Consider the following 62,257-nt stretch of genomic DNA (forward strand, 5'->3'; position numbering starts at 1 on the left):
ACACTAAATCACCTGTGTAGATTGGACCGTGGTTTGTACGATCACTGGAGCCCACCATGGCTTATTTAAACCACGATGAGCTGCAGATCCAGCAGGTGCCAAATTGCTTATTCAAACCCCAGTCTTCTCTTGTCATACCATCTGAACCCAGGTGGCAGGGGTTGTCTGAGGGTTAAACAACCCTCAAACAACCCCTGCCATCAGATGACACAGCAAACCATAGCAACCCCCTGCTGTGGGCTGAATATTCAAAATGGCCACCCACACATACCGCAAGCTACCATGGCTTAAATAAGCCTCACTGGACTGCAGTGATTGTGCTTACCAGCTCAGTGTTGCCTACAGTGAAGCATCCACTGTGGCTTTCCAGCTGGCTTCCATTCCTTTGGTGCAGCCAAATCACACTGTGAGCCTAAAATATATGTCTAGGACACCCAAGAACCTCCCATAGTAGGTATGCAACTGCAGTCTTGGGGGCTGCTGATCTCTTGTGCACCCTTCAGAATCTCAGGGAGTCATGCTTCACAGTTGGGGAAAAAGCACCGTCACTGTTATGAGTTGCTGACTTCAAGCACAATGGTTTGTTCCTCTAGTGGACAACCTGGGAAATAAGAGCATTGTGCTGAGGTATTCCAGGGTCTCAAGAAAATATTTCTCTCTCTCTCTCTCTCGCACGTGCACGCACACACACACACACGCACACGCACACATACGGAGCACTAGCATCCCTTCATTCCCCCTAAATTCCCTTGCCTCTCTTCATTGCATTCCAGGAAGAACCCCTCCTCCAGGATTCTTTATTGCAAATTCTACTTTTCAACCATAGTCTGCACCAATTTCCAGGGCTCTGTGTTCCCTAGCCAGCTATTGAGTCTCCCATCATTCCCTACATCAGTCTTGGTCTGCATGGGATTGAAGGCCCCAACATGTGATGGTATGAGATTACCCCATAGCTCTGTAGACTAGAGGGTAGCATGCATCCATGGTAAGTTTCCAAGTATCCATGATCGACCTTGAAATGAGGTCCTTTGGTAAGCCCAGTTTGGTGGGAGCCCAATTGGGTGGCAGCTATATCCTCTTGCTTGGCTGGGAGGAAATGAGTTACTGGGAAACTGTGGGAACTCTCCAGATCCAGATTGAGAGGTCCCCTGATGCCCTCCTGTGGAGGCTCCCTCACTCCCACTAAAAGCACAGAAGAAATTAGGTAAACTACAGAAGGGAGATGCATGTGCAGCAGCGCACATGGAGGTTGGAAGGGACAGACTTCCCTTGAACAGACTTCAAGCAAAGCACAGTGCTGCTGAGTAAGTGACTGACACATGGTGCTGTGCCCAGAAGGTCATGGGGGAGAGGGTGGGCTCTGGCTGGGTGGGTACTACTGCCCCTGCCCTTAAAAAGAAAACACCTACGGGTGTCAGAATGGGAGAATGCCTGCACATTACATGCTCATTTCCACAGATTCAGAGGTGTATTGCTACATTGCACCCCCTCTCTGTGGATTCAGAGTTGCGTGTTCGAGTTGACACAATATTTTCCACCCTGTTGGAGCCAGCCAGCCACATTGCGTGGCCCTCTAACATCTGAGATGCCTTCAGTGGTATGAGTTGCTGGAAGAGTAAAAGCCTTGTGTGTGATTGCCACTGAACTCAGCAAGGAGTAGAGATAAGGGGTGGGGATGGGGGCAGAAACAGCTAAAACAGAGACTATAGAAAGAAAAAGGGAAGAACAAAGATGGGGGATTACAGGTGCCCACAGGGTGGGAAAAGGTAACAGACCTGTGCTGTTGGCTGGCTCTGTGCCTGCATGTTTTTAAGGAGGGCGATGAAAATCTTTTTATCTCAACAGGGATTCAGGCATTAGCACAGTGTCTGTTGCTAATGATCCACTGATTCTGTTCTGTTTTAGTCATTATTTTAGTTGGTTGTGTTTTTATGAAGAATTGAGTTCCCATGGAATAGAAAGGTCTGAGATTTTTATAAACAATAAATAACAGTGAATCAACAGGCTGCTTAAAGATAGCAGAAGGCTGCCATTTGTGTGGCCTCTATTGGAAAATAAAGCAGTTGTAAATCCAAACTCTCCTGGTTTTGCTGTGCCACCAATAAAATTGCCACATCTCAGGGGACATGAGCTAATCCTGGGCACAGTCACACATGTTAACTTATTTCTAATATGTACATTTTTAACCATGGACTGACCAGCAGAGGATTTTTAAAACATCGTTGTATGGATTAAAAAGAATAGTAACATGATATGTGAGTTATTTGCCTGCAAGATACAGGGAAGCTGCAGGGTTTCTGTTCATTATAAGAGCAATATGCATAGCATAGCATGGTAATTATTGGGGTGGTAATAGTTCAGCTACATAACGCACATGAGGGGGAAATAGGGAAGACAAGGACACAGAAAAAGCTCGACAACATTGTGTTCCTTTGTACTTATTATTGCACCAATCATCCCACTGATTCAAGCTCACAAAGATGATTGACATGGGCCAAGACTTCACATAGTAGACCATTTGACCTGGGGCTGACATCAAGGGTAGGCATGGCTGGGCACCTACCAAGGGCCACCACCCAGCAGGGGCCCACTGACAAGAGCCCCCTGCAGTTGCCCTCCTTTTCACTCTTGCAACCTACTTGTCTACTGTCTCCCACTCTGGCCCGGACAAGAGTAGGGGCGAGAAGGAACAGCAGCAGATGCCACTGCCTGTTTGCTCCCTGGGTCTCTGTCTGCCAAGCAAGTAAGCAGTAGCAAAGGCAAGAGAGTGGATAAGGAGCAAGGGCAGCTGGTGACAATGGCAGTGAGAAGATAGAATGGCTTTCATAGAATAGTCATGGAATAGTAGGGCCGGAAGGGGCCTTGCAAGGCCACTTTGAGGGTGTCTTGCCCAAGGACCCTCGAAAACCTGGAGTCAGCACTGAATTGGCTTCTCTTCCATTCCTTTGAAATGCTGTTGGGGTTCACGGTTAGCTCGATAGATCTCCTACTGGTGCAGCCGTCCTTGTTTCGTTGCTTGGCAGTGGGGGCTGAATGCTGCCAGGGCACAGTGGGGGAGGTTTACAGGCTAGGACCGGGTGCTTCCCTCTCCCTGGAAGAATTGATCTGGTTCTCATGTCCCAGCTACCCAGGGTTTATTTATTTATTTATTTAAACCCTGGGGAGTTATTTTTTAAAAAAACTTTTTTTTATTGTGAGTTTCAACAAAACAAAACAAACAAAAACAAAAAAAATGAAAATGAAAATGAAAATATAACAACATACTCTGAAGTCCTCTGTTTCAAATATTACAACATTTGGGGGCAGGCAGAAATAGATTACACATAAACTTCAGTAGAAGCAGACCAGATATCTAAATATAAGTCCATTTGCAAGTGACGCCTATATAGCACTCTTTCAAATGTTGCTAGTGTTGTTAAATCTTCAGTCCATTGCATTATAGGCGCTGAGCTTTTATCCTTCCAGTATTGTAGTATCTGTCTTTTATGAGCCAGGAGGACACAAAAAATCCATTTATGCTGGCCATGTGTTACATTCCAAAAAGCAGGCAAATAGTTTAAGAGAACACATACATCAGTAAATATTAAAGAGCTTTCCAGTACAAAGTTTATCCTATGAAACTTCCTCCCAAAAGGAGGCAACTATTGGAAATTTCCAAAACATATGAATAAGAGAAGCATTGACTGCATTACACCTGCAACAATTAGCCAAGTTAGACAAATTTTTGTTAAAGAGATGTTGTGGCTTCCAATAGACCTGAAACAAAAGTTTTTGCTGAATAAGACATAACCAGAGATCAGGAGAGATACAGGCGCCAAAACAGCAGTCTACTGATTAAACATAATAGGACATTCTGATTCCCTGTGGAGTTATGAATGAGTGGGAGCAAGCGAGCATGCTGGTTCCTGACCAGCTGTTTCCACTGAGCTAAACAACCCAGGGAAACTGGAGTTTGCTGGGGGAGGAACAACCCAGACTTTTAACTCTAGAACAAACCATGGGTTACAAATCTGGGTTGTTCCTCCCCCAACAACCTACAGTTCTGAGTTTGGACATCATGATAAACAATCCAGGGATGGAGCATTCTTGGACTGTTTAGCTTCACCCAACTGCAGTGGGAGCAATCAGGTGGTGAGAACTAGCATGCTTGGTCACTCCCTCTTCATGCTCAACAACCAATAGTTTAACAAATGGTGGGTTGTTGTGATGTGCAAACTGGGTCAATGGCTGGGTTCAGACGATCAGCGGGGAAAAGCCATGGTGGCTTCTTTTCCCACCCCGTGCGTGCTGCCTGCAAGCCTGACATTTCCGTAATTACCCTCACCATGGCACAGGTTGCTGTGCCTTCGGAACCCAGTGAGTTGAGCTTCAGGGGTGGCTTCCAAACCACCTCACCACCCATGGCCTGTTGAAGGGGTTCTGGGGTGGCTCATGCCACATGCCACAGCAAGGGTAATTAGGGAAATGATGTGTGTGCAAGTGGCATGAACAGGGTGGGGAAAAGGAACCACAGTAGCTACTTTTCCTCTGCTGATTGTCTGAACACAGCCACTGTCTCACTGAAACAGTCATTTCTGCCCCCAACAATTTTGATTGACTAATGGAGCAGGAAAAGCATTTATGTCTGTTTCAAGCAGTTCTCCCATAGTAACACAGCTGTATGCTCAATGCTTTTGGAGATTCTTTTTATTCACCATTGTGTTGGAGGTTTTGCTATCAGTATTTTATTTAATTTTAATTAATTAATTAATTAATTAGATTTATACTCCACCTTTCCACCAAACAAAATTATGATCAAGGCAGCTATCATTAAACAAGTTTCTTTTCTTTTTAAATCTCAGACAAAATCACCAGGTAGTTACAAATGTACTGCTCCAAGCTCGAATCAGAAGAGTAGAGCAGCTTCACCAACCTGGTGCCCTCCAGATGTGTTGGACTACAATAATTGTAACCCCAAGCCTTCACAACCAATGGCCATGCTGGCTCAGGGGTGACTGGAGTTGTAGTCCAACACATCTGGAGGGCACCAGGTTGGTGAAGGCTGTAACAGGCAATGCATGAGTAGATTGCTGGCGGAGCCGGGTGGTGAAGACTCAGCTACCAGTTAGAGGGGATAGTTGTGACTGGATCTCCTAACTCCTACTCCTTCTGTTCCTCTTTTGTCAAACAGGCCCAGACGCTTCGGCTATGATCCAAGCAGCAGTGCTTGGGGAGGGATGTTTAACACTTGGTCCCTGTGCCCTGCTCTAGCTGCTGTTTCCCCTGCAGTTAAGTGTGTGTATTTTCCCCCACCAAGGCAAACAGCAGGTTGGGGGAGTGGATTTCAATCATGTAAATGGCACGGGGGTAGGTAAAGCACACACACACCCAGAACCACTTCTGCAATCCAATTTCTCCACTCCCACCCATGGATACTTATACTGCAGATGATCCAGTCTTAAGTCTCCTGCATAATATGAGGTTTGACCCTAAGGCATTGGGAGCTGAAGTCCAAAACATCTGGGGATCTACTTTTTGCCCACCCCTGCCCTAGCTGGCCTCAGGAAAGCCCCTCTCTCAGTCTCAGCACCACCACCCCATATGGGGATAATCGTACCTAACTTACAAGGTTGGAATAAGATAACCTTCTCCAGCCTGGTGCCCTGCAGATCTTGTGGACTACAGTTCCCGTAAGCCCCAGCCAATATTGCTAATGGTCTGGAATCCCGCAAGTTATAGCCCAAAACATCTGAAGGACACCAGGTTTGGGAAGGCTGGTGTAAGGAATGCAACAAGATAATGAATTTCAATTGCTTTGACCATTGTGAAGCACTGTTCCAGGGGTGGGCAACCTGTGGCCTTCCAGATGTTTCAGCTTTCAACTCCCATCTGTGCTAGGCTAGCCAGCATAGCCAGGTGAGGGATAATGGGAGTTGTGGCCCACCAGATGTTTTGGCCTACAAGCTGCCGATCACTGTGCTGTGCAAACTGAAATCCCCCCTGCCTGTACCCCAAGGCAGGACACAGCCAGCGTCACTGGCTCAGCTGGGACTAATGGCCATTTGGCTCCTCATCTCCAAGGAGTGCCTTCACCAGCAGCCATCACACCAGGCTGCCACTGAGGGGAAGGTGATACAGCAGAACGTGGGTGAGAGATCATCTTCTCCTCAGTGGCCATTCCAGCTGGATCATACATTTTGATAGTGAACTCAGGCACTGAATTGCAATTGCTATTTAACCGAAATGGAGCCACTGAGAAACAAGGGGGATATTTCAGCATGCTCAGGGGAACTGTAAGGGTTGCAGAAGTTTGTTTGTTCTTTAACACTCTTTAGGGGAAAAAATCCTAAGAAGGCAATCCCCCCAAAACAGCCCAATGAGGACTGAACTTGCTCTGTGGCCACAATGCTGAGTGTCTGTTTGGGGAGGCAGAAAACTGGGTAGTGGGCAGGGGAGGAAATGGAATGGAGTATAAATAAGGCATAGCTGCCTAGAGCCCTGGGGCCCATCTACATGAGGCTTTTACTCTGGTTCTACTCTACCTCCAAGTCAATCATGTCAGATGACATATGCCGTTCCCCGTAGCTAGCTCAGCATTTCTTGCCCTAAATCTGGGGTTTTTTCAAGCTCATTTTGTGTTGGATTTTCCCGTCACAGCAGCTTCAGTGCCATTCAGGAGCCTGCGTGAACTCAGCTGGCTTCAGCGCGGGCTCGTGGGAGTGGCACTGACTGGCGGAAGGGAGAGCTGCGTGGGGCGGGGGCATGGGGAGAGCAGAGGGGTAACCATGTCTGCTTGGGAGCAACTGATTGCCTTCGATTCCACTTTGCTGAGTAGGAGCAGCCCTGCTGCTGTGAAACTGCGCAGCCACAAAGGAGCACAGCTAAGGAACAGTGGACGCCTCTTGATTCGTAGCTGCATAGCTTAGAAAGGGTGGATGTCAGGGCGGATAATCTTCATGAAAGTGTACTCAGAAGCACTTCGTTGAGCCCATGTGGGCTAGGCGGGGGGGGGGGAGCCTGTTGATTGGGCAGTTAATATAGATCGAAGACAAAGTGCTAATCGCTCTCCCTCCTCACTGGCTCCGCGCTCTCTGCTCTCAGCACCTCTTGCACTCTTGCTCATTCTGCTAAGTCTCCGGGCGGCGGGGACTCCCTGCCTGCCTGCCCGCCTCACAGAGGTGTGTGTATGTGGAGTTTGTCATGAACGCCTGCTCATAAGCAAGTCCTCCACTGCACTTCACTGAGCACACGAGGGAGGAAGGGAGGGGAAGCAGGCCGGCACTCATTGGCTGCCTCGCACCTCTGCCATTGATGACGTTCATTTCTATTTCCCCACCACACCCCACCTAATGCAGCTTCGGTTCCTGTTTGCTCCACAAAAGTGGAGGAATACAGCACTGCGTGTACTGTGGAAAGAGCTAATTCGTTTCTGTGAAAATGCAGATTTTGACCAAATCGCTTCACAAAGCACTTCCGTTTAGATTGGCCCCTGAGCAATGGCCGTGCAGACTGCAAGCTTTTGTTGCACATCCCACTTGTAACAACAACCACTGTAAAACTGTATGAGTTGGATACAGATTTCGTCATACTTAGAATAGACCTATTGAAACAAATGGGACCCAAGTTAGTGATGATGAACTTAATCCCATTGATTTCAATGGGTCTATCTATGATGAATGCTGTATCCAACCATAAGTAACGAAGAATTGGTGCCTGAATTTGCTTGATTTCCTTTTCCCTCCCTGTTTCTTTTTCCTTTTGCATCATGTCTGTTTGATTGTAACCTGTGAGAAGAGCTTGTGTTGTTCCTTCTTTGGACAGGACCTAGGAAATTGTGGGCATTTTATGAATGATGATGATTAGAATTACAGAGGAGGGGTAGTTAAATGTCTCCCCAAGCATCACATTAGGAACTGCAGAAATTCAAAGCCAAGATTCTGCTTAAGAGATATCCAAGTATCTTACTGAGAGAGGCACCATGAGGAGAAAAAAGATAACCTCAACCCCCTCAATAGCCTTATGCAGTACAATCCTCTGTGTCTACTCAGAAGTAAGTCCCAGTGTGTTCAATGGGATTGGTAAGTGGGCATTGGATTGCAGCCTTGAAGAAGCAAGTACATCTCACAAATTTGTAAAGTGTCTTATTTTGGGTTCCACCTTGGTTTCTGCCAAAATGAGTCTACTGAATAATATGCACTTTTCACACTTCTGATTAGATGGAAAACATGATAAATGGAAGCAATCAGTGACCATTCTTCATTAAGATTCTAAGCCCCACAATTAGAAAACTATCAGCAAATACAGATGTACTATATCTAAATTAACAGAAGAAGAAAAAGAAAAAACCCTGCATGGTATATGAATTAAGGTTGATTGTATTCATCAAATGCCAAGAAGAAAAGATACAAGCACTTAATGTGGTAGCAAACACCCCTTAACCTAAGCTCACATGTTATCCAAGCAGCAGCTTCTTATATGGATTTAAATATATTTTACAATTTTGATCTTGAGATTGACAACTTTGAGTAGATAGGTCTTGTTCTCATTCAACAATGAACTTTTACTTAAATGAAGCACAGAAGAACAGTCAGAAGTACTCAATTTGCAAATTATGCAAGCCACTGAAATACAGACCTCATGCTACAATGGAAAGAGAAGCCTTTCCGGACAGTTCATGCAACTCAGAATGAAACCAGGGATGGAATGCAAGATGGAATACAATTATTTATTTATTTATTGCATTTATACCCCGCCTTTTTTCCTCTTGCAAGGAACTCAAGGCGGCTTACATTATCCTCCTCCTCTCCATTTTATCCTCACAACAACAACCCTGTGAGGTGGGTTGGGCTGAGAGTCTGTGACTGGCCCAAAGTCACCCAGTGAGCTTCCATGGCCGAGCGGGGACTAGAACCCGGATCTCCCACCTCCTAGTCCAACACTCTTGCCACTACACCACACTGGCTCTCTAGTGCACCACACTACAATAACTAGCCTACCTAATTATTTTAAAAGCTGGGCCCAGCCTACCTAGTTACTACTATCATGGGATCTCAATAAGGCAGCTCCTTCCATTCTGCATGTATGTACAAAGCCTTGCAATCTATGGGATGCAGAAAACCCAAGAACAAATGAACAGGAAAAACTATTCAAATTTCAAATTATGCTAGCCCAGTGATGTAGAGGTAACTTTTGAAGTTCAGGCTCTCCTCATGACAGTCCCCATAGCCACACCCTCAAAGAGAGTCCAAAACTGGGGGCAGCTGTGTTGAACCATATCAACAAACCAGTTCCAGCAGTTTTTATCTCTACCAGGAGCAGGTCTTTTATAAAACTATTGAATTGCCCATTCAAGAGCAGAGTGTAAAATACACCCCTGGCAAAATACAGACCATGTCAGTGAAGAGCACATGCCTGGATTATTTGTTCCTTTAACATACATAAGAGCAGAAAGATTCAGTGCCTAATTTCATGTATCTTAAATGGACAAATAGTTAATGATAGATACTCACACCCTTTACAATACAGGCAGCGCACGTATACTTTGCACTCGAATGTGTTGCATGAGAACCCACTCTCAGAGTAATATGTAACAAGCAAGTTTATATTGGGGGAGGGGGAGCGGGAGGGTGATATCATAAGCCTTCAAGTGGGCATGTCTCCTATCCTCCCCCCATTAATAACCACATTTTGTAATTGTTTCTGATTTTGCCCTGGAAATTCTAAAAATAAAACAAACCCCAGACTTCTAGCCTGCAGTCTTGACATCTTGCCTATTCATTTCTACCTTGCTACTTATTTATGGATGAACAGGACCCCTCTTTAAGTCACTTGCTAATGACTAAAAGGGTGGTCAGGGTTCTCCAACCCTAGTGCAGCCTTCCCAGCATGGTGCCATCCAAATATTTTGGACTACAGCTCTCCTCATCCCTGACCATTGGCTATGCTGACTGGGACTGATGGGACTTGTAGTCTAACACATCTAAAGGGCACCAGGTTGGTAAAGCCTGTCCCTACATCCTCCAGCTGACTTGCACTATAACCTCCCATCAGCATCAGCCAGCATTCCCCAGTCAAGGGTGATGGGAGTTGTAGTCTAAAACATCTGGAGGGCACTATGTTGAGAAATGCTGCCCCAGTGTCCCCCCCCCAATGTTGCCTGATTCACTTCCTCTTCCTTCTGACTTACTTCACAAAAGGCATCTCCTCAGAGCCTTGCCCTCAAAAGGGTGACGCAACTGTAACTGTTGGAATCTCCTCAAGGAATATCAAGCAGAGGATCCTGAACTTGGTCCTCGGAATTTCTGAAAGGAGCTATCGCAGGGAAACACCTCAAATGCTGAAGGCCATAAAGAGTTAATAGCTGCAGTTATAAATGAGCTGCAAGCATTTAAAGTCATTGAATAGCTAGCAGCGGGTGTGAAACACTGTTGCATTCCTATTAACTCCAAGCAGCCTCTCTAAATCCAGAAAGTGGTGCCCAGATTTTCAAGTCAATATTAATTTTACACTTGGCACCACAGGAGAGTGAGAGCAGCTGAGTTCACAAGAGGTCAGTCTAATAAAGAGACAATAGAACGGGGAGGGAAGAATCTGAACACTCGAGATGGAGTTTGCTTACCCAAGCATCGTGTAATGGGGAATTTAACTTTGTAATGAAAGGGACAACAGTAGGGCTGGGCCCCTGCCGGAGATGTTAGATCCATGTGCAGAGCGTTAACAATGGAGGTATCAGCAAGTTTAGCACAGGGTGGTGCCAGCTTTCAATGTGGAATGAAGGGCAACAGGAAGAAGTTGGATTTTGTCCTGAATTCAAAGGCTGCAAAATCAACATGGACGAAAAGGATTTTTCCACATGTGATGTAATTAGGCTGTGGGATGTGCTAGAGCAGCCTTCCCCAAGCTGGTACCTTCTAGATGCTTTGGATTTCAATTCCCATTAGCCCTTGCCAGCATGGCCAATAATCCAGAATGCTGGGATATTTCTCCTTAGATATTTCAGGTGTGTCCTTCTCTCTGGAACGAAGTATTCCACATCCTTAAATTAATGATGTCTCAAGTCTCAGGGGTAGGATGAGGATTTGGTGCTTGGCTACCAACATTTCACAGTCACAGTTAGGCAGAAGAATCCATCTGGGGGGTCAAATCTGCCAAGTTGTTGTCACCTTGGCCCCCCAGACTCTGCCTTGCTTGTCCGCAAGCTGGCCTGACTAGACCGGGGCTGAGCTGGGCCAGCTCACAGCCCTCCACTGCTGGCACCGCTGCGTGCAAACCCCTTGTGCTCAGCTTGCTGATGCTGCCACCGGCAAGGATCAGGCGAGGGTTCACGCAAAGTGGCCGTGGGCAGCAGTGGCAGGAATCCCCACTTCCACCACCCACCGCCCATTGCTACCAGCACTGGAGCTGTATGCAAATGTCTCCTGACTAGATATATCTAAATATCTGAAATATCTAAGGAGCCGGGATGGTTAGCGGGGTCTTGAAGTTGGCTACCCAACCACCAGGGTCCAGGGCTCTGTCTCTTGTACCACCAGCACTCTGTCCAACCACAAGCCTTGCAGACTGAGCTCTATGCCACGCAGGCTACATGATACAACTAGGGTAGGGGTACGCAACTTGTGGCCCTTCCAGATGTTTTGGCCTACAACTCCCATCCGCCATAGCCAGCATAGACAATGGTGAGGGATGATGGAGGTTGTAGGCCAAAAGACCTGGACAGACACCTGTTGCCCACAGGCTAGGGAGACGGGCCTCTTAGGGACTATCTCTTCCCACAAGTGCCTGCCCGTGCATTAAGGCAGGGCCAGGCAACCTGGTGTGTTCCAGATGTGTTGGACTGCAACTCCCATCATCACCAGGCAGCATGACCAATGGTCAGGGATGATGGGAGTTGTAGGCCAAAGCATCTGGAGGGCACCAGGTTGCATTAGTATAGTCACTGAAGGCCCTTCTCTGCCTATCCCCCCTACACAAATCTTTTGATGCTTGGTTGGTGGCAACTAGGGAGAGGACCTTTTCAGGTGCCCTGTTAATGGAATGCTTTCTCCAAGAAGATTCTCCTGATCCTTGCTGTTATACCTTTTTAGTGCCTGATAAAGTGTGTGTGTGTGTGTGTGTGCGCATGTGCGTATATAAACTGATAGATGGATGAAATGTTTCCAGGCCTTTTAAAACATTACCTGAATATGGTTTTAGTCTGCTGTGTTTTATAAGCTTTAGCTGTTTTAATGTAATTTAACCTTGATTGTTTTTGCATTTGAACTCTTTTTACAGCTAGCTGCCCTGAGAGTAATCCTACTTGCAGGTGCAATATCATTTAAAAATAACAGAGATATGAATATAGGTAGGGAGTTATTTGTTGCTTAGTTCTGTGGATAGATCTGGTAGAAGTTTCACTCTGTGAAGATGCACGTTCAAGACAACAGCACGCCTGTCTCTCATTTTCCTTTCATGTGACTGGCTCTGAAATAGCTGCTTAAAGGTAATTTTATTTAATTGCAACTTTTTATGGCTCTTCTATATTTAACTGCGGTTGTTGCAGTAATAACGTTGGCAATTTATTTTAAGACAGTAACCTTGGCTTGCTTATTATGATAACATCAGCAGCAGCCATTGTCAAACAAAGGCTTCAATACACTGGTAAAGTTCTCCCATCCATTCTTTCAGCGGTGTTCTATTATTCACCTTCCAGCCCATTGCAGGGTGCAGGCTTTGGAAACAAGATTCCTGCTCATGTCTTTCCTTCCCCACCCCCCACCTCGGCCCAGCAACTCACTACAAGAAGGAGAAAGGAGGGAGGGAAAAAATCTCCTCAGTGCCTCTCTTGTCCCTTTCTCTAAAGCCATTCAGTCCAAAGAGCTCTCCAAGACTGCTGGTGTCCATCAAATAGGAGATTATGGTAGAACTTTGTCAGGCAAGGTCAATGCGCTAACTGTGACATTTCAGAATTCCAGCCACATCCACAGACTTTGCTAGCAAACAAGTTTGACACAATACCAAAAGAACACTTTTTCCTTCCCTTCGGTAGAAATGCAGCTGCCCAGACTACTAGCAGGCAGTTACAATGACATCCATCATTCAAGGCCTTTAGCCTTTAAAACATTGGTGTCATTTGACACATTATAGAGTACAGGTCCCGCTATAGGTATATTTTGTCCCTCGGTGCCTGGAAGACTTAGAGCAAAATCCTATCATCAGGATCCACCAGCTGAGGGGGCCATAGGAATTGGTGGAAGCCCCAATACACTAGCAGAATGCCAGATACCCCAGTGGAACATGTCACTGCCACATGTGGGAGAAAAAGCCTGTGAGGAACCATTCCCTTCTGGTTCCCCACAGTTTCCCCCACACACAGCAGAGGTATGCCACTGATATGTGTGAGTGTGTGTGTGTGTGTGTGTGTGTACACACACACACATATCAGTGGCATACCTCTGCTGTGGCAGTGACTATATATATATATATATATATTTGTGGTGGGAAAATCACTTTCCCCCCAGCTATTGCGAGGATTGCAAAGCTATGCCAATCACGGCACACCACCTCAGAGGGACACATGGACATCTGAGGGGGTGGCAGATAATGCCATCATCCCTACTCATCAAGAGGTCCTGGCACGTCAACCCTCACAGCCCTGGTTCCACTGCACCACACCGGCAGAATGCCCATAGGGCAGGAGCGCACTTACGCGGCATCCTCTACAATTTCCATCGACAGCACTTTATACCAGCTGCAGGCGCAAGAAACGTCCCTGCCACCGCTGCCAATGGGAGCAGGGATTCAAAAACGGCCACCCCAGCTTCGACGATGGCCCCTCCCATGTTGTCATGACAAAGCATGGGATATGGTGCAACTCAATGACCAGTCACAGCACATCACCACCACCAGTATATAAACTCCACACCGGTGATGGAGTATGTGGCATGAGGCTCTCCCTCTCCTGCTCCATATCGTGCACACAAGGAGAACTCACAAAGACGAACTCTGGTGAGGGTAACCATGGAGAAAGGGCACTGTGCACACCAAGAGAGCATTTTGCACAAAACAGCTTTTCTCTGGAACACTCCTAGGAACGTGAGCACATCGCTAACCCTTCTTTGCCACACCCTATCAAGAACTGCTGCTGCCTCAGGCACAAATACCCAACGCCACGCCACGCCAGCAGCTGGGGCTGCTAGGGCAGAGCATCCCACACAGCTAAGTAAGGCAGGGGGCAGCCCTGCTACAAAGTATACCTGCAAAGTGCGATTGCTGTGATGGTCTCCCTCGTCCAGCCTTCCCTGCCCACCCGCCCCCCTTCGCCACATGTGAAAACCGTATTTTGCTCCGGCTGCATTGTGCATGTGACAACAGGGAACAGTTTTTTCCTACGCATGAGGGAAGCATTCCAGGACAGCAAGAAGCCCCCTCCACATGCAGCTCAAGCTCTCCACTGGGAAAGGCCAGACACCCCGCTGCTCCAGCCATTGCCACTGCTGGCCACCTAGTGCAGAGGAGGGTCTTTCACAACGGCTTGACAGGAGATGTTTACCAGGAAAAGCTTTTCCTGCCACTAATTACATACATAGTGTAAAACATACACAGTGTAATATGTAGTGTAATACACAATGCATTAAACTAGAGGGTAATGCTCTAGAGGGTCACCACACCTGTGCCATTCACAATGGCTAGACAGGAGATGCCTACCAGGAGATGCTTTTCCTGCCACTAACTGCCATTCCAGGAAAAGCTCTAGCTTGAAAATGACTTTACCACCTCAAATATATGCTAAAGTTACAGGAACCAACACATTAAAAAAAAAAAAAAAAAAGCAGGTCTCCTCCCTCTTCCTGGTCCCTAAGAAGCTTTGGCCCAAAGTATCCTATCTGATAAGGTATTTTGAACGTGTTCATTCTCTCTCTCTCCTTTCAAAGTGGCTCCAATCTATCTTTTAAAATTTATTTTGTAAAAGTATATTTTCCCCTTATGGCTCAAATAAAGCCCTTGTGGCAGCTCATGTGGTTTTGGAAGTTGCCCCAACAAACCATTCACTTTTTAAAAAAAGATGAGGCTAGCTGCCCTCCAAGGAATGCAAGTCCTAGATAATAGTTGAAAACCAGCACCTTGAATTGTGCCTGAAATCTGACTTAACAGCCAATGGAGCTGGATGTATTTACACAGCCAAAAACATTGCTAAGTGCTGGACTGGTCCATACAGCTCAGCCTTCCTCAATCTGGTGCCCTCCAGATAGGCCAGACTACAACTCCCCTAAGCCCCAGGCAGTATGGCCATTTGCCTTGGAAATTGTAAAACGCACACACAGAGACTTCTAGCCTGCAGTCTTGACGCCTTGCCTCTTCATTTCCACCTTGCTAGTTATTTATAGATGAACTGAAGAGTTGCAGGACCCCTCTTTAAGTCACCCACTATTTACTAAAAGAATGGTCAGGCTTCTCCAACCCTAGTGCAGCCTTCCCAGAATGGTGCCATCCAGATGTTTTGGACTACAGCTCCAATCACTCCTGACCATTGGCCATGCTGGCTGGGACTGATGGGGCTTATAATCCAACACATCTGGGGGTGGCAGGTTAGGGAAGGCTGGTATAGCTTTTACAGAGAGAACATAAACTCTTCATTCTGTTGCTGGATGCAGTGCAAGTGGGCAGGCGGAAGGAGCGCCGCGGAGAAGGATTTTTATTCCCAGCACCGCTTAGAACCATCCTTCCACCTTGCCCCAGCTAGAAGCCTTCATTGGGGATTACATGCACTCCATTGGCTGCAAAATCTCCTCCACAAATCCTGCATGAACAAGGATGCCCATGCCAGGCAGCTTCAGGCAAAGCCACATCGACACCTGCATTGGTCGCAGCAGCAAATCCCATACTAGCCTCCCAGCTCAGGGCCATGCTAGCCTCTGGAAACGAGTTGCTTTTTTCTTTTCCGGCACACGTGGTCAGGGCTGGCAAGCTGAATCCAGGCTTAATCCCAAAGTCCGGGAGCAGATGGAGTGCCGACAGACCGTTCCGAAGGTGAGGCGAAGCTTGGCGGATGCAGGCAGCTGTTCCTATATCCCTGGAATGAAGATGTGAGATGGTACTCCTTGGCTAAAGCCAGCCTTCACCAACCTGGCAGCCTCCAGATGTGTTGGACTACAACTCCCAGCATTCTTGTCCATTGGCCATGCTGGCTGGGGCTAACAGGAGTCGAAGCCCAAAACATCTGGAGGGCACCCTCTTGGGGGAGGCTGGGTCAGACTATGGGCCGTGCATCTCTGTGATATGCCATGTCTGATCTGCAACGTCATGACTCGCTAAGCGGAGTTCCCCTTGCTGCGACTAAGGAGACATCGGGGAGACTCTTGCCTCCTGTCACTTGCTTTGCATGGGTGAGCCCAGCCTGGCTCCGAGCCACGGCTCCCTAAGCTGCCAACACACCTTAAAGGCGTGCGGAAGGTGCCCGACTAGCATCATCATTGTCTTGCTTGTTAGCTTGGGGTCAAGGAGGCCACCGTGTCATAGCCCAGCACTGCCCCAGATCTCCTCAAGCCAGAAGGCAGGGCAAGGCTGGTGTGGGGACCCCACCCTTCACCACTCCAGTGCCGTGGGCTGCTTGCTGTTTGGTTCAGGGCCAGACTTGCCATTAAGCAGGGTGAGGCAATTGCCTCAGGCAGCAGGCGCTGGGAGATGGCAACAAGGTGGCAGATGCTGGGAAGTAGCAGGCAAGAGGAGAGGGAGCAAGGCAGGCAAGGCAATGAGGGCCATGCTGCCCGCCCTGCACCCTCTCAGCTTGCCTGCTGCCTTCAGATGTGACAGAGGATGCTGGCCCCTTGCTAGTGTCAAAGAAAGGTTCCGCTGCCAGTCCAGTCTTTTTGTGCATGGGATGGGAGAGGGCACCACCTTGTCCTCTGCCTCAGGCAGCAAAATGTCTTGGGCTGGCCCTGAGTTGGTTTGTTTATGAATCACACCCTCTGCCTGCCGGGCACCCAGGACAATGTAGAATAAAAATATCATGTAAACATGTCATAAAAGCAAGAAACACAGGAAGCAAACCCATACAATAAAATTGGAGGGTGGTGTTAAAAAAAATTAACACTCAAGACCAAACAAAACATTATATTGCATTAAAAGCTCAACAGAACAGCCTTCATTGGCTGCCTAAAGCAAAACAAGGAAGGAGCCCATTTCACCTCCCTTGGGAGGGAGTTCCACAGTTGGGGTGCTGCTACCAAAAGGGTCTTGCCTCAAGTACCCACCAATGAACGGGTCTTTCTAAGTGGTAAGACATATACCTGTTTAATTCATGCTTTTTTCTTTCTTCTGAACTGAATGGGCCAGTTGTGATCTAGTTAACGGAGGGTGCAAGGCCCAAGAGAACCTATTATCGAATGCGTGCCATATGGCAGAACAGAGAAGGTAAAAAGTAGGGATGTACGAAAGTGACTTACCTTTCGCGGATTATGTTGATGGTGTGGGGGGAGGCGTTCTGTCCCTCCCCCCGGAATCCTGGCCGGGGTGGAGCCGCTCCGTTCCTCCCCCCCGGAATCCTCGAACGGCTGGCTGTGCTCCGCGGCAGCTCCGCGGAGCAGCCGGCCAGGCCCGGCCTGGCCAGGCCAGAGCCATCTGCAGCCGGATTTCCGGCCGTGGAGGGCTCTGGGTAAAAAAAAAATGATTTACGTAGGCTAAAACGGTGAATGAAAAAGGGATGCAAACAGCGCCTGCTACGCTATTTACATTCCCCTTGATTTTCGCCGTCATAGTCTACGTAAATATTTACGTAGATTAAGACGGCCAAAAAGAAGGAATGCAAATGGCGACGGCCGTAGCCACTGCCATTTGCGTACACGTGTTTTTTTTAAAAATCCCACCCCCAACCATGATAGGCTATGTAAAGATTTACGTAGCCTATCACGTCTTTTTTTTTTTTTTTTCACAAGCCTGGAAATGGCGGTGGCAGCAGCCGGTCGGAAGACCGGCCGCCGCCTTCGCTGGAGCCGCCGCCAGAGCCACCTCCGCCCAGAAGATCCGCCCCAGGTAAGTCTCGTCCCGGGGGGGATCCGCGGGGTGGCGGGGGGGTGGCAGGCCATTCCGCCACAGATTTCGGGGGGCCAAATGCACTGGCATTCAGCCTCACCGAGATCCATGGCGGAATTCTCTGACATCCCTAGTAAAAAGGGGATCCCTTCCTGAGACCAGTTTAGCAATGGGAACGTCAAAAGGGCCAGCTTTGCCCAACCAATTTTGCTGGGGGTGGGGTGGGGTGGGCAGGTAGGTGTGTTGCTGCTGCCTTGATGACAGTGTTTGGGGGCCGGTGGGGCTCCTTTAGGTAAGCCCCGTTATGCTTGCCCCTGAGTGGCAGGTATGGACAAGGCTTGTGCAGCTAGCAAAGCTTATCCTCATATCTCATCCCTCTAGCACAGGGGTGGGCAACTCTGGGGGCCAAACCCACCATCCGGAGCCCACTGTGGGCTGCACACTGCCACCACTGTGCCAAATTTGCTCACAAGGAAACAACCCACCGATCTCCTTTTAAAACAAGGTGTCCAGGGAGCACAAGCCATGTTTTAAAGCAAAGTTGCACTCCCAAAGTTGCACTCCATGGACTCATAGGGTTGGGAGGGGCCTACAAGACCATCGAGTCCAACCCCCTGCTCAATGCAGGAAATCTGATTCCCAGGCGGTCTCCCATCCACATACTAGCCAGGGCTGACCCTGCTTAGCTTCACTCTCCTTATTGTAAAGGGAAGTTGGTGGGTTCCCCCCACCCCACCACTGCCACACCACCAAATTTCAGCAGCAAATTCAGGGACAAGGCAGTGAGGGCCACAAAATTGGCCACATGTTGTGTGCCACCTGTTGCCTGCCTCTGCTCTAACAGGTGGAGGTGCAATTGGCCCACAGAGACACCCCACCCACAAGGCAGTCAGGGGAGCCCCAGGGAAAGTGGGAGGTCAGGCTGAGGAGTTGCCAGGCCTAGACTTTACAGTGTCAACCGTTTGTTCAGAATGAAGAAAAGTCAGAAAGGTTCTGGAGATATGTAGGGCAAGACGAATTCCCACTGGCCCCTCATAGCAAACTGCCAAGGGCCAGACAGGCTGCCTATGTATTGGGTGGCAGGCTGGAGTGCTTCCTTCAAGCCAGCCCCATTGGCAACGCCCAGGAAGGATGGATAATGGGCAATGGGTCTCCTTCTTAAGGCACAGCAGCCATCTTGTGTGCCCACCTGCCATGGCTTCACAGGTAGCAAGATGCTAGAGGTGGGACCCACACCCTGCTTGGGTGGACCCCACATGATCCCCTCGGTGATGTTTCTGCCACTAAGAAATGGGAAGATGGCAGCCTTGCTAGGCCTCTAGCTGCAAGGAAGTCCCATGGATGTCAGCGGTGTGTGCATCTGCGGAGGTGAGCTTGGGATCACAATGCCAGACTTGGATCCTTGAATGCTTCTTCCTCTGGAGTAGTGCCACGCAAACTGCTAGAGAGCCTGGGGTAGTCTTGTCGAGGGCATTGCTCCTTTCCCACCATTTGCATCCATCCTTTGGCATCTGGCAGTGTCCTGCAAGAAAGGGGAGATGGCTCTTTCCACTATCAGTTCTTTTACTAATGGTTTCCATGAGGGGGTGGGGGTGTACAAGTTCAGCAGCGAGTTGTGCAATTATTGAGAGAAACCTAAATAATACATTGGGGGTGGGGTGGGAGGGAACCAGTGAACCAAGATGGGATGCTGCATACATATTGAATTCATTTCACATGTTATCCCATATCCTACTACAGACTATAAGAGGATACAGGTGGAACCTGCAACAAAATGCTGCAGTGTGGTGTTCTCCCTGTTCGGGATTCTGTTCCATTCCCCCTGCCAGCATTTTTCTCTCTCCCTCTGCTGCCTGCCCCCACAGCAGTCAGCCAGCATTCCTTGGCCACTGAACACACTTAGTCCTCATTGGGCTGTGTCTCCCCTGCCCCCAGGGGGGTGCTTCTGCCTACTTCTGGGTTCCCCAAAGCCTGCTGGTTTCTCCCTCTCATGTGTAGGTGCTGTCATTTGGGCTACACAAGCAACAACGTGCACAGCCTGAACATCAGACATGGAAGGAGGGGGGGAGGAGAAGGGCTTCTGAAATGAGAATGGATCCATGGGCAGCTGCTCAGAGTGAAGTAACCGGTGGAGGCTGGTGGCTCCAATGTCAGTGGGGCAGTAGATCCACTCTGGGTTTCAGTCAGAACCAGTCAGAACTCTAAAGGAGCTCTGGGTTTCAGTCAGAACCAGTCAGAATTCTAAAGGAGCTATCCAAGGTGGTGAACGCAATCCCCAAAATGGCTTCAGCATGGTAGATAGCTCCTGTAGAGTTCTGACTGGTTCTGACTGAAACCCAGAGTGGATTTACAGCCCCACTGAAATTGGGGCCACCAGCCTCCATTGGAAGTCACAGAAAGAGTATTGGATAGTTTCTGAAGGCCAGTGACAGGGCCTGACAGCAGCCACCTGGGATTTTCACCCATTTCCCAGGAACGTGGGTCTCCTTCATACACCACCCTTTCCTATTTAGGCGATAACCTCCGTGTAGATCATCCTTACTTTGCATTCCAGAGTCATTTCCCCCTTGCTAGGGGCACTCAAAGCTGTTTTATGTGCTGTCTTCACACACACACACCCAGAAAACGCCCTGGCTACACTTTCAACAGTAGAGAGAGCGCATGTTCTTGACCTTCTCTGGACCACTCACACATGCCAGTCACCACTTGATGCTGTGGTCAAGAAGTGAGAAACATGCCTGTGTGAACCAGCTCCGAGTGGCACAATTATCTGTGCTTTTGACGTTCTAGGGGGAGCCTAGCTGTGGCTATCATAGGGAAAAGAAGGCTATTTCACATCTGCGTGTGTTAATTCATTAAATATATACAAATCCCATCTCCCCCCCCCCCGCATTTGAATTGCACTGAATTAAAAGAAAAACAACTGTACTGTTTAAAAACCCAGCCAGGAAGCTACCCTTGGACTAACCAGCCCCATAGCGAAATGCAGCAGCTTTCATCGGTGGAATTTTTTAATATCACACCGACTTGGTCATCTTTTATTTGTCGCTATTCTGTTGAAAGTATGCAGAGAGAAGAAAACTCACTAATAAATGTGGTGGAATGGCGCCACCATGTGGACAGCAGGAGTACTTCATCTAGGGCTTTATTCATCCACAATTTTTTTCCCCGTTAGAGGAGTTATAAAACTTCACAAATCAATGTTTTTGTCTGTCTTTTCCCCTTTGCTTTGTTTTACTACACCCAAAGATGCTTTCCTTGAAGTAAATGAAATATTTATTTTTGTATCACTATTCAAGATATATGAATGCCAATTATATATTACTTTTCCAGATAAATACATTTAGGGCGCAATCCTATTGGGATAGGCAGCAGCCTCCGAACTCGGAAGTGACTGCCTATCCAATGCAGGGCAGGAGAAGTGCGGAGGGGATCGTCCCCTCTGTGCTTCAGCCGCCCTGCATTTATGGCTAGACAGCTGGTTTTGGCTGTCTAGCCGTGGGACCTCGGAGCTCGGGGAGCAGCAGCCGGATGACACGTAGGATGTGTCATACCGGCACTTCTGACCCGCCCCGACACACCCCCAGGAATGCCCCATTTTTGCTGCTCCACACTCCTCTTCCAAGCACAGAGCGCAAGGCCAGTGCAGGAGGGGGTGGAGGTCAGTTCTCAGGGAACCAACCTATCTTATGGCCGTCTAGCTGCTGACTAGCGCCCATAGGATTGCGCCCTTGATTAGTTTTATAAATAGTTAAACAAATTAAAATAAATTGATCTTGATCTTATCAGAGCAGAAAAGGCAATAAAACTCAACAATGAAAAAAACTTTAAATGCTGACATTAAATCATAGGCGGGGGGAGTCGTTGTTGTTGTTTTTAGATAGGACTTTGCTATCATGGATGGAAAAGCTTACTCATCTCCAGCTTAAAGTGTCAAATGGCATGACAGATATCTCAGAGTCTATACTTGTTTGGACTTTATTTATATGCTGTGCATAACCTAAGAGACGAACTACAGAGAAAGCTTTCAGACTTAGATAAATCTGCATTTAAAAAAAAATACTCAAAAGAGCAGTATTCCTGCTTTTTTTCAGTTTTTTATTTTAATCGTTCTTGTATTATTTATTGTGTATTTTAATGGACTGTATCAGTAAAGCTGCTTTTGGAGCCGGTGTCTGGCAGCAAAGCAGGGTTAAAATGTACTAAATAAGTAAATAAAATCATTTTTTTCCTCCTTTCCTTGTTCCCCAATAGAACTGATGTACAGAATCAAAGCATGTGGAGGTGAACTAGATCTGGTAGTAATCTAGCTCACCTTCCAGCCCTAAAGTCAGGAATCATGACCTCCATGTCATCCTCTCTACCCATCCACACTTAAACCCACAGCCATTTTTACTTCAATATTTGAAGGAGGGGGAGATTTGTAAAGCACATCCAAAAATTTGTTTGTTTATTACATTTCTATCCCACATTTTTCCTCTTGCAAGGAACCCAAGGCAGCTTACAGGGTCCTCCTCTCCATTTTATCTTCACAATAACCTTGTGAGGTGGTTTAGGCTGAGAGCCAGTGTCTGGCCCAAATTCATCTGGTGAGGTTCATGGCCAAGGGAGGACTAGAACCTGGGTCTCCTGCATCCCAGTCCAGCACTCTAACCACTACACCACGCTGACTCTCAATTTTAATCTCCTTGAGGGAGCAATCCTCAGTTCCCAGGGAGGGTGGCTAAGGGGCCACTGGATGTTGTGCACCTCTCACCCTACAGGCAGAGAGGGGGGTCTGCAGGCAGAGGAGTCTGCAGGCAGTGGCATAAATTCTGAAGTGCATCATGTCAGTCTGCATAGGCATGCCCCCAAGGAGAGCCCAAACATGCAGGCAGCTGTATTGATCCATATCAACAAACCAGCTCTAGCAGTGTTCATCTCCACCAGGAGCAAGTCTTTTGTAAAGCCAAGGGGTCTTAATTTCCCATTCAAGACCAGACTCCCCAAATACTTTGCATTATAACAGGGAACAATATATTGTTGCTAGGAAAATTCTTTTCCCCTCAGCAACTGTGAGGTTTGCAGCTAAGCTCAGAGGGAACAGAAAAGCCGGGGCAGGTGGCAAAGGACATCACCACCCCCACCACCCCCCGGGCCAATGGAACAGTCCTGACCTTCAACCCTGAAAACTATGGCTCCCCTACATCACTCGTTGTTCAAAGGTGGGGAGAGAAGTCTGCCCCAGCTGCCTTGTTGTGATGGTGGGAAGCTCTGCTGTTGTGCTGATCCACCCCCTCAGTTCTGACTAGGGAAGGGGCTGAAAGGGAGCATATCAGGCGCTTGTTGAGGCAGATCAGGGGAGGCTTTTCCCCAGCATTCCCCAGACACAAGGGGGAAACTATGCCAGCCCTGGAGACAGAGCCGTTATTTTCTGCACCCCACAAAAAAAAAAAAAATAGAGAGAAAGGGGGGATGCTGCAAGCTCCTACCTTCCACCTGGACCAGTATGAGCCCGGCAGGGCTTAGGAAGTGGTGGCTCCTCCTTTCCCCACCCTGATAGGACTACTCTGTTCTTCTTTTTCTCTATATCAAACACAAAGCATGAACATTAAACAACTAATAATACTCCAGCACACATTTTCCCACATTATAATAGATAGCACCTCATTCTTGTTCAAATACACTCTTGTTCAAAGCAATTAAATATCTTGCTGCTGTTTCTAAATGAAAATTAATTTCTGCTTAGCAGTGACCAACCGAGAAAGCGATCTGGGGGTTGTGGTGGACAGCTCAATGAAAATGTCAACCCAGTGTGCGGCTGCTGTAAAACAGGCAAACTCCATGTTAGGCACAATTAGGAAAGGAATTGAGACTAAAACTGCCAATATCATACTGCCCTTATACTATGGTGTGACCACACTTGGAATACTGTGTACAGTTCTGGACACCACACCTAAGAAAGGATATTGTAAAGCTGGAAAAGGTACAGAGAAGGGCAACTAAAATGATCAAGGGCCTGGGGCATCTCCCCTACAAGAGAAGGTTACAACAGCTGGGATTGTTTAGCTTGGAAAAAAGGAGGGTAACGGGAGACATGATAGAGGTGTACAAAATTATGCATGGTGTGGAGAATGTGGAGAGGGAGACATTTTTCTCCCTCTCTCAAAATACTAGGACCCGGATCATCCCATGAAGCTGATTGGTGGGAGATTCAGGACAGATAAAAGGAAGTACTTCTTCACACAGTGCATGGAATTCGCTACCTCAAGACATAGCGAGGGTCACCAATTTGGATGGCTTTAAAAGGAGGTAGATAAATTCCTGGAGGAGAAGGCTATCAATGGCTACTAATCCTGATGGCTCTGTGCTATCTCCAGTATCAGAGGCAATGTGCCTGTGTACGCCAGTTGCTGGGGAACATGGGCAAGAGGGTGCTGTTGCACCCATGCCCTGCTTGTGGGTTCCTGGTCGACTGTTGGTTGGCCACTGTGTGAACGGAATGCTGGACTAGATGGACCCTTGGTCTGATCCAGCAGGGCTCTTCTTATGCTCTTATGCTTCCTGTTTCTTATCCTGCTCATTAAAATATCCCCCAAAATCTAAATTTTAGAATGTGGTGAAACTAAAATCCCTGTTATCTTATCTCTGAAAGTTTTGCAACAATTTCTTTCCAGAAACCTTGTATGCACAGACAACTCCTCCATATGCATATCACATCCCCACTTTCTTCATTACGTCACTAACAAGAAAAGTTAGTAACAGCATATATCTTATTTTAGTCTCCAGGGTGCTAAATACCAGCAAGTTAACAATTTATAGTAATTCTCAAATAAATTGCTACATGAGGACAATTTCATATATCCCAACCATAAATGCTGCTCTATGGAATTTCTCCGGCCATATGCTTACTTTTTACTGCAATAAAATTAACTTTTCCTACACTGCCAACCTCATCCATTATCTTAGAGAGTTTAGAAAATTTACTTTTGTTTTGGACTCTCAGCCAATTTTCCCCAAATAGTTTGATCCCTTAGAATATTACCATTTAAGCTTTTGATATTCCCTTTATTTATTTATTTATTTATTATTAAATTTATTAATCGCCCATCTGGCTGGTCACCCAGCCACTCTGGGCGATGTACAACATACAATAAAAACAGTTTAAAACAATAAAATTCTACAATAAAAACATTTTCTAAAATACCCTAACCCACCTCAAATGCCTGCCTGAACAACAATGTTTTTAATGCACGACGGAAGCTCATTAAAGAGGGGGCATGACGGAATTCCCTAGGGAGGGAGTCCCACAGAGTGGGGGCCACCACAGAAAAGGCCCTCTCCCTCGTCCCCACCAGTCTAGCTGTCCTGGTTGATGGGACAGAGAGAAGGCCATCTGAGGCTGATCTTGTTAAGCGGCCTGTCTGGTGCTGCTGGAGGTGCTCCTTAAGACAGGCTGGGCCGGAACCATATAGGGTTTTAAAGGTCAAAAACAACACCTTGAATTTGGCCCGGAAGACAACTGGTAACCAGTGCAACTCCTTCAGCACTGGAGTGATGTGATCTCGCCGGCGGCTGCCTTTAATCAGGTGAGCCGCCGCGTTCTGTACCAGCTGCAGTTTCCGAACCGTCTTCAAGGGTAACCCCACATAGAGCACATTACAGTAGTCTAAACGAAAGGAGACCAGGGCATGTACTACCGATGGGAGCAGATGGTCGGGAAGGAAGGGGCGCAGCCGCCGTATCAGATGGAGTTGATACAGTGCTGTCCGGCTCACAGTTGACACCTGAGCCTCCATGGACAGCTGGGAGTCCAAAATGACCCCCAGGCTGCGGACCTGGTCTTTCAAGGGTAGCTGTACCCCATTCAACACCAGGTCAACATCCCCCAGCCTCCTCTTGTCTCCCACCAAAAGTACCTTGGTCTTGTCAGGGTTCAGCTTCAGCCTATTCCTCCCCATCCAGCCACTCACCATCTCCAGACATTTGGACAGGGATTCTACGGCCAACCTTGGTGAAGATTTAAACGAGAGGTAGAGCTGCGTGTCATCTGCATATTGATGACACTGCACCCCAAACCTCCTGATGATAGCCCCCAGCGACTTAACATAAATGTTAAATAGCATCGGGGAGAGGATGGAACCCTGTGGCACCCCACAAGTAAGTGGCCACGGGTCCGAAACCTCCTCTCCCAGTGCTACCCTCTGGTACCTGCCGGAGAGAAAGGACCGGAACCACCGCAATACGGTGTCCCCAATGCCCAACCCCTCCAGGCGGTCCAGGAGGATACCGTGGTCAATGGTATCGAAAGCCTCTGAGAGGTCGAGGAGAACAAGGAAGGAGCATTCACCCCTATCCAGAGCCCTCCTCATATCATCTACCAAGGCGACCAAGGCCGTTTCTGTCCCATGCCCAGGCCTGAAGCCCAACTGAAATGGGTCTAGATAATCAGTTTCTTCCAAGTGTGCCTTCAACTGCACCGCCACCACCCACTCCATCACCTTGCCCAAAAATGACAGATTTGAGACTGGGCGAAAGTTGTTCAGAACTTGAGGATCCAAGGAGGGCTTCTTTAAGAGCGGTCTTATCACTGCCTCCTTGAGGGCTGATGGCATCACTCCCTCCTCAAGGGAGGCGTTCACCACCGCCTTGATCCCCTCACCCAGTCTCTCTCTGCAGCTCATAATGAGCCAAGATGGGCAAGGATCAAGTAAGCAGGTGGTCGGCCGTACCAATGAAAGCACCTTGTCCACTTCATCAGGAGGAAGAAGCTGGAACCGATCCCACAAAACCGGTTTGCCACAGGCCGCCTCTTGCTCACTAACTGTATCCACAGCGTGCAGAGTAACACACCTAATCTGATCAATTTTATCTGCAAAGTGCCTTGCCAAGGCCTCACAGGAGGCCTTAGAATTCTCCAGTGGTTCCGGAGCCACAGGACCGAGACAGGACCGACCATTAACGTAGCTGACAATACCGATATCAAAGAAATCTCTTACGATTGCTTCTCCTGATCAGCTAATCCCAAAAGATGCCAGATAGACTGGCAAATAGCATTCAGTTTATAGCAGTGGTAGGCAAACTGGTTATATTTTGGAGCAGTCTCCTATTCAGCACTAGCACTAAAGTAAATTACATTGTGCTACCGTAAGCTCCCTTTAGCACAACACCAATAGCGTTTGCTGGTCCGACTGGTTTCCTTGGAAAACCTGTCATGTCAGCAAACACTGTTGGTGTCGCGCTGGAGTTGGTTTCCACTAGCACAATGTAATTTATGTTAGCACTAGTGCTGAATAGGAGACTGTCCTTGGACAACAACTCCCATAAGATCCAGCCAGCATGGCCAATAGTCAGGGTTTATGAAAGCTGTAGTCCAAAACATCTCACCTGGATTATGGCATGTCTGAAGCAGAGAGCAAGGAAATGCAAGGTACAATGCTCCCAAGAGGAAATGGAGCCTGTGCATTTAAGATCCTGGAGCTGATGTATAAGCACATGCAAGTGTCCATCAGGGCCCAGAATTAAAAGAGTAGAATGACCAGATGCCAAGGAGGTCAGAATTGCTGCCCCTTTAATAGTCATGCAGGATTTCAGCAGCTGCATGATAAGCTGTGCCTGCTAAGCTTGCTTCTTCCACACAGCTATCAAAGCACAGGAGTCCTATCCTGTATTGCAGCCTTTCTCAACCTGGTGCCCTCTAGAAACTTTGGACTACAACTTCCAGTATTCTTGACCATTGGCTGGACCATTGATTCCTTCCTCTGATACATCCTTTCCAAAGTGTTTGATTTTGGGAGCTTTTGGAGCAGGGTCTTAGCAAGCCAATTATTACAGAGTTGTTTTGGAAGGTGGTGAAATCTAGGTTCCCTCATAATAGCCTTGATGCAATTGTAAGAGGAGACTTTTGTCATGTGGCGAGTGCTGATATGAGGGATCTGATTCATACTACAAGGTTGGTTTCATTTGAGGGATCAAACAAGTCTAGTCCTGTTCAGAGCTGGGGGGGAGGGAAGGAGAGAGAGGGATGAACCCCCTGAGGTCTACTCTCTCCCTGTGTCAACTGGGTGCGTGATTAGCGTTGCCTGCCTCCGTCTCCACATTCACCCTGTCTGCCAGCCTCTCCGGATAAATGCAGTCAGAGAGGCCTTTGCTAATCTAGCCTCTGCACCTGGCTTTTTGTGTTCTGGAGAAGCCCTCCTTGCGTTCCCCTTATCTGCCCAGGATCAGGGAGCAATAACGTAAAAAAAAAAAAAAAAAACATTATCTTCTGCGAAATGTGGTGTGCAGCCATAGATCATTCGGTGTGAGTGAAATCAGGAAGCCGTCATTGTTTCCAGTACAGGCTGCGCCGAGTGGAAATCCTACCACATCAGGCCACAGGTTGTTGTGCTTTTCTTCTTTTGGTCGTTGTTGAGGAATGAAGCAGAGACCACATTGAGCTTGGAAGGGCCCGTCTCAGTGTCTCAACGTTGTCTTCACAAAGACGAATGGCTTCCTCTCTGTGCTAGCCTGGAGTGGCTTTCCCACCATCACTGGCTCCTGCTTGGCTAAGCTATTGCTCTTATTTTTTCCAGCGCTGGAGGTGTTTCTGTGCTGCAAATGCTTAAGCAAGACTCATCTCCACCTTTCTCTGCTCTTTTTCAGACCTCTGGGACACATTGTTCTGCTTTTGGGTGCAGGACCATTAGAACAGGGGTGTTGAACTTCTTTCAACCTGAGGGCCAAATTCCATTGTGGAGAAGCACTCGGGGGCTGCATTCCAGTGGTGGGCAGGGCTGAAGGCAAAAGGGGCAGGGGCAGAATACCAAAAATACCAGCATATTTTAGCTTAAAGCTATTACTGCCAATCACTAAGCCACCAGAGAGGCATTTCTACCTTTTAGAATTGATGGGGGGATACTGCACAACAGCCAGGAAACCACCAATGATCCTGGTTGGAGGAAAGGGGATGTGGCCAGGTGAGGGGTGTGTGGCCATCTGGATAACCATGGAGGGACCTATAGGGACCCCAGGAGGGCCAGATTTTGCCCCCTGGCCTGAGGTTCTACACCCCAGCATTAGAAGAATCCATGAGCTCTACACATATTGATTGATGATGGGCCACGATTGTTTTGTCTGAGCCTGGGACCAACAGCTTCTAAAGTGGTCCCTCATCTCTTAGGTTGAAGCAGGTCTACTTGGGGCTAGGGATGTCAGAGAAATCCGCAGTGGAACCAAATGAGTTTGGATTTTCATGAATCCAACCATGGATTCCTCAGCACCCCAGCTTTTTCCCTGTTGGGCAGATTCCATGGACTTGCAGACCAGTTTTCTAACTTTCCTGAATGTTGCACAAATTTCTTCAGAGAAAAATATACAAAATAAAAAGGACCTGGACAAAAATGAACATTCCCCCACAGGCAAAAGCATGAAAATGTGCATGTGGGGGGGGGGGGAGGTTTGCACATTTTTGCATGTGCGAATTTGCGTGAATGAGCATTTGCACAGACCTGAATTTGTACAAATTCGGAAACAAAAACATCCATTTTCATGGATGGGCGGACTGCAGAACAAAAGGTGCCTGACAATCCACAAAACACAGGTGGAACAGATTTTACACAATCCATACATCCCTACTTGGGGCCTCAAGCTATAACAGGGTCGACTAGTACCAACAGACATAGAAGTGAAAAACTAGCAATGCTGTGTGACTGTTTGCCACATGGTAGGATAATATTCATGGTCCTTGTGTTTCATAAGCTATTGGTCCATGCTATTTGCTCATATTCCCATCAGGGTTTGATGAAGCAGACATTTGGGAAGACACAGGAGCAGATCTGCAGCTGGAAAAGCTGTAAGATCGAATTCACACGAGAAGCTGTTTGCTATTGATTCAGACAGATCAACAGACCGTTGTGTCCACCATTGTTTACTCCAGGGGTGGGCAGATGCCAGGCTTGTGGGATCTTCTTTGGTTGCTAAAGCCCCCAAATCCACCAACCAGAGCCTGGTGCAAAAGAAATACACTTCGAATTAATAGAATCTGAGCTCAGGAATTTGTTTTGAAAACCATGAATAAAGCTCATAGTCCTTCCAACCAAAGATCCATTCCTACTTTTCCCCCTCCCTCCACCCCAGCTTTCTTCATTTTAGCAGTCTGAGGGCCAAATAAAATGTCCCGCTAATCACGCATACTTGAGTGGAAGCACACATGACCCTGATTCAGACTGGGGCTGTGCCGATTCGAGAGGGGGGGATTTAAACTTCCCCCTCCTTTTTTTGTCCCAGAATATTCCCCCCAACAACTCTCCTGTGAGGGGTAGGTTAAAAAGGGAGGGGGAACATCCCCACTGGAATCAGAACATTTAGTTTCGCTCTGATTTATGGCAGGAGTCATTTTGTTGTTGCTGTTGTTAAACAATTAGACGAGTCAGAAATCCTTGCTGATCTACTGTAAAAGTCTTAGAGATCTACCAACAGATGCTTGATCAGTGCTGGCTCCTGGATTTTGAGGGCCCCCGGGCAAGACACCTTTCATGGGGCCCCTCCTTCAGAGTCTGCCTTCTAACCACCATTGTCAGCATCCTCTTCCTCATCATGGCTTCCACATGCTTGTTTGACAGGCACAGAGCCAGTGAGCAAGTAGGCCGTGGCATCTACTGCTCCTCCTCTGCACCACCATCTTCGCCTGGGCCAAGGTGAAAGGCAGGGGAACAAGCAGATTTCAACGGTGGAGAGGAGGAGCCATTCCAGGAGGGCTCTTGTCAGTGGGCCCTGCTGGGGTGTGGGCTCTCACAGGTGCCTGACTATGCCCACCCTTGATGCCAGCCCTGATCCTGATCTACCTTCTGCCCACCCCGATCCACTCTGACTGGCTACTCACCAGAACCTTAGGCTGAGGGCTTTTTCATCCCAGGAACCTCCTGCATGTTTAGAGTGTAATTTAGCGGAGAGATTTGCATGCCACCTTTTGGCGATACTCAGCCATTTCATTTGGTCTGCCTTTTTAAGCGAACCAACTTGATCTGCTCTTCCCGGACTAATACCCAGATCGGAAGAATGCAGTTATCCTTCAGTTTTCGCACTATTCTGCACTATTTGCTGTGCAGTATCAGCTCAAAGAAAAGCAAAATGTGTATAAAAATGCATAGTGTACATTAAAATGTGTACAAAAATGCCTGTTTTGTAGAGAAAATGTGTTTTAAAATAATGTGAATTTCCATGAGTTTTTTTTTTCCCTAAAGAATTTGCAGATTGATGGAGAAAGGAACAGGATGGAACAGGCTTATGAAAGAATGTTTGTGAAACTGTCTCAGACCAGAAATAGACCAGCTTTAAAGGTTCATAAAAACACCTGAATGATCTTTTAAAAAAAACACACAAAAACAAAAACAAAACCCTAAAATGGTCATTAAAATTAAAGGTGCACCTTCAATAAAAATCAGACAGCAATCCAGCATGTTTTTACCAACCATTCCTTTGCAGCATGATAGCAATGGCACACCGTCTCAGCTGTTTCAGGGCACTTTTGCTGCGAAAGCACGCATAGTATGTGAGTCCATTTGACCTCTGCAGTTCTCATATTTAAGTTGCCACTGTTTCCCTGCCCATCTGAGAGATGAAAAGAGAGGACTGCATGACTGAAACAGGCTGCTCAGTGTGCATGGCTGGCTGGCTGTTCCTGCTCAGGGCTGTCCTACCATAGTTCAGTGGCAGAGCACATGCCTTGCCCACAGGAGTTCCTAGGTTCGATTCCCAGCATCTCCCTTTAGTGGGTGGTTCGTCTGCCCAGCTAGGTGATATTCAACCTGTTCTGGAGGGGGTTGCACTCCCCCTAAAGGATCAGGTTCATAGTTTGGGGGTGCTCTTGGATCCAGAACTGTCACTTGAGGCACAGGTGAACTCAGTGGCACGGAGCACTTTTTATCAGCTTAGGCTGGTATACCAACTATGCCCTTATCTGGACAGAGATAGCCTAGCTACAGTTATCCATGCTCTGATAACTTTTCGTCTGGATTACTGCAATGCGTTATATGTGGAGTTGCCTTTGAAAACGGTCCGGAAACTTCAGCTGGTCCAAAATAGGGCAGCAAGATTGTTAACAGGGACTGGCCTGCGAGCTCATATTACGCCAGTACTTTTCCAGCTGCACTGGCTGCCAGTCCATTTCCGGGCCCGATTCAAAGTGCTGGTGTTAACATTCAAAGCCCTTAACGGCTTGGGGCCAGGTTACCTGAAGGATCGCCTCCTCCCATATGTGCCTGCCTGGACCTTAAGATCATCATCAGCGGCCCTTCTCCGTGAGCCCCTGCCAAAGGAAGTGAGGCGGGTGGCTACTAGGAGGAGGGCTTTTTCTGTTGTGGCACCCCGGCTCTGGAATGAGCTCCCTAGTGAGGTTCGCCTGGCGCCTACATTGTATTCCTTTCGGCACCAGGTGAAGACCTTTTAATTTTCCCAGGCATTTTAGCATTTTAGCTTTCTAAATTTTTATCTTTGCTGTTTTAAATCTGTATTTTAAACTCTTGCACTGCTGCTAGGTTTTATTGTGGTTGTATTGTTATATTGTGGTTTTAATGTTCTATATATTTTAAATTGTTTTATTGTGTGTTGTTTGGTTTTAATTTTTGTGAACCGCCCAGAGAGCTTCGGCTATTGGGCGGTATAGAAATAAATAAATAAATAAATAAATAAAATTGTCAGGTCGCAGGTGATGGGAAAGATCTCTGCTTGAGAGCCACTGCCAGTCAGAGTCAACTGGATTGAGCTAAAGGAACCAGTAGTGTATGTCAGCTTCCTAGATTCCTTGGGGGAGGAAGATACACCTGCCTTTCCCAAGGGCATCTCTTGTGCTTCTGGTTGCTCACTCCAACCACCAAGCAGGAGGATCTGCCTTGCAGACCTGTCCTTAGCAGACCTGCTGCACACTAATATAGGCATGTTTCCAGTCCTGTGTGTTACTGTCAACTGTGACTTAAGGCAAAAGCCCCTAAAAGTTTTGCACACGGACCCAGAATCACCGTGCCTCATCTCACGCCCAGCAGATGTTTCATTTCTTCAAATGCGAAAGAAACTTTAACGAACTGAGATCTCGGTGCCTAGGATCAGCACTTCCCCCGTTGGATGCAGGGCTAATGTGTGGAGAAGGCGAAGAAGAAGAAAGAGAAAGCTCTCTCCTTTCTATTCAGATCATGATGTGGCTTTTTAGGAAACGGAATTTATTTGTTGTAAACAGAGCAGCAAAAAAATGTAACTCTCTGCCTCTGGTTGAGTTGGTGGTTGGGTTGTCTGTCTGTCTGTCTGTCTGTCTTTCTTTCTTTCTTTCTTTCTTTCTTTCTTTCTTTCTTCTCCCTGTCAGTTTACTGCAAGATTCCAGCTGAGTTAAAAAGTGTACTTCTAAAAGTACAGCTCAAGACAGCCATCACAAGATTGGAGCAAGGCAGCGCTCAATCTGCTTTCCATATCACTAACTGGGAGCGAAAGACGGACAGGCACAGCAAATGGTAAGGCTCCTGAAATGAACGTGTGTGGCTTTCAGAACGAGGTTTCCCCCTCCCCAAGGCAGGAAGAGGGTGACTCATTGAATCTCTCTCTCTCTCTCTCTCTCTCTCTCTCACCCCCCTCCCTCCTTGCTTTAGATGGCTGAGTGTGCTGGGGGAGAGCAAGAGGCGCTCCCACGCTCTTGACAGGTAAGCGTGCTCCTCCTGCTGCCTTGGTGCCTTACGCATCTGCCTTTATAGTGCATGGGTAAAACCTGGGAAATGGCCTTTCCCCAGAGACTGCTGGGATTCTGAATGGGTTCTTGGTGCCAAGACAGGGACAAGGAGAATGTTCAGGAGCTGCCGGTGAGCGTGCCCAGCAGCTCTTCCTGCCTCAAATGCTTCAGCTCCTTCACTTCTAGGACGCGGTCTCCTAAATGTGGGGAGGAGCATGTTTCTTCTGGATACTTGGCAACCAGCCTGGGGAAAGTTCCTCCGCAGAAATCCTGCTGAGCTTGGGCGTTCTCCCTGACCCTCTCCTTAGCAGTTTACTACAAGCTCTTGCACCAGACTTCCAAAGGGATCCACACAAGAGACGTTCCATTGAACCCCTTGGATTTCATGTAACCTGCTTATGGGTTACTGTTTACCAACCTGGTGTAGTTGGACTACAGCACCCATCATCCCTAGATAGCGTGGCCAATGGGAGTTGTAGTCCAACACCTGTGGGAGGCACCAGGTAGGGGGACCCTGTTGTAGAGTCTATAAAGTCTATCAAAACTTGCTGAGGAGAAAAGGAAAAGGTGGAAGAACATGGCCAGATTTTGTATTAGGGTTCATCTGGTGGGGCTATTGAGAGCCACCCGGTGATTGAATTTTATTACCTTTAGGGAGGGTTATGCTCAGTCAGATGTGACTGCATCCTGCTTTCAGCCTTTACAGGTCTGCAGCGAAGGGCACCTATTGCTAACAGCCGAGAACAGGCAGGGAAGAAGTGAGTTCTTTTGCTCCTGTTCCTTTAGGAGGCCACAGAGGGGCAAGCCACGGGAAGATTGGTGACACGCTGCTATGAGCAATGTGGGAAAGCCAGCAGGACCCGGATCAGCCCTTCCAGCTGAGCTGCCAAAAAGAAAGAGGGGGCGGCCAAGGAAGCAGCCGCAGGTAAATGAATGTCCAACCCATTTAGTAGTCTTGGTGCTTTCTTTGTCTCTTCACCATGTTAAGATTAATAGAAGGTTGCTGATGGCCATTCTTTGGCCACAATGAGACTGGAGTTGAATGGCTAAGACTGTGACCCTGAAACTGCATGGGAAATTCCAGATTGCTCTAATTTGGGGGCTCAGGAGCCTGTGTGTTTGCGGGGGGCGGTGCACACGCCATGGTGCAGCTCTAGCTGGAGCTTGGGGCCAATGTCCGGGGCCCGGCAGCCCAGGGGCCCCCCAAACGACCACCCAGAGAGCAGCAGGTGCTGGGAACCTCAGGGCAGCAGAAGCAAACTCCATCTTAATCCTGCAGTCATGGCAGTGCTAGGGAAAGTGGAAGGCAAAAGGAAGAGGGGCCGACCAAGGGCAAGGTGGATGGATGATATTCTGGAGGTGACGGGCTCGACCTTGGGGGAGCTGGGGGTGGCGACGGCTGACAGGAAGCTCTGGCGTGGGCTGGTCCGTGAAGTCACCAAGAGTTGGAAGTGACTGACCAAATAAACAACAACAAAAATGCAGACATGCACATGCTCAGCGGTTTACCAAAAAAAAAAAAAAATCAGGATTGCAAACACTTTTGTTTTTGTTCCTATTGGGAATGTAGAAGCAGTTGTACACATGGAATGGTGGCTGGGGGTGAAGAGATATGTGGGATAAGTGCTTCACCATGGAAGTAATACACATGGCCATCTAAGGGGGGGCACAGGACCCTTAGGTCCGGGGTCTAAAATTACCTCGCTGCACCACTATGTACATACACCAAGACGTACCAAAACCTAACCTGCCTGATGTGAAGTAAGTAAGGGGCTGATCACTCTAGCTTCAGCTGAAGTGGGAAAGCTAGCAGGGATGCCAAGGGGACTCTAGAAGCATATTTTAAAACCCCCAGTGAGGAGCAGCATTCGCTTTTCTTTTCTATCAGCTACTAACATGCCACTACGTATGGTTGAGGCAGCTGAAACAACCTTGCCAGGTTGCAAAATGCTGTGCATTAGTTAGCCTGGGCCCCTTATGATTCAGAGAGGTTCCCTTACCTTGCAACATTGCCTGAAGGCTGGAGAGACAGGCGAAGGGTCCGGAGAGAAGGGTGTTTCCAATCCATGCTTTCTTGCAAGAAGGAAACGGATCTTGTCTCAAATTTTGGTACAGGACATTCATATACATCTGAAATCCGCAAGGTGGCTTACAGTAAAATGTAAACACAATTACACACACACCCAAACAGTGTGACTGCATCTCTATTGATAGCGGAAATTTTCTCATGCCATTTTCCTACGTAGAAATTCACCTTCACCTGCAGATAAGCTTGTGCAGTGCAACACAGCCTTTTCCAACCTGGTGCCCTCCAGATGGTTTGGACTTCAGCTCCCATCAGCCCCATCCAGCATGGCCAATAGTCAGGAATGCTGGGAGTTGCAGTGTGGAATACTCCTATTCAGGATGCCTGGCAGCCAGTCATGCCCTTTTTCAGGATATTCCACTACATTGCCACCCAGTTTCCTGTTTTCCCCTGCCCCAAAAAGTCAGCCAACATTCTGTGCCCACTGAGCATGCTTGCTTCTCGCTGGGCTATTTGTGGGTCTCCCCCTCTTAGGTTTTTTTTCCCCCTGCTAAAGAATTTTTGTACTTCTGCAAACCATGAAGTTCCCCTGCTGATATTTCCCCCTGTGTGGATGAGGTTGTTTTGGCAACATAAGTTTCCATAATTAGACAACAAGTTTACTCTTAGAATATAGGATAAGTATCTGTCACTAAAGATCCAGAGTAGAGTTTTTAGGCTAAGTCTTACTCTAGTAAGACTTAGGGATTCCTGGAACCACAACCAGTCAAAAACCTACAGACAAACCTGTGTCTCCATTTCACCAAAACATTCTCTTGGTGACTTCATCCACAGCCTCATTCCATTGTGCTGATAGGTCCTCTCCACCCCACTCCAGCACCACCATTGGCAGCCTTACATCAGACCCAGCAACTGTGCTGTGCAGTTTAGGTGCAACAGCCATTGGTGCTTGTTGCACCTGGTCACAGCAGCTCCCAGCCAGGCACTCAACACCCACAAGCCCTATCAGTGGTCACTGCACAGCAGCTGAGCTTCCCAGAATCCTAACTTCCAGTTACGCTGACGGGGTCTGAGCTGGCAATGAGTGACCAGGGAAGGAGTCTTGGGCTTGTGATGGGCTGCTCAATGAGAATGTTGATCCAGTGTGCGGCTGCTGTGAAAAAGGCAAGTTGGGGATCATTAGGAAAGGGCTCAGGGATAAAACTGCCGACATCGTAATGCTTTATACAAATATGGCACAACCACACCGGGAACACCATGTACAGTTCTGGTCACTGCGCCTCAAAAAGGATATTGTAGAACTGGAAAAGGTGCAGAAGAGGGCAACCAAAATTATCAAGAGGCTGGAGCAACTCCCTTATGAGGAAAGGTTACAATGACTGGGACTGCTTAGTTTATTAAAAATGGTGGGTAAGCGGGGGACATAATAGAAGTGCATAAAATTATGCATGGATAGGGAGTTTTTCTTCCTCTCTCATAATTCTAGATCCCAGGGTCATCCAATGAAGCTCAGGGCAGATAAAAGGAAGGACTTCTTCACACAATGCACAAACTATGGAATTCACTACCACAAGATGTAGTGATGGCCACCAACTTGGGATGACCTTAAAAGGAGATCAGACATATTCGTGGAGGATATCAATGGCTACTAGTCATGATGCTATATATCCCCTCCAGTATCAGAAGCAGTATGCCCCTCAATACTAGTTGCTCAGGAACACAACTGGGAAGCTGCCATTGCATTCCCGTCCTGCTTGTGGGCTTCCCATTGGGGCATCTGGCTGGCCACTGTGGAAACAGAATGCTGGACTAGATGGATCTTTGGTCTGATACAGAAGGGCTCCTCTTGCATTGCCAAGTATGCCTGAGTTTGCTGGCCATTTCCAAGGCTGGTGCAATTTGGGGAGGGGAAGCATCAGTGTTGTGAGGCAAAATTATGGATTACTACCTGGAGAATACTATACTCTCAAAATGACCCTGAGCAGACAAGCAACATTTTTTATATGTGTTAATAATATGAAATAATTCAACTATACCTGGTGGGTGACAGGTGTTCCTTTGATAAACTATATGCACTGGAAATGCACTTTTGTTTGCATACTTCTGTTAAGAAAAAGCATTGAAATCTACCTGTGTTCAATAACATTTGCACTGCACTGCTATGGCCATTGTATAACTAACAAGAATTTGTTCCCGCAAAGTTTTCCTCCAAATCCTCTTTTGCAGATATTGATGTCAAATACTCTCTTGTTATTCCCTAGTTACTCAAATGTTCCCCCAATATTTGATATCTGTGTTTGACACCCAATGATATTTAATGTCAAGATTTGATATCTGACCATTATTAGTCTTCAGTGTTTGAGAAATGTGCAATGATCTAATATCAGTTATCAGTAGTGATAACAGATGCTGTCGTACATTGCCATGGTTGAAAGCCTTTTACTTTCAGGGAATCCTTTCTACAGCAATGTCTACCAAGGAACCCCTGCATGGTACAAAAGACTCTGTGGGCATGCTTCTAGGGTTCACACTCTCTTCACATGGAGACATGTTAGGTCTCAGTATCATGCACTATCCATGGAGAGTGTGCCCTAGAATATGGCCAGAGCAAGGAAAGGCCAATAGTGATGGGCAAGCTGTTCTTCTCATTGAGGAACCCTTGATAACCTTCCAAAGAACCTTGAGTTTCTCAGGAAATAGCTGGAAACTCAGCACTATAGTTGACACTACCTGATGGTTAACACTCAACAGTTTTTAATATTAATATTTTACACTTGACCTAAAATAGTCCTGAGTATTTGGCAGTTGGCTGCTTATACGATTTTGCATTTAAAGCTTGCAAAAATCATAGTGGTCCAGAGATAAAGCATTTGAATGGTGAATCATGAGTTTAAAATGTAACATTCAAATGCAAATTCAAACTATATTTCTCATTCAAATAAATGCACAATGAAATTGGAAAATTGGCCAAATTTCTGATATTCGTGAATATTCTTTTCAGCTCTACTCCATGTTCCTTTGCTGATATTTTCTTTTCTTTTCTTTCAGTTTTTGTGCTAGCTGTCTTTATCCCCACTTCCCTTTTACAAAGATGTGAAAGTCTTGCTTCTTAACTGGAGGCACTCATCATTCTCCCACTGAATGAAAACCCTTGCATTCCTTTTTCTTTTTCTTTTTTAAGCTATTTTTTAAAAATCTAGCATGTAGTTTGTAAGATAAAACTTGATCTTACAAACCATATTAGTCAGCTACCATTGTAGGAGTGAGTAGCAGCTCTCACAGCTAGTCATCTAAGAAATGGCAGTATGTGTGAACTATTCCTTTCTTTATCTGCTGGCAAATAATTTATTACTCAAGACACATTGGGCTTGTAATTCCTTGTATTGATAAGCTTGTCTCCTGCACCTGTGGGATTGCTCTTCGTTTGAAAGTGCTGCCCTTTCGGTGTATTCTGTAAGACATCCCACCTCTCCAGCATCTCTGCTCTGTACAGTGTGAGTACATTCCTTTTCTGTGTCCAAACAGGAGCCTGCTGGGCCATTGCCACCAAAGAAACCACGTGGAAGGCCAAAAGGAAGCAAAAAGCTGAGCACTGCTAGTGGACAGATGGTAAGAGAACCAGTAGCAGGAACAGTTCTCAAGCTGATTGGCACACAACCCATCTCCTCCTGGAGTTTTGAAGGAGAAGTGGGGAGGGAGGGACGTGCATTCGTCTTTAATTTAAGCCTTTGGCATCCATACATTTCTAGGTCTGGTGAAAGCTTTAAAAATGAATTCACATAATTCATGCAAGCTACAGTCCTCTCTCTATTATCAGCCCCCACCTCTGCTTAAATATATCCCGCCTGTTGTCTAGCCATCATTCTTTCCACCTGGCTGCTGTTGTTGTCCAGCTGTTGAATTTTCATAATTCTCCATTATTATCATTAATTGCCTTGTTCTCATCATAACTATGCTTTAACCCTTTTGCCTAATGTCCGATGCTCGTCTTTGTCATCCTGAGCATCATCTTTAGCTTGAACAATACTGCCTTTTTGAATCTAATTCAAAACGGTTGTTGTTGTTATTGTTGTCATCCTCCTCCTCCTCCTCTGCTCCTCCTCATTCTCCCTATCCCTAATGTGTCCTCACCATGGACTTTCCTCCATATTCCTACCTCTCCTGAGCCCAAGACCATAAGTTCTGCTGCCAGCCTCCTCCTTCTCTTGCACTCAGTCTGATGGCTTCATCTGCTCCACAAGGGAGTTGAGAGGTGGGCTGGAAAGCAAGGATAATCTTTTCTGTTCCCCTCAGACTTGTACAGCGGTGAAACTGGGTAATTTTAATCCCTAGACTTAATGGTCTTATTGTGGGGTGGGGCGGCTTCAGATGGCCAGGTGTATAACTTCAGTTGTGAAGCACATAACTAACATTTCTCTTCACTCCCCACCAACCACCATTATATGGTTTAAAACTGCTTCTGCATTTCTGTTTTGTTATAACAGCAACAAAACTGTTTGCTAACCCTGATTTTTTTAAAAAAAAATTATCCGTGCATGTGCGGTTTTACAATGTAAGGTGCAATCCTAAGCATGTTTAGACAGAAAAGGGGCCTACAACTCTCAGCATGCTTCAACTTGCATAGGATTGCACCCTTAAACTCACTTGAGTCATAGTACCATCGTGACTGCAGGAATAAAATGGAGTTTGCTTCTGCTGCCCTGAAGCCCTCATCACCTGCCACTCTCTGGGTGGTCATTGGGAAGGGGGGCGCTGGGCCTGCAGAGGTCTAGCGGCACCACTGGACCTGTGTGTGTGAAATTAAAAGGGGGCTGGACACAAACACCCAGCACTGTTTGAAGTGCTTCCACTGCAACCAGATAAGCCTGCTGAGGTCCACTGTCCCGGGGGGGGGACGGGACCAGAGGACACCTTGGCCAGGGCCCACTCAGCCCTGCTTTCCTTCCTACTTCTTTCCTTAACCCCATCCTCTCCATTGCCAGTACTTTACTGGTGGTTGCTCATGTTTCCTTTTAATCTTCATGTGCTGACTTTTGTTGCTGCTCATGGTTCCTTTTCTGGCACTGCCGATCAAGAAAGCTGCTAATGGTCTTGCCTTGGCTGCAAAGACCACATGTTACCTAAGGGGGGGGGTATTTTTTGGTGTCTTCTTTATTACAGGTACAAGCTTCAGCTGAAAAAAGGCCCAGGGGAAGACCACGAAAATGGGTGAGTTGTGTGGAATGAAAATTGAACCTAAGAGCATAAGAAGAGCCCTGCTGGATCAGACCAAGGGGCCATCTAGTGCAGCATTCTGTTCACACAGTGGCCCAGCAGCTGCTGACAAGGAACCCACAAGCAAGACACGAGTGCAAGAGCACTCTCCTGCCCATGTTCCCCAGCAACTGGTGTACATAGGCTCACTGCCTCTGGTTCTGGAGGTCATTGTTGTTGTTTTTCTCAAGCAGCATCTAATGTTCTAAAGAAGCCTGAGGAGGGACTGCAAAAGCCACTCTCACAGCAATTCTGAGGTACCATTTGGAAAGCAAGCTACACCTGGGGAGAGAGCAGCAAACCCTGGGGACAGAAAGGCCCTGCACGCTCCTTCCCGCAGCTTCTTCAGAACATCTTAAGCCATTCGCCATCAATGAGGGTTTCCAGATTTGCCAGATGGACTCATGTGCAAAAAGACACATGGGGAGCAAGCTTGATTATCACCCAGCAAAGAGAATGAACTTCCTGAAGGCTAGAGACAAGCCACTAACCTGCTGGTGAGCAGGTCAGCAGCCGGCCTGTTTCAAGAGTCTGGAAGATGCTGCTCCCAGATTTAACCAGTGGAGGCTGGTGGCTTCAATGCCAGTGGGGCAGAAAGTCCACTCCAGGCAATGAATCCACTCCAAGTGAAGCACCTTGGGCAGCTCCTCTAGAGTTCTGGCTGGTTCTGACTGAAACATGGAGCAGATCTACCACCCCACTGACATTGGAGCCACCAGCCTCCACTGGATTTAACCTTCATCTGTCTACATCAGGGGCAGGCAACCTGGGCTCCCTCCAGATATTTTGGACTACAGCTCTCATAATCCTTGACTGTTGATCATGCTGGCTGAGGCTGATGAGGGTTGTAGTCCAAAACATCTGGAGAGCACCCAGTTGCCTATCTTTGGTACACATGATAGTTAAATCCCATTTTTTGCCATCTCTCCTTAGCAAGAAATATCACAGCTGCAACCCTCAGCACATTTACCTGGCAGTAAGTTTCACTGGACACAGCCAGACTGACTCCAAAGTACACATGCAAAGGACTGCACAGAAAGAGCCTTCCATCAATTGGTGTCATTCCTGGCCTTGATCCCTAGTAGCTTTTTGTCCTTTCCCTTTGGATTTTGTGAAAGGCGCTCTGCCTAGAGTACAAAGGCAGAAGAGGGGTTCTCTTGTCACCTTTTTTTAGCCACCTTTGTTTTGTTTTGTATTTCTAGCATTTAAAAGCCACTGTTTATAGATTAGGTGGTTCTGATCACCTGCAGAGGGAGATCCCTTATAAGCCAGAACCAGAACGCCAAATGGCTCGATGTTTCTCTCTTTAAAATATTTATACCCTGCCTTCCCAGAATGGTCAAGGCAACTCACATTAACAAAACAAAGCAAAAGTTAAACAAGACTCCATACTAAAAATACAGATAGGAGGAGGTGGCTCGCTTGCTTGCGAAGGATCCTGCGTGCAGCCTTCAGAACTGTCACGGTGGCGAGCTGTGAGACACCTGCTGACACAGGCTGGCCTGTGGTTAAACTGCCAGCAACACGGGGGTGCAGGGGGGAAAGACTCTCAGCCATGACTCACGGCAGCGCTTTGCAACTGCTTGGTGTCTCTGATACATGGCTGGAGACAACGTGGGACCTGAAGCAGAAGGAGAGGCTTGTGACAGCCAAGTCTAAGCTCTAGCCCAGGGATTCCAAGGCTGTGGCCCACGGTCGGACCGCTACTGGCCCTTGGCACACTTTTTCGTGTTTCCTGAGGCCACAATGAAAATAGTGGAGCGGGGTGTGGAACCTCTTTCAGCCTGAGGGCAAAGGGGGTGGGGCCAAAAAATGAAAGGAATGCCTGCCTATTTTAGCTTAAAGCATTGCTGATCTCATATAATGGAGAACAGGCAGGAAAACATGGACAAGATCAAGGATCAGATTCTGATTACATTATGATACTGTTGCAGAGTGTCAGGAAACTCAGGGAATTCACACATCCAACAGAACCCCCAAAGCCAGTCCAAGGCGGCGCTCAAAGCCACATTTTCTATGTCTATTCAATTGGGCTGGGGCTGATGGCACTTGTAGTCTAAAACGTCTGGAGGGCACCACATTTGGGAAGGCTGCATGACAATCATCACCAAACCACACGGGCCTTCTGTTTCTTGCTACTTGCCAAAATACTGCTGAGCACACAGGCACTACCTAGTGACCACTAAGGAAAGGGCCTTTTCAGTGGTGGCACTGCATTTGTGAAATGCTCTCCCCAGAGAGGCTCACCAGGCACCTATGCTGTGGTCTTTTGGGTGAACATCCTTTTATTTTCCCAGGCTTTTTGGTCTTTCATGGGGGGGGGGGTTAAAACGTGTTAGTGTGTTTTAAGATCCTTGTACTGCTGCTGGCTTTTGCTTTGTTTGTTTTTACTCTAGTTTTATTACATTTCAAACTTTTTAGTGTGTGTTTTTACTATTTTTAAACTATTGTATTTTATGATTTCAAGTCTTGCTTTTTCAACCAGTGTGAGAGAGCCAGTGTGGTGTAGTGGCAAGAGTGTTGGACTAGGAGCTGGGAGATCCGGGTTCTACTCCCCACTCGGCCATGGAAGCTCACTGGGTGACTTTGGGCCAGTCACAGACTCTCAGGCCAACCCACCTCACAGGGTTGTTGTTGTGAGGATAAAACGGAGAGGAGGAGGATAATGTAAGCCGCCTTGGGTTCCTTGCGAGAGGAAGAAAGGCGGGGTATAAATGCAATAAATAAATAAATAAACCACCCAGAGAGCTTTGGCTATTGGATGGTATAGAAATGTAATAAATTAAACTAAAAGTACCCAAGCAATAATAACCATGACCAAAAAGGTCATGTGTGAAACAACTTGAGAAGTGGGGTGAGGGTGTCACTTCTGTATGTCACCTAGCAGAGTATTCTTTAAGAAACATTTACTGAAAGCTGGTTGTATTTTGTTGCTTGGACATTTTTTATGTTTTATATTAGCAGCTGTTTCTGTTTCTCTTGTAGCTTGCTGTCCAGGAGGAAGAATCTCAGAAAGCCAGTGTTCAAGGGAGAAGCGACCCAAGTTCTAGTACATCCCCCGCCACAAAAGGTTTGTGGGCAGCAGTAGTGTAGTGGCAAATCCAGAAGCGCAGGGTCCCTCCGTGACCGTCACAGCCACGCCCCCTTCTAAGATTACACAACCTTGTGAGACATACAGCCTTCAACTGGGATCCAAAAACAGTGCAGCTGAGAGCAAGGCAGGGGTATTTCAATTGGACGTCTGAGAAAAAATGCAGGGGTGTCAAAATCATTTTCACTGACTCAAACACAAACACTTTAGGTTTTCGAAATATGATAGTCTATGGAAGCTTCACCTTCACTCAGCGGCAGGGAAGGGGAGGGGAGGGGACTGCTGCAAGAGCCTGGCCCACAGCGGTAGGCTGGGGGTGGGAGGGACCTGGCTGAGACCTGGCTCTTAAAAAAGTCCCCGGTCTTCATCCCTGTGAGACCCCCCACCCCTACACCCCCGGTGGGAAGTTTTTGAAAGTAATGTGAAGAAGGCCCTAACGAGAAATTGGGGTGGAGGCACCATACCTCATTGCAGGAAGCTGCATGTCAAGCATTTGCTTTTGAAAGGTTTGAAATTTAAAAGGGGGAGACTGAGGAGGCATCACTTGCTGTGTATTTTCACACTGCTTGCTATTTGGTTATTTAATCACGTTATGTACAGAGTCAACTGTTGAGCATCAAGCAGCCAAGCACCACCTTGATTTCTAAGAAAGCCAGTGTCGATGCCTCTTGATAAATTCCGGGGTGTTTAACCTCATTTGTTCAAATCCATTTCCTCCCCGCCTCCTGCTGTGGCATCATTTCTCGCCTCTAAGAAACACGGTGACATCAGCACAGCCACAGACTCCTTTGTGATAGCCTCACTTCCTGCCCAGTTCTCTGTCGCATCTGTATCTTATGTAGTTCCTTAATACCACTTAAAAGAATGGCAACAGCGTGTCGTGCTTCCCTCCTCGGCTTAGAAGGGCCACATTCACAGGCACACACACGCAGCCCCCAGCCTGCGCCATCTAATAAGATAGATTTAAATGTGAAAGGAGAAAGCAGTGATGTGAGGACTCGAATGGGTCGGCGTGGTATGTCATGCCTACCTAGAATTTCAGAAAGAAATATTAGTATGTGCTCTTCTCTGTGGGAAGGCAGAGATTTACATCGGTGGAGGTGCTAAGTGACGGTTGCTACGTGCGGGAACATAATGCTCGGAAATATGGGACGAAACAGCCGGGACTATTTGAGGATGTAGCAGATCCTACAGAACACGTTCCATTTTAGCCAGCAAGTCAAGGGCAGCTCCATGTGTGAGGGGGCTCCCAGCAAAGTGTCATCCCATAGGTACCCTTCCCGAGATCCACATGGGCTCGCTTGCTTGTGCAGTTTTGCTGGCTGCGGAGGCGAGGCAGGCAGCAACACCACTGCTGTGATCCGCAGCGAGCTCCTGATTGCCCACCATTTCTATGTTCCTACAACAGCCTTGTGGGGGCACGAACATGGCAGAGCCATGAATGCCTGCCTTTGCCACCTGATCAAGGCCAGGGGAAATGGGCAGGCAGGAGGGCCAAGCGCAAGCAAATGCAGAGCTTCCGAGGGTGGCAGGCCCATAGAAGCTCCCTGAAGATGCCGGGTGATACCATCAGCCCTAGAAGCAATCCTGCCCACAGTTCCCTGCTGAGGTGAATGGGATGGAACCAGCCCGATCGGGCAGGGTTCATAGAATCATAGAATCATAGAATAGTAGGGTTGGAAGGGGCCTACAAGGCCATCGAGTCCAACCCCCTGCTCAATGCAGGAATCCAAGTCAGAGCATCCCTGACAAATGGCTGTCCAGCCTCGTCTTGAAGGCCTCCAGTGTGGGAGAGCCCACCACCTCCCCAGGTAATTGGTTCCATTGCCGTATTGCTCTGACACTCAGGAAGTTTTTCCTGATGTTCAGTCGGAATCTGGCTTCCTGTAACTTGAGCCCATTATTCCGTGTCCTGCACTCTGGGATGATCAAGAAGAGATCCTGGCCTTCTTCTCTGTGACAACCTTTCAAGTACTTGAAGAGTGCTATCATATCTCCCCTCAGTCTTCTCTTCTCAAGGCTAAACATGCCCAGTTCTTTCAGTCTCTCTTCATAGGGCTTTGTTTCCAGTCCCCTGATCATCTTTGTTGCCCTCCTTTGAACCCTCTCCAGCTTGTCTGCATCCTTCTTAAAGTGTGGTGCCCAGAACTGGACACAGTACTCCAGATGAGGCCTAACCAGTGCTGAGTAGAGGGGAACTAGTACTTCCCGGGATTTGGAAGCGATGCTTCTATGAATGCAGCCCAAAATAGCATTTGCCTTTTTTGCAGCCACATCACATTGTTGGCTCATATTCAGCTTGTGATCGACGACAATTCCAAGATCCTTCTCGCTCGTAGTGTGGTTGAGCCACGTATCCCCCATCTTGTAACTGTGCATTTGGTTTCTTTTTCCTAGGTGCAGAACTTGGCATTTGTCCCTATTAAATGCCATTCTGTTGTTTTCTGCCCAGCACTCCAGTCTATCCAGATCACTTTGAATTTTGTTTCTGTCTTCCAAAGTATTAGCTATCCCTCCCAATTTTGTGTCATCTGCAAATTTGATCAGCATTCCCTGCACCTCCTCCTCCAAGTCATTAATAAAAATATTGAAGAGCACTGGGCCCAGGACTGAGCCCTGCGGTACCCCACTCGTTACCTCTCCCCAGCTTGAGAAGGTCCCATTGATAAGCACTCTTTGAGTCCGATTCTGTAGCCAACTGTGGATCCACTGGATTGTTGTTTCATCTAGCCCACTTCGAGCTAGTTTGCTCATCAGGATATCATGGGGCACTTTGTCGAAAGCTTTGCTGAAGTCGAGGTATATGATGTCTACAGCATTCCCACAGTCTACAAGGGAGGTGACTTGATCAAAAAATGAGATCAGATTTGTCTGGCAGGACTTGTTTTTGACAAATCCATGTTGGCTTCGAGTAATCACGGCATTGTTGTCAAGGTGCTTCCAGATGGATTGCTTTATGATCTGCTCCAGAATTTTCCCAGGGATTGATGTCAGACTGACTGGTCTGTAGTTCCCAGGTTCCTCCTTTTTACCCTTTTTGAAGATAGGGACAACGTTAGCCCTCCTCCAGTCATCTGGCACTTCCCCGGTCCTCCATGATTTCTCAAAGAGAATAGACAGCGGTTCTGAGAGTTCTTCTGCCAGTTCCTTTATGACTCTAGGATGCAGTTCATCTGGCCCTGGAGATTTGAACTCATTCAAAGTAATGAGGTGTTCCTTGACCATATGCCTGTCGATCTCAAGCTGCAATCCTGCCCCTTCAGCCTGTACTTCGCCTTTGCCAGGGGGGTCATAGACCCCCTTTTGGGAGAAGACTGAGCCAAAGTAGGAATTGAGCACCTCTGCCTTTTCTTTGTCCTCTGTTATCATTTTGCCATCCTTATTTAATAGCTGAACAACCATTTCTTTCCTCTGCCTTTTACTATGCACGTAGCTGAAGAAAGCCTTTTTGTTGTTTTTAGCATCCCTCGCTAACCTCACCTCGTTCTCCGCTTTAGCCTTCCTGACGCCATCCCTGCAATTCTGTGCTACCTGCCTGTACTCTTCCTTTGCTACTTGGCCTTCTTTCCACTTCCTATATGTGTCCTTTTTTGTTTTCAGGTCATCCCTAAGCTTTTTGTGAAGCCACATTGGCTTCTTCTGTTGTCTTCCACCTTTTCTTCTTGTTGGAATTGTTTGTGATTGTGCCTTGAGAATTTCCTTTTTTAAAAGTTCCCACCCATCTTGGACTCCTTTTCTCGCTAGCATTGCTTGCCATGGGACCTTACTGATCATTGTTCTGAGTTTATTAAAATCAGCTTTCCTAAAATCCAGGGTACGCGTTTGAGTACACTCGGCTTTTGCTTCCCTTAGAACCAAGAACTCAAGTACAACATGGTCGCTTTCCCCCAGAGTTCCTGTAACTGCTACTTTATCCACTAAGTCATCTCTGTTGGTTAGGATCAAGTCAAGGATAGCCGATCCTCTAGTTCCTTCCTCTACTTTCTGTAGGAGGAAGTTATCCGCCACACAAGTCAGGAATTTCCTGGAGGGGCCATGTTTTGCAGAATTTGTCTCCCAACAAATATCGGGGAAATTGAAGTCCCCCATTACTACTACATCATGCTTCCTTAAAACATTGGCTATTTGCTTTTCAAAAGTTTCATCCTTGTCTTCTCCTTGATTGGGTGGCCGGTAGTAGACTCCGACCACCAGGTTCCTTTTATTCTTTGCTCCATTTATTTCAACCCAGATGCTCTCGATGGGGCTACCAAGCTCCTCCTCCTGTATTTCTGTGCAGAGATATGTATTTTTCACATACAGTGCAACCCCGCCTCCCTTTCTGTTCCTCCTGTTCTTTTTGAACAAGTTATATCCTTCAACTGCTGTATTCCAGTCATGAGAGTCATCCCACCAAGTCTCAGTTATACCTATCAAGTCATAATTTCCCTCCTGTATTAAGAGTTCAAGTTCGTTCTGTTTGTTTCCCATACTCTGGGCATTAGTATATAGACATCGAAGACCATGTGCTTCATAGTCTGGCTTTCTTCCTACCTGTGTCTGAAGACTATTATTGGGCACTATCAGAGCTGTTCTCTCCATTGCAGTGCATGCGCCTATGTCCATTGTTACCCCCAACATTACATCTCCCTTCCCCGTAGGATTCAGTTTAAAGCCCTCCTGATGAAGTTCTTCATGCTGTGGCCAAACACATTCTTCCCAGCCTTTGTGAGGTGCAACCCATCCCTAGCCAACAGCCAATCTTCCAGGAAGTATAGCCCGTGGTCCCAGAATCCAAATCTCTCTCGTCGGCACCACCTTCGTAGCCAGTCATTCACCCAGAGTATTTTTCGTTCCCTTTCTATCCCTCTTCTAACTACTGGAAGGATGGATGAGAAAACTATCTGGGCCCCAAAGTTCTTGAGTTTCCTTCCCAAAGCTTCAAAGTCTGACGTGATCTCTTCGTAGCTCCACTTGGCGGTATCATTTGTTCCCACATGGATGAGAAGAAAGGGATACCTGTCAGTGGGCTTTATGAGTGCAGGCAACCTTTCAGTCACGTCTCTAATCTGTCCTCCCGGGAGACAACATACCTGGCGAGTCCACGGGTCTTCGCGACATACTTGGGTCTCGATCCCACGCAGCAAGGAGTCTCCCACTACTACCACTCTTCTCTTCTTCTTCTTGTAGGCCTGGGTTTCATCGCCTCTGTTTGACTGACCTTTAGCCTCTTGCTCACTCTCATGCAGGTTCCCCTGTGATTCTTCCTCTGCAGGCTGTCCTCCAGTCTCAGGGTTGAGGCCTGTGATGTCCCTTTCTCCTCTACCATTCAGCTCTCTTCCTGCATAAGCATAGAGTGAGAGCAAGGGGGAAGCCCCAGGTCTGTATGTACAACTAGGTATGTATGGCTAGTGGTACTTGTAACTACCTGTTGGTTCAGTTCTCTGTAGGATGCTGTCAGCACATGAGTTTTTGTTCAAAGAAGTGCTCCCGCAAGTACTTTCCGTGGGGCCTCTGAATCTAGTTGCAAATCAGCTCTACTGAGACGCTCCAGGAGCAGCTCAAGCTCCTTCTGTCTGAGGGACTAACAACACAGTGCGCTTGCAGCAGATCCCTGGTGTTTGGAAAAGAAAAGTCGCTGGAGGGATGTGTTAGGAGTGGGCAGCAATGGAGGGAGAGGACTGTAGCCCTTTTCCTGGTCATTTCTCCACTCCTTATTATCTCTCACATAGGTTAGTCCCTCCCTATACATTTTATTCACGTTGTGAATCCTGCCCAGGGGGCGGGGAGCATTTGAAGCAGAGGAATTGTCGTTACAGAACCAGTTAAGCACCTCTTCCTCTACCATTTCTCCACTTAAAATTCCCTCCCTGAAGCGGCTTTTCTCTTTTTTAAAAATAGCGCCGAGGCTGTTAGACGTGTTTGCATGTAGTACTGGGGCTATTGGACACACATATGAGGCCTTCCCCATCTTACAGCTCTTGCCATAGGGTGCACTGTGGGGAACATTCTGCCAAATGGAACCTGTCATGTTGGAAATAATCTGGTATTTCTGGGATGCATAAAAACCCTTTGCATCACTGTTAGGGAACTGCCCTCCCTGTTCTCTAGATCCTCTGTCTAGCACAAGCCTTCTTATATGGAGGTCAGCTGTACGACTGCAGTGCTCTAGCACCATAGCTTCCACACTGTGAGCTGAGAAACCCTGGGGCTCCCCCAGAAGCTTCTCAGATTGTCCACAGTGAGGTCACAGATAGCTTAACAATCTACCCCTGGTGAGTGGCGATGCAGTGTTCTGGGATTCCACACTCTGTCTGCCTGGGGTCCTCCTTGGCAGTGCTCCACGGCTGTGACTGTGCACTCCCTATTATTATTATTATTATTATTATTATTATTATTATGCTCCTTTTTTCCCACTACTGGGACTCCAGGCAGCTTTACAATATTAAAAACTTGTACAGTTAAAACATATAAACAGAAATATACAAAAGTTAAAAAATATAATTCAATCATCAATAATATTAAAATTGTATAAAATATCAGAGTTTTTAAAAGACAACAACGATATAAACAATAGTGCCAGTCCGTCATATTCTCACAGGTCCAGACTGCCTATCCTCAAAGGCCTGCCGGAACAAAAAAGTTTTTGCCTGCCTGCGGAGACATGCCAAGGAGGGTGCCACTCTGGCCCCTGGGAACATGTGCCAGAATCTTCTGCCGTGCACAGAAGCTCCTCTTCAGCAGACGACTCAGTGTGGGAAGGGTTCCCCAAGGGTAGAAAGTTTGAAAACAAGTGCTGTAATTCATTCTTCATCTCATGTTCTCTTTAGGCACCATTGGGAAAGGATGTCACAGGGTCAACAGAAATACAGAATTCAGGAGATCTTTGAGTCCCTCCCCGTCTGAAATTCAGCAGCAGTCGTCTTGTTGATGTGCAACTGAAGCAAACATGTATTAAATCCCCATTGTGCCACAACCATGCAGAGTGAGCCCCTGTTCTTGCTTTCTGTGTGCATGTGTGTTGATGTCACTTTGTGCCCAGTCCAATAACCATCTCTCATAAAGTTCAGACATTCGCTTTTGAGACAGTAGGCTTTAACTGAAGAGGATTCTTAGATCTCATCAGGATTTATATGAAATTAAGCTTGCACCACTTTCTTTTAAAGCCTTTACAGCTTTGTGCCTTGTGCCTTTGGGAATGCTCAGTCTCCCAGAAAGCCAGGATGTTGACTTTAATAAATGAGGCAAGTCTGAAGGACAAACAGCATTAGGATCAGCAAGTTTACTCAGAGGTCCCACTTAGTACAATGGGGCTTTCATCCTTGTAAGTGTGCTTAGACTTGCAGCCTGGCGACAAGGTAGACTAACATCTCAGAGGCTCGAGGCTCTCTTGTAGAATTGTTATTGCCCAGGTAGACACATGAATTTTTTGTGTCCTGCTGTGGTCTCTGCTTTGCCAAGTTTTCCTAGCATTTCAAGCTGTTCCCTGGAAATGCCAAACTAAGTTCCCAGAAACATGAATGGCACTGGGGCATGTTGCCGTGTGTCTTCATTCACACACATGTGAACTTGCATGTATACTCGTGTATCCATGAATATGGGACTAAGGGGACTGTTACCAGACATGTGGTGTGAACACAGTGGCTTAGATCCAGATTTAAGCTGGAACAACTGTGGTGGCAGAAGTGGACTTCCCTGTCCCCTCCTTCTCAAGACAGCCCCTCCTACCCTCTGGAAATGCCACACAGCGTGTCAGGAGAGCCTGCCAAATGGGGTGAACTGTGGTGGTTGGGGGGAGGGGATCCCCCAAAATCAGGCCGAGGGTCCTTCTGTGAGCCGAGCCCTTCTGCCCACAGAAGGTCCCTTCCCCTCATGGAAGGCAGATCCTGGACTGAACTCAGAAGATGTATGCACATGCTCCAACACAGTGTGGAATAGCGGCTGCTTAAATGGGGAAATTAGCTCAAACTCTTGCTAAAGTCCAAAAGTGTAAACTTTATTTTTAAAGATTTTGTTCCTAACAATCACACACACACACACACACACAAGTTACAAAAAAGAAAAATGGCTTGGTTAGTATACCAACCCCCTAGCCCATAGGCCAGAGTACTAGTTCTAATAGTACTTAGATAAAGATAGAAAAAGGCAAAGATTGGGGAAATTGCCAATTGCTGAATACGGAGTGGAAATGGCGAGGCAGGGGATTGGGAGGCTATGTGACCACAGGAAGCCCAGGCGCTGGCGATAATAGTGGGCTGTAGGGGTGGAAATGGATAGATGCGGGAGGAAAGGAGGAGAAACAGAGCATAAGTGGTTATAATTACCTGGGTTCAGAATAAAGGAGGGCTTCGCTTCCTGGCTGGTTGCAAATAGTTACAAAAATGCTGTGGGCACAAACTGTCCTCAGATTCCTCAGCTTTAGATCCAGGAGGAGAAGACAAAATAGCTACATGGTGGCTTCTGATTATTTGTGCTAGGAGCCCTCTGTCTGGGAGCACTCCTGGTGATGTTCTAGGCAGCTTTCCACGCTGCTGCTTCTGGACCAAAATGGAGCCAAGGTGCTGGGGTGATGTCAGTGAAATGTACAGCACAAAATACATGTTCAGAGAGCCAGCATGCTGACATAGGTTCCTGATAGTGGGCACAAAGAACTATGCCATCAGGAGTTTTAATCCAAGTTCGACATGAATTCAGGGGCTTGCTAAGCTTGCCTCTCCTTCAAGACAGGTTTTTACAAGCCTCCAAATGTCTTCTCTGAGTCTAGCTCAGGAGAATTTCACCATCATCTCTACCATCTTCCATTTACTTTGGGACAGTTAGCAAGTTACTGCTGCTGGATCAGGGTTTTAATGCCACAGTAGCCATATGGTGGGAGTTGCACCCTTTATTCCAGATAAAGGATTGTCTGTGCAAAGCCACACTTACGTCGTCCATGCCTGCAGATGGAGAGAAGCAGGACATACATTTATAATCTTTTCAACGGAGTACTGGAAGAGTAACCCAGGAGCTGTCCTTGTGTTCAGGTTCTTCTCATTTCTTTGGTCCAGTCAAAGATTGGTGTTAACATTTTCAACACAAATGGCTAAGAGCATAGAAATTGCCATGCTCGCCCAGTGCGCTTATTACTGCTTGCATGGGAAATCTAGACAATTTCTGGAAATCATAACAACCTTCCCCTGAACAGACATAGCTTTGGAATAGTACATCATATCGTAAGGAAGAATTTTCCTCAAAGGTATGATCAGTTTACACCCTGAATCATGAGAGCAAAGAATCTTTAAATTTTTTTTAATCACCGTTGAAGACTTGAACCAAGGGGCCCTGGGGCTTTATTCCCGGTAGCACCAGAGTAGCTCTCAGCCCAAGGGAGCTATATTTATTATTTGCCCTGATATTTGCTGTGCAACAGCACCACCCATATCATGGCCAGAGAGGGGTACTGCAATTTATCAGCCCAGACGGAGCAGGTGATATAATCAGTGTGGAGCTGGCTGGTCATACATAATGTGGTCCCTCAGTCTTGAATAGCCTCCTTTAGAGTTCTGGCTGGTTCTGACTGAAACCCGGAGTGGATTTACCGCCCCACTGACATTGGAGCCACCAGCCTCCACTGCTATCCTGACAACACATCTACCTCTGGCTTCTCCGAACTTTGCTTCTCCGGACCTTGACCTCAGTCTGACCTGGATGATGTGATCGTCCCTAGCTTATTCCACTGACCAAGTAATCAGCCTTCCTGAACCAGGGACCCTCTAGATGTTTTGGACTTCACCTCCCAGCATTCCTGACCAATGGCCACGCTGGCTGGGGCTGATGGGAGTTGAAGTCCAAAACTTCTGGAGGGCCCCAGGTTCGGGAAGGCTGACTTAAGGTATCCCCAGTCCAAACAATCTCCCTGTGATTCATTACAGCTCTGAGCAAATTGGCTGGTGCAATCCACATCTAATCACACATTTAATTTTGACCAATATAGCCTTTTGGGTGTACGACTTCTAATCCAGAAAAGCAATTTTAATCCAAAAAACAACTGTGTCCTGGGGATCAAATGCTTGGGAAACACTGCTTCAGAGCATATGCGATACATTTTATATATGCTGAACTATGTACTTTTAGCTTTGACTTAACCTCATGTTTCATGGCATTGTAGTGGTGCAAAAGTTAGCGACCCCATCTTAAGCACAAGGAACAGCAAACCACAGGATCGGAGTCGTAGCATACTTTCAAAATATCACAAAATCAGCTCAAGTTAGCATCTTTTCTAGTTGTCCCACTACTTAGATATCAGGCAGCAATATCAGGCAGGCACTCATACTCTCTAGTAGTCATTACCTCTTATAGCAAACTGAGTTGGTTGAGTGTCTCTCTGCTTGGAAGCAAAACAAGGCCATCCCAAAATAGGACTTCCTAGGTATGCAGAAGTATATGTTTGTAAATGAAAGGAAAAGGCAACTTTTAAAAATCCCAAAGCATCCTGACAAGGACCAGTGAGATATTAGGGCTTATGAGGTATTGAAATGTCAGCTGAGGTAGGGGGAAGAAACTAGAAGGGAGGAGGAGGAGGAGGAGAAGGAATCTCTTTAAGCCTGTAACAGCCCACAGTAAAGATCCAGGATGGGAGAATAGAGGTAAGAGAGAAATACTCCCCTCCCTTCACAACATATGGATGCATCCTGGGCCATTTCTATGCAAGGCATTTATCATGTGCTTGTGATTGGCCACTCACAGAGGTTTGTGGGTCATTTGCATGATGTCATCAACCTCCAGGACTTCAGTGGTTTTTCCCTGTTATGCCACCTTTAAAAAGATTGAGGATAAGCTGGAATATTAAACAACAACAAAAACGCCATTTCTGCAGTGTGTAGAGCCAGTGTATCACAATAATTCCACCACTATGTGGCACTGTTTCATTGACAAATACAGAAAGCCCCATTAAGGCCACCGAGAAAGGGTGTTTTCATTACCAGGTCACGTTTGTCGTCTGGAGCAGTGTGCTGCAAAGTGGGGTGCGTGCACCCCACGGGGTGTGCAAGATGATCCATTGGGGTGCATGAGCCTCCTGACAGTTGAGCAGCCTCCTGCTACGCCAACAAGCTCCCATTGTGTGCAATGATGGCAGCGACAGGGGCAGCAGGATGGGACGGGAGCCGAGGGGGAAGCTCCGTGGCATTTCTCTCTCGGTTCCAGTCCTATCCTGCCTCTGCCGCAGCCATCGAAAGCATCTGTGCCAGTCACTGCCAGGCATGGCAGGGGAAGGCACAGTTGCTTGCTCAGCCGTGGCACTGGAGCAGCTGCCATCCTGCCAAAGGACAGCACATTTGCTGACCTTTTCTGTATGACAAGTGGCTGTCAGTAGTATGCTACCCAGCAGATATTGTTGAAAAAATACACACACTTAATCTGCCCCTTCAAGGTGAAGGTGACGTTTTAACAATGAGTGAGAAAGTAACTGCTTTTTGAAAGGAATTCATGCTATGGAGAGAGCATTTTGAAAATTGATGTCTGGAAATGTTTCCATCAGTATGTAATTTTGTTGCTGAAAAATGATATAAGTGTGTCACCTATAAAAACTCTCATATCTGCAGACTTTAAAAACTTTTCTAACCTGTTTAAAAATCTCCCAAAGAGTTTCAGTGGGTATTGATCCACAATACCCACTGGATCCACAGTTGGCTACAGAATCGGACTCAAAGAGTGCTTATCAATGGGACCTTCTCAAACTGGGGAGAGGTAACGAGTGGGGTACCGCAGGACTCGGTCCTGGGCCCAGTGCTCTTCAACATTTTTATTAATGACTTGGAGGAGAAGGTGCAGGGAATGCTGATCAAATTTGCAGATGACACAAAATTGGGAGGGATAGCTAATACTTTGGAAGACAGAAACAAAATTCAAAGTGATCTGGATAGACTGGAGCGCTGGGCAGAAAACAACACAATGACATTTAATAGGGGCAAATGCCAAGTTCTGCACCTAGGAAAAAGAAACCAAATGCACAGTTACAAGATGGGGGATACGTGGCTCAACCACACTACAAGCGAGAAGGATCTTGGAATTGTTGTCGATCACATGCTGAATATGAGCCAACAATGTGATGTGGCTGCAAAAAAGGCCAATGCTATTTTGGGCTGCATTCATAGAAGCATCGCTTCCAAATCCCGGGAAGTACTAGTTCCCCTCTACTCAGCACTGGTTAGGCCTCATCTGGAGTACTGTGTCCAGTTCTGGGCACCACACTTTAAGAAGGATGCAGACAAACTGGAGAGGGTTCAGAGGAGGGCAACAAAGATGATCAGGGGACTGGAAACAAAGCCCTATGAAGAGATACTGAAAGAACTGGGCATGTTTAGCCTTGAGAAGAGAAGACTGAAGGGAGATATGATAGCACTCTTCAAGTACTTGAAAGGTTGTCACAGAGAAGAAGGCCAGGATCTCTTCTTGATCATCCCAGAGTGCAGGACATGGAATAATGGGCTTAAGTTACAGGAAGCCAGATTCCAGCTGAACATCAAGAAAAACCTCCTGACTGTAAGAGCAATACGACAATGGAACCAATTACCTGGGGAGGTGGTGGGCTCTCCCACACTGGAGGCCTTCAAGACGAGGCTGGACAGCCATTTGTCGGGGATGCTCTGACTTGGATTCCTGCATTGAGCAGGGGGTTGGACTCGATGGCCTTGTAGGCCCCTTCCAACCCTACTATTCTATGATTCTATGAACCCATTTGTTAAAAATATAAAAATGCAACCCCTTCCAATTAGTTTGCAAGAACAACCAATTAACATCAGGGAAGATGGAAGTTTACTAGCTGCATTACAACAAAACTTTTTACATAGTTGGTGGTTGGGATTGAAAAATGGGTATCATGATTTAGTGAACGCAGCCAATGATGCCCTTCTTCCATTTGGATCTATATGTCTCTGTGAGGTGTCTTTTTCAGCTATGACAGCCATTAAAATCAAGTATTGAAATAAACTGAACTTAGAACCAGACCTTTGAATCGCAGTATCACAAAGTGTTCAACCAAGATTTTCAAAAATAATGAAGCATCTTCAATCATATTGCTCTCACTAAAAAAAAATATTAATAATGATGTTGTTTTTAGTGAAAAAACACTTTACTGTTAATAAACAAAATAATTTTAAAAATATTGTTTATTTCATCTTTATCTCATCCTTTTTAAATTTCTATTTTTGTGTATGTTTAATAATATGCATAATATATTAGTACAGTAGTACATGTATATAATATATAAATAAATATACATATATTGGGGGGGTGCTCAAAAATTTTTTACTGGTGGGGTGTGCGATCAAAAAGGTTTGGAGAACACTGGTCTAAAGGAGCTGATCCTAATTGCTCCACAGAAACAGAAGCAAAATCCTCCAGCAGGGCTGTGGGATTTTCCATTAATGTAGAGACACCCCTGGAGGGGGTAGGGAATTCACTGCAACATTTTGTTGTAGGTCCCATTTGTACATTCTATTAGGGTGCAATCCTATGGCCGCTAGTCAGTGGCTAGACAGCCATAGGATAGGTCAGTTCCCTGAGAACAGGCCTCCATCCTCTCCCACACTGCTTCATAGGCAGTGCAGATCAGCCCCGTCCTCCATGCTCATAAGACAAGAGCGGAGTGGCGAAAAGGGGGCATTCCTGGGGGCAGGGCGGGGTGGGCAGAAGTGCCATTCTGACCCTTCCTATGCATCATCCAGTGTCTCCCCACCCCACTCCAACTTCCTAGGACTGACAGCCGAAATCTGCTGTCTAGCTGCTAATGCAGGGCGGCTGAAGCGTGGGATGGGGACAATCCCCTCCACGCTGCTCCTGCCCTGCATGGATAGGCGGTCACCTCTGAGTTTGGAGGCGGCCGCCTATCCCCATAGGATTGTGCCCTTAGAGATTTAATACAATTGTTTGATTTCATATACCAGAGTTCGTATCAGATAGCAACAATATTCTAGGGTATGGCAGTAGTGAGTGTGGCCAAAGCCTAAAATAAGCACAGCCAAAGTAACATTCTCCATCTCCCCTTCTCTCCCCGTTTCTCATGCTTTCTCTCCCCTTCTTTCTCTCTTCCCCTCCCACCCCCCTCTCTATAGGGTTTTTTAAACAGAGTGGGAAATATTATGTTTTTTACTTGACTCCAGTATCAACAGCTGCCATTTTCATTATCAATGTTAATCAATTATCATTATCAATCAATTATCATAATCAATGTAAGATTATCAATGTTGTGATTAGTGTGATTTCAGAACAGCTTGGCATGGGTTTGGGGTATGTGGTAGAATGGGATTTATATACCTCAGATATTTTCCTGCTGCTGCTTTTTCCCTTGCAAAAACATCATAAATAACCCAATTTGCAGCCACCACCAGGTGAAGCAGAATGCTGGTTAAGCCTCTCTCACTTAAGACTCCTAAGTCCACAGTAGCCCCTTAGATGCACCTCTTGCCTGCTCTCAGAGTATAGCCTGACAATAAGAGCCCTGCTGGATCTCATGGAAGACCTATCTTGGCCAGCATTCTGCTTCTACAGTGGCCAGCCAGATGCCTGTGGGAAACCCACAATAAGGACATCAGTGCAACAGCACCCTCCTGCTCATGTTCCCCAGCAACTGCTGTATATAGACATACTGCCTCTAATACTGGAGGTAGCATAGTAATCGATAGCCTTATCCACCATGAATTTGTCTAATCTCCTTTTAAAGTCATCCCAAGTTGGTGGCCATCACTACATCTTGTGGTAACAATTTCCATAGTTTATGCATTATGTGAAGAAGTCCTTCCTTTTATCTGCCCTGAGCTTCATTGGATGACCCTGGGATCTAGAATTATGGGGAAGAAAAATTCCCTATCCATGCCATGCATAATTTTATGCACTTTTATTATGTCCCGTCACCCCACTTACCCACCATTTTTTAACAAACTAAACTTTCCCAGACATTGTATCCATTCCTAAGGGAGTTGCTCCAGCCTCTTAAATCATTTTGGTTGCCCTCTTCTGCACCTTTTCCAGCTCTACAATATCCTCTGTGAGATGTGGTGACCAGTGTTCCAAGTGCAGTCACTCCAAATTTGCATCAAGGCATTACAATGTTGGCAGCTTTATTCTTGAGCCCTTTCCTAATGATCCCCAAATTGGAAATTGTTTTTTTTTCTTTTTCTTTACTGTCTCTGCATACAGGTTTCATGTTTTTATCGAGCTATCCACCACAACTCCAGGATCCCTTTCTTGATCAGTCTCTGCTAGCTCAGACCCCATCAGTGTATATGCAAAGTTAAGATGTTTAGCCCCACAGTGTATTACTTTGCACTTGCTTACATTGAACTACATTTGCCATTTGAATGCCCATTCCCCCAGTTTGGAGAGATCCTTTTGGAGGGCTCCACTGTCCCTTTCTGTTTTAACTACCTTATGTAATTTAGTGTTATCACCAAACTTGACCACCTCACCCCTAACTCCAGGTCATTTATTAACATGTTAAAAGCACTAGACCCAGTACAGATCACTTAAGGACCTGTTTACATCCCTTACTTCTCCATTTGAACTGTCCATTTGTTCCTACTCTTGTCTTTCTGTTCTGTAACCAGCTCCTGATCAATAAGAGGACCTCTCCTCTTATTCCATGGTGACTAAGTTTGCTCAGGAGTCTTTGATGAGGTAGTTTGTCAAAAACCTCTTGGAAGTTCAAGTGAACAAGTGTCTACTGGATCACTCCTATCCATGAGCTTGTTGACACTTTCAAAGTACTCTAAAGGGTTAGTGAGGCAGGACTTACCTTTGCAGAAGCCATGTTGATTTTTCTTCAGCAAGACTTGTCCCAGAAGTATTGGATTACAATTCCGAGCACCCCTGACCACTGGCTATGTTGCCTGGGGCTGATGACTGTTGAAGTCCAAAATATTTGAATAACACCAGGTTGGAGAAGTCTGCTCTAGGCAAAGGGGCAAGCAAGCTAGCCAGCCCCAAAGAAAGTAGGAATAACCTTGCATTTCACTGTCCTAACTAAACCACTTCCCTTTACCTACTGCACACCAACTCCAGGGCTGGCAAGTTATCCCTCCCTCATCAAAGTAATGTTGGGGGAATGGGAGGGCTTTGGATTCAGTGGATCCAACGCCTCCCTTGATCTGGCCCAGGACATGCCCTTGCTGTCATTACCGCCACTGAAATACCAATGGCAGAGCAGCAAAGGCTTCCATGCCAACAGGGAAGCTTACAAGTGTGGACCTCCCTCTCTGCAGGCAGAGCAGGATATTCCTGCTACCCTGTGGCCCCAGGACACCCACCCAGGGACCATAGGATAGCAGCCTAGTAGGCACTGAAAGATCCATCTTCCATACATTAGTCTAACCCCCCTTCAAAACCATCTAACTAGTTGCGATTATGTCATCTCCTGGCAGAAATGTCCATAAAACTTAGGCAACTCATTGGGTGAAGAAGTGTGGTGTGATGTAGTAGTTAGAATGTGGGACTGTGACTGGGGACAATCACATTCACATCCCCATTCAGCCACAAAGCACATGGGGTGACACTTGGCCAGTCATGATCTCTTAACCTAACCTACCGCACCAGGTCATTCTATCAGAAAAGCTGTAGCGGGGGGGGGGGAGAGGGGCCGGGGGGGAGAGGGGCCATGTGTGCTGACTTCAGCTCCTTGGGGCAAAAGAGGGGAGGTAATTGAAATAAGTAAGTATTCATTTTGACTCATATTACAAGAGGCAGAAAACTTCCCTCTATCCATTTTGTTTTTCTTCTTTGCTGCCCCTCAAAAAGCAACTACCCTAGAACTATGGCTTTTCTACACAAGACTGTTAATCTGCTGCACCTACTTTTGATTTTGTCACAGAACTGAGATCTGAGAACTACACAAGAAGCATTTCCTTCCCTGCTTTTCTGCTACATAACCTCTAGGTGGCACTGTAGTATAATGGAATAGCACAAATACACAAGAGGAAATTGTGCTTTCTTTCACCATCTGATATGAAACCCCATTTTCCCTGCTCTAAAAAAAACTCGCAGAAAGTGCTGTTTACAAATAGAGGGGAAATGGGAGGGTCATGACATCATGTTAAGAACCAGTACACAACCATGAGAAGGGAATGACAGATGCATAACAAATGCCTCATGTGGAAAAGTTCTTAGTCTCCATAACAAGCCTATAAATTGCACAATCAACAAAAAACCTCAAACCAATAGACTTATTTGTTCATTTCTTTAAACTTCTGATCCTGTGAATGATTTACAGACATCTTTTTGTGTTGGTTGAGACTGTGGCTTTAATAGATTGTTGTTTTAAAAAAAGTTCTGTATGCTTTATCAGCATTCATGTGTCAAGGTTTCAGATGTGAAACTCTGTATCTAAAGGTTCCTGGACTTTCTTCTGAAGTTGAAATCTTTGAAATGCAGCTGGCCAAAAACAGTTGAGATAAATAGGTTTATATATTCAAAAGATCACTGTTTGCAATGATGCAGAAGAAAACTTAGGACCTATTTCATCTGAGGTCTAAAGGTTTGGGCTGTTCTGATCATTGATCCTGGTCCATTAAAAAAAAATGCCCAGGGTGGGGCTGGAGGGTTTCTTTGATTTCACTGTCAATAGATGTGTATCTCCGAACTGCACCTTTTGGTTCCCAGTTTTCTTGGATTGTGTGTTTTCATATTAGATGCAGTAAGCACAGTGGGAGTGCAAGACATTTGCACATCATAAAGTAGCTGTGCTTTTGACTGCTTTGAGCTGACAAAAGCATGAGCTTAGAGGATAAGGGAGGAGAATATGCAGACGACAGGGATGAATAGGACAGCACAGAATAAATGGCTCCTATGAAACATGTAGATTTGCTGGCTTTAAGTCACATTAGCTTTTTCGGTGTACATCTAAGATGTGTTAAGTCTGGAAACCCAAAAACGTAAAATGGGATTGTGGCATACACAAGCCTATCTATTGAAGAGGGACACACTCAGCAGGGTGTGAGGCTCCATGCCAAGTGTACATCAGGTTTCCCTGCATCATGAGGTAACATGGCCCTCACGTAACCCTACAGCCTTCCCCTCCCTGGTGCCCTTTGGACGTTTTGGACTACAACATCCATCAGCCCCAGCCAGCATGGTCAATGGTCAGGGATGATAGGAGGTAGAGTCCAAAGCATCTGGAGGAAGGCTGCAGGGAACATGGACGGTCCCAAAATAATTCAAGTCTATCCCATCAGGAAGGAAGAGAATGAGAAATAGAACACCTATCTTGCTTCACCAGCCCCAC

The 62,257-nt window shown here is 46.8% G+C and overlaps 1 protein-coding gene across 3 annotated transcripts; it reads left to right on the forward strand.

Moving 5' to 3' along the window:
• The first annotated feature begins 33,147 nt into the window (after window positions 1-33,147).
• On the forward strand, window positions 33,148-50,979 carry LOC146354728 (uncharacterized). 3 transcript variants are annotated; one of them, XM_084832455.1, is made up of 8 exons: window positions 33,148-33,443; window positions 33,579-33,629; window positions 34,442-34,580; window positions 39,207-39,290; window positions 40,842-40,889; window positions 43,920-44,004; window positions 49,280-49,402; window positions 50,835-50,979. In XM_084832455.1, exons 3-7 carry the CDS (start codon window positions 34,488-34,490, stop codon window positions 49,351-49,353), a joined length of 384 nt encoding a protein of 127 aa, XP_084688581.1. In that variant the 5' UTR covers window positions 33,148-33,443; window positions 33,579-33,629; window positions 34,442-34,487; the 3' UTR covers window positions 49,354-49,402; window positions 50,835-50,979. The 3 variants fall into 3 exon arrangements, with proteins under 3 accessions (XP_084688581.1, XP_084688582.1, XP_084688580.1); XM_084832456.1 differs by having other exon boundaries at window positions 49,280-49,384; window positions 50,835-50,978; XM_084832454.1 differs by lacking the exon at window positions 49,280-49,402 and having other exon boundaries at window positions 50,835-50,978.
• Window positions 50,980-62,257: the final 11,278 nt, after the last annotated feature.

Source organism: Heloderma suspectum, chromosome 2, assembly GCF_057233095.1.
Source record: "Heloderma suspectum isolate Gila_16-S chromosome 2, 16-S_ref, whole genome shotgun sequence".
Taxonomy (NCBI): domain Eukaryota; kingdom Metazoa; phylum Chordata; class Lepidosauria; order Squamata; family Helodermatidae; genus Heloderma; species Heloderma suspectum.

Excerpts from the sequence above, each read along its gene's own strand:
- LOC146354728 (XM_084832454.1), top strand. The coding sequence starts at position 34,488 with ATGAGCAATGTGGGAAAGCCAGCAGGACCCGGATCAGCCCTTCCAGCT. Across the intron at positions 39,291-40,841 it reads GCACTGCTAGTGGACAGATG|GTACAAGCTTCAGCTGAAAA; the intron begins GTAAGAGAACCA and ends TCTTTATTACAG. Across the intron at positions 40,890-43,919 it reads GGGGAAGACCACGAAAATGG|CTTGCTGTCCAGGAGGAAGA; the intron begins GTGAGTTGTGTG and ends TTTCTCTTGTAG.